The sequence below is a fragment of the Mchenga conophoros genome, linkage group LG20 (assembly GCF_057382185.1).
Source record: "Mchenga conophoros isolate Kocher_MC1m ecotype Shallow Benthic linkage group LG20, M_conophoros_male_GT1.1, whole genome shotgun sequence".
Taxonomy (NCBI): Eukaryota; Metazoa; Chordata; class Actinopteri; order Cichliformes; family Cichlidae; genus Mchenga; species Mchenga conophoros.
The window spans coordinates 16,365,751-16,437,839 of record NC_140545.1 but is presented as its reverse complement, the minus strand read 5'-3'; the positions used below and the strand labels follow the sequence as shown (position 1 = coordinate 16,437,839).

Below are 72,089 nucleotides of genomic sequence, written 5' to 3'. Positions count from 1 at the left end.
AGAAACAAAATACTAAATGGTACTGAGACCAAAACCTAAACTATGACTGTGGTGGAAAAATAATAAACAAAGACCATGACTAAGACTAATAATACATAACAAATGAAAACTAGAACTATGACTGAGGTGAGGTAAACAGGCTAAGACCATGACTAAAACTGTGACCCTGGTGAGATAAACAGACGAACCGACAATGGCATGAAGAAAACAAAAGGCTTAAATACAAACATGAGGTGATCAGGGGAAGTGGGGACACATGGGGGAACAGCTGACAGACATAAACCTAATGACAGGACCAGGAGAAGAAAGCTAAATACAATGAACAAAGAACACATGACATTGTCAAAATAAAACAGGAAATACTAACAACTAAACATGACAACACAACTCAACAGACCCAACACGTGATGAATAAATACCAAACCCCAAAACATAGAAAACCCAGGAACAATAACCAATAACTGCCTAAACTAAAGGAAAAATAGGAAATAACACAAACTAATAACATATCAAAAAATGCAAAGAAAACTCAGAGTGCTGGATCGGAGACCCAGCCTGTGACATTATATGGATACACCTTAATAACATGGGAATGGCTGGTGATATTAAAGTCCTGTTTGTGGCACATTAGTATATGTGAGGGGGAAAACTCCTCAAGATGGGTGGTGAGCATGGTGGGCATTCAGAAGTCGGCCATCTTGGATACAACTTTTGTTTTTTTCAATAGGAAGAGGGCCATGTGACACATCAAACTTATTGGTAATGTCACAAGAAAAACAATGGTGTGCTTGGTTTCAACGTAACTTTATTCTTTCATGAGTTATTTACAAGTTTCTGACCACTTATAAAATGTGTTCAATGTGCTGCCCATTGTGTTGGATTGTCAATGCAACCCTCTTCTCCCACTTTTCACACACTGATAGCAACACCGCAGGAGAAATGCCAGCACAAGCATCCAGTATCCGTAGTTTCAGGTGCTGCACATCTCGTATCTTCACACCATAGACAATTGCCTTCAGATGACCCCAAAGATAAAAGTCTAAGGGGGTCAGAACAGGAGACCTTGGGGGCCATTCAACTGGCCCACGACGACCAATCCACTTTCCAGGAAACTGTTCATCTAGGAATGCTCGGACCTGGCACCCATAATGTGGTGGTGCACCATCTTGCTGGAAAACTCAGGGAACGTGCCAGCTTCAGTGCATAAAGAGGGAAAAAAATCATCATGTAGCAATTTCAAATATCCAGTGGCCTTGAGGTTTCCATTGATGAAGAATGGACCTACTATCGTTGTACCCCATATACCACACTAAACCATCAGTTTTGTTGTTCCAACAGTCTTGGAGAGATCCATCCAATGTGGGTTAGTGTCAGACCAATAGCGGTGGTTTTGTTTGTTAACTTCACCGTTCACATAAACGTTTGCCTCATCACTGAACAAAATCTTCTGCGTGAACTGAGGGTCCTGTTCCAATTTTCGTTTTGCCCATTCTGCAAATTCTGTGCGCCGATCTGGGTCATCCTCGTTGAGATGCTGCAGTATCTGGAGTTTGTAAGGGTGCCATTTGTGAGTAGCTAATATCCGCCGAAGGGATGTTCCACTAATGCCACTCTCCAGTGACATGCGATGAGTGCTACGCTGTGGGCTCTTGCTGAATGAAGCTAGGACAGCCACTGATGTTTCTTCATTAGTGACAGTTTTCTTGCGTCCACATTTTGGCAAATCCAACACTGAACCAGTTTCACGAAACTTAGCAAGGAGTTTGCTAACTGTAGCATGGGAGATGGGTGGTCTCGTAGGGTGTCTTGCATTGAAATCTGCTGCAATGACCCGGTTACTGCGTTCACCAGATATCAACACAATTTTGATCTGCCCCTCACGTGTTAACCTCTTCGACATGTCAATGGCTGTAAACAAAGAGAAACTTGTAAATAATTCATGAAAGAATGAAGTTACGTTGAAACCAAGCACACCATTGTTTTTCTTGTGACATTACCAATAAGTTTGATGTGTCACATGGCCCTCTTCCTATTGAAAAAAACAAAAGTTGTATCCAAGATGGTCGACTTCTAAATGGCCACCATGGTCCCCACCCATCTTGAGGGGTTTGCCCCCTCACATATACTAATGTGTCACAAACAGGACTTTAATATCACCAACCATTCCCATTTTATTAAGGTGTATCCATATAAATGGCCCACCCTGTAGAGTTAAAGTGTACTGTAGTCTTGTAATGTGTAATTGTTGAATCTATGTTTTCCAGAGGGGTGATGAGAGGTTCTGCTTATTTCAAAGAAGAAACAAATCTGTGAAACTGAGTTAATAAATTGTGCGTAAATTATCAGTATTGCTTTGTATTTGTGTGTGGATGAAATCACACACTTGTGAATCCTCAAAAGTTACACACAAATCACTCTCCACATTTAAAAATGTCAGTTTACGCTTGTGGATCGTACTGTGCGCGTTTCTCTCCATAAGAAGGGCCTTAAAGGGAGCGTGTTTCAAACAGTTGATGAACTGTAGTGGTCTAACAAGACCCAGGAAAAAAATAAAATGTCATTACACACAGAGAGTGACTGCAATAAGATGAGACAGGGTGTTGGTGAATTCCCAGATATCCCAGGAAACCCAAAAGTACACCAGTGGGTCAACTCCTCTTTTAAACTTTCATTTTGATTCACTTTTACTTTCACTTTTACACATGTTTAGAACAAAGCACTTTCTTAGAAATCAAAGTGTAATTTCCTTTCATGTGTGTATGGAAAAAAAGTTTACTTTTCCTTGCTTTGATGCAGCTTTTTTTTTTTATCCCAATATAACATTTTAAAGCCCTACATGTATATGCAGCACATATGTTTCATATTTCACATAGTTCGTAGCAATACTCATGAGAAACACAAAACATCAGTGCAGAATTCCAAAAAGTTAAAAGAGCACACAGTTATTTGTTACTGCAATACGAAGTGTTCAGTTGAACTGACAAAAAAAAAAATTCTGCAAACTTCAACAAAAAAGATGACTCTGCAACCATCCTCTGATACTGGAGGGTGATGTTTTCCTCTGATACTCTGACACAATTGTTTACACTGTGTGGGATTTGAACAATGGGCTCTCCTGTCACTCGCAAAATGAATGTCACCCCTCAGCCATGAATTGTTGACTTTGTTTCCCTTTAAAAGCAGATGACATTAATTTTTGTAAATGGACACAAGCGAGACACTTCTGTGAGACTGGATCCAAGTGTGCTTCCTCCACCACTTACACTAGCTGGTATTCGCAGACACATTTATAGCTGTACACTGTAAAAAATATTGTAGAATTTACGGTGAATTACTGGCAGCTGTGGTTGCCAGAATTTCACCGTGAAAAATAAATTTAAAATGTAGAACACAGAACAGTATCCTATTTTGGTAACCATAAATTTGTCAGTAAATAATAATTATTTTTTTTACAGTAAATAACTATGAATTTAAAAATTAATTGTAAAATTGTTTATGGGTAATTCATGTGAAAACAACAGACATTCTGTTAACCTGATTTACTTCGTTAAATATAGTGAAACTGTATAAAATAATACGGTATCAGACTAAAAAGTTTAATATTATGGTAAATTACTGGCAGCTGTGGTTGCAGCTACATAGTGATAATGTAGAATATATAACGGTATGCTATGTTGATAAATGTAAAATTCACAATAAAGAATCATAAACCTGTTCATGGTAACTCATGTAAAAACAACAAACATTCCATTAACCTGATTACAATTTTGCATTGTTAAATACAGTGAAACTGTATAAAATAATTATTAAGAAGTTGAATATTACGGTAAAATACTGGCATCTGTGGTTGCCAGAATTTCACCGTGGAAAATATAGTGATAATGCAGAATACATAACGGTATACTTTGTTGAGAAATGTAAAATTCACAGTGAACTTTGGTTTTTGTACAATAATTACATTGAAATCAAAAACTAATATAATGTAAACCAGTTAAAATACATTTTTAATAAGCTTGATTACGATCTCCTGTTGACAAAGCACAAAAGCATTGCATGTTGTTCTTCAGATGCTCGGTGTAGATTAGCGTTCTTTCCTTGCAGTCTGAAATTACACACATGAAATTTCCTTTCATGTGTGTATGGAAAAAAAGTTTACTTTTCCTTGCTTTGATGCAGCTTTTTTTTTTATCCCAATATAACATTTTAAAGCCCTACATGTATATGCAGCACATATGTTTCATATTTCACATAGTTCGTAGCAATACTCATGAGAAACACAAAACATCAGTGCAGAGATCCAAAAAGTTAAAAGAGCACACACTTATTTGTTACTGCAATACGAAGTGTTCAGTTGAACTGACAAAAAAAAAAATTCGGCAAACTTCAACAGAAAAGATGACTCTGCAACCATCCTCTGATACTGGAGGGTGATGTTTTCCTCTGATACTCTGACACAATTGTTTACACTGTGTGGGATTTGAACAATGGGCTCTCCTGTCACTCGCAAAATGAATGTCACCCCTCAGCCATGAATTGTTGACTTTGTTTCCCTTTAAAAGCAGATGACATTAATTAATATTCACACAAATAATCCCTGTGCATTTCCCTGATTCCCGTTTCGTGTCTTTCTCCCCGATAAGTCTGTGTCTACTGCTCTCCGTTCCCGTGTGTCTGCACTCTCTGTGCTTGCTGCTCTGGCTTTCCATGCTATCCACTATTCTGAGCGCACGTAAAAAACAATTTGAGCGCACGTAAAAAAAGTTTGCAGGTGCAAGTGTTGTATTTTGAGGAGAAATTTATTTTGAGAAAAGAAAAGCTGAATTTGAGTGAACAAAATTCATTGCTGCATGCAAAAAATGTATTTCTGTGTTTGCTATTATCCATACACACACACACAATAGCAGCCCCTCTCGCTCAGTTTTTGTATTTGCGCTCGCTCACAACGTGTTGCTTGCGCTCTAAACATTTCTGCCCGTGCGCGCTCAACTCTTTCTGTACACCGTTATATTTCTGCCACAAAACCAGCAAACCCGGTATAAACAATGAAAGGTGGTGGATTAGCCAGTTGGTCATGATCAACCCTAGGCTGGATCAATTACAATCAATGTTGGGTAAGTTACTTTAAAATAGTAACTTAGTTACATTACTAGTTACTTCTCTCAAAAGTAACTCAGTTACTTCAAGTTACTCGTTACTTTCAAAGTAACTAGTTACTAGGGAAAGTAACTTTGGTTTTACTCAGAATTCACTTGTTAATGTGTTTCTTCCATAACTTTGCCAGTCTTCTAGCTTGCTTACTTGCCACAAGTGCACTGAGCCACCTACCAATAGAAAGGAAAAGATAATGTGCATATTTCCACGAGAGAAATCCCACGCCTGGACCGTCATTGACTGCTGCCTTGATTCTAGCCTACGTCACAGCGTCAAGCGCGCCTTTTACATCCAACACAAAAACTGCAGTCGTGGTGCTTTCGATTGTACTCAGAACTCGGAAATTCTGCCTTCTGAATAGGAAGATGTAGGTAACACCAGACTGAAGATGAGCTGCATACAGAGCTGGACTGGGACAGAAAATCATCCCGGGCATTTTGACTAGAGACTGGCCCACCATTATAGGAAAAATCATAAAGCCTTTGAATATAAATAAACACTGTTGTGACAGTGATGTACACTGTCTTGATGGTGTATATGCATCAATCTATCAACCGTTTGTTGTAAGATTCAGTCAATTATTTTTTAAAAGCTAGACATTTTAAATGAGAATAAGAAAGAAAAGTATTTCTTTGTGCCCCCCTTTCCCTGTTAATGCCCTACATGCCCCCTGGCAACACTTTGCTAGATCCGCACCTGCACAGTTACCAGCTGTCAGCTACCTAAAAAAGGATCCTGGTGTTATTTGTCTCTCAGAAACAGTTCATAACTTCCCTTCAACTCATTCATGTCACCTAAAAGGTAAACCTGTTTCTCCATCATTGTTCAGCTCTGATGATCCAGTAAGGACATCTCCTGGTTTCATCTTCATGTTTCCCTCTCACCAGATAACCAAACCGACATCATGACCAGCAGCTTTTTTGCAGCTGTGGCTCCAGCAAACATCAGCTGATACTAGAAATTAATATTAAATAAATTCTAACAATAGCTGATCAAGCTGTTGTTTAGCGCGACATCGGCTGGTTTCCTCTTTCGGCGCAAAGTGAGCGATAAACAAACAAGAGAGCCGATCAGCTGATCATTGATCAGTTTTCATGATTGAAGCAGAAACGGGAGAGGGAGGGGGGAGAATGAAAGAAGAATAGGCAGCTGTGCAGCAAAGACACAGAAAAACTCCACCTTTGTGCCTTTTTCATTGTAGCTGAATTACGGGACAAACTGTTCCTTTTCACCTCAATAAGAAACGCGTAATATTTTCTCTGAATACCAGGCGGGACGGTTGGCAACTCTAATAACTTATGAACAAAATAAAGTTCAACATCATTAACATCACAGCACCCACCCAGCTGTATAGAAACTCCGTCATGCTAGCTAGCACGCAGTACGGAAAAAGTCAGAATAACGAAAATAGACTCCACCTAAACTTGGTTTATATCTGACCCAGAGAGACTGCAGGTCATAACTTCTTACCTGAAGTTCAGTTCACACTTGGACCAGCGGCCGCCTCGGGTCTCTTTTCCTTCATCCACCTGCTGCCCTCCACCACTTGCTAATGTTACTGAATCTGTGGAAGCTCCGCGATAGCCACCACACGAAGTAACGAGTAACGACCCTATCTAAATCCCAGTAACGACCAGTGTTGGGAAGGTTACTTTTAAAATGTATTCCATTACAGAATACAGAATACATGCCCTAAAATGTATTCTGTAACGTATTCCGTTACGTGACTCAATGACAGTAACGTATTCTGAATACTTTGGAATACTTAATATATTATCATGCTTTTTACAACAACGTGAATGTACTATTGCTGTGTGATTTATTACTATTACTGAAGGTCCGCGACTCCTAACTGTAGTAAAGGGACCTCTGACTGATACGGCGGGGTCCCTGTCGGCTCGTAGCCGAAAAATAGCTTTACTTTGTTGTGTGGGTCAACTCTGCTTGCCAGAGACAGAGAGAGGCGTTGAAAGACTGCTCCAACGGAACTTATTGTTTTCGGAGGAAAACACTAACACAGTGTACAGTCGAGTCTTAATAGCTTACTTACAACTGGGCTCGTCAGGCACTCTTCTTGGCTGAAGTGGTTATTATTATATTTACATGCTTCCAGCTCCCGTTTTTCCTCGATGACAACTTGTACCTTTCCACTCCCCTTTTTCTCCCTCCTCGCGCTCACAGACACATAACGTGTATGGCAGTCCATTCTCCCTGCAGCACGGACTACACTGCCCATGATGCTACATTCTTTAGAGCTATGCTTGTAGCATTCTGCCTGTTAGCTTAGCACAACAACAACGAAAAGGCGCTCTCTCACCCAGGAAACACACAATCGCAGAGAGAGAGAGAGAGAGAGCGTCGCCCTGTAACCATGGCAACCGTAACGCTGCCGCCTGGAACAACAGAACGTAGCTGTCAAACAAAACCCAAACAGTCCTGACCCGCGACAATATGAAACAGGAAAGTACCGCCGTGTAATCCATTTATTTCAACAAAGTAACTGTATTCTGAATACCACCTTTTTAAACGGTAACTGTAACGGAATACAGTTACTCATATTTTGTATTTTAAATACGTAACGGCGGTACATGTATTCCGTTACTCCCCAACACTGGTAATGACTAACGCGTTCCTGATTTTGGCATAATAACTAGTTACCGTGCTCGTTACCACAATAATAACGTAGTTACTGTAACGCATTACTTAATAACGTGTTAGTCCCAACACTGATTACAATACATCTGTATTGAGGTGGAAAGGAACGCGATTCGTCCCGGACTTCAGCTACAATGAAAAAGACACAAAGCTGGAGTTATTCTGTCTTTGGTGCACAGCTGCCTCTTCTTCTGCCTCTTCTTTTGAGTGAACAAAAAATAATTTTGTTCACACAAATTCAGCTTTTCTTCGCTCAAAATAAATTTATCCTCAAAATACAACACTTGCACCTGCAAACTTTTTTACGTGCGCTCAAAGATTTTTTACGTGCGCTCAGAACAAAAATAACGCCATATAGAAGTAGTTGTAAGGACACTCAACTAAAACAGGTATGCACTCACTGGACTTGGTACTAACAACACTAACGTGGAGTCTCACGCAACGATCCCGCGCCAGTGAAGGCTTCATCACGCCGTTAAGTAGCTCCCTCCGCTGACACTGATCCGCTGCAGGTGTGTGGCATCCTCCCTGGGCGTGGCCTGTTATCCAAAGGCCTGACAGTGCCTGTAGCCCGGCCTCCTGGCTACAGCCACAACCACGCACACACACACACACACACACCTCCCTATACATAGACACATGGAACAAAACCCCAGATGGCAGAACAGTGCACACACATACACCAAATAATAACAACAACAACAACAACGACAACAACAACAACAATAATAATAATAATAACAACAACACCAACAACAGTCCACCCTGCTCACGGACCCCGAGTCCTCCAGAGCTGGGTCCGTGACACAAATATACAATTTTACATTTAATAGAGCTGACACAATTAATCGTATAATGATTTACAATTGTGATGCATTGCAATGCGGATATAGAACTAATCGATTATTAAATACAGTCCCGAAAAAAAGTTTACGATCACTTGAAAAATAGTGTGAGATTATTATATTATCTTATGCCACCTTAGACCCCTAATTAAAGATTGTGAAATCATAGTTTTGGTTTGCATTATTCTCCTGACTTAGAAGAAGGTGATAACTATTACACTTATTAAACTGATTTGTATTACATTAGACTGCTGATTTATTGTGAATGAATGATATTGTTTTATGATGCATTATACTGCTGAGTTATAAGAAATACTGTTTTCAGAGAGTCATCGCCTTATTTGTCTGATTAGAAAAGAACAGAACATACTGCAAAGGAAGCCAAGGTCATAACTCAGGCTCACTGAGAGAGAGAAAGAATGTGAATGTTTAGTTTTTTACGACTAGGTGGGGGCCATCAGGGGCTATAAGAGATTTGCTGTGACCCTCTTCATGCATGTCTCCCCATCCGGATGGTTTATGCTCATAAAGTGTTGAATTGTATGGAATAAAAGATTGTTGATTGAGCATCTATACACCGAGTACTGTCCTTCCTTCAGCCCAAAGATTGAAAGAATTGGGAGGATTTAACAATAGCAAAAAATCATCTTTAGCATGGTTGGATCTTAACAAGGTTCCAACAACATGCAACAAGTAGAAATGGGAGTGAGACAAAACATTTAGCTTACATTTAATAAACTTAAACTGGGACAGGCTGTTTTACAGCTGGTCAAAAGTTTAGGACCACATGCCTTTAAAAGGCCAAATCTTTGCAAAAATGTGGATTCATTGTCATTTTCTGTCAGGTAGTCACACTGTCATGACGTTCTGATGGCAAAAGCAAAAAACGTTCCTTTTTGAACATGGTTGGCTTGTTGAACTGCATAAGTCAAAATGTAACCTTTTTTTTTCTCCTGCAAAAAAATGTAAACTTGATGGTCCTGATGGTTTCCAACGTTACTGGCATGACAAGCAGATCCCACCTGAGACGTTTTCTACGCGCCACAGTGGAGGGGGCGCCATAATGGTATGGGGTGCTTTTTCCTTCAGTGGAACAATGGAGCTTCAGGAGGTGCAGGGGTGTCAAAAAGCTGCTGTCCAGACATCTATGTCCAGATGTTGCAGAGAGCATCTCTCATGACTAAGGGCCCTCATCTGTGTGGTAACAACTGGGTTTTTCAACAGGACAACGCTATAGTTCACAATGCCCAAAGGACAAAGGACTTCTTCCAGGAGAATAACATCACTCTTTTGGATCATCCTGCGTGTTCCCCTGATCTAAATCCAACTAAGAATGGACAACAGTTCCAGACAGTAGACGCCCTTCGTGTGGCCGTCTTCACCACTTGGAGAAATGGTAAATGGCCTGCATTTGTATAGCGCTTTTCTAGTCCATAGGACCCCAAAGCGCTTTACACTACATTCAGTCATTCACCCATTCACACACACATTCACACACTGGCGATAGCAAGCTACATTGCAGCCACAGCTGCCCTGGGGCGCGCTGACAGAGGCAAGGCTGCCGGACACAGGCGCCACCGGGCCCTCTGACCACCACCAGTAGGCAAACACGGGGTTAGTATCTTGCCCAAGGATATTTGGCATGCAGCCAGGATGCAGCCTGGGATCGAACCACCGACCTTCTGATTAGTGGCTGACCTGCTCTGCCACCTGAGCTACAGCCACCCTAAATGTTCCCACTCACCTCATGGAAGTGCTTGCATGAAGTGATCAACAATAACAGCGGACCTATTCATTACCGAGTTCAAGTTTGGAACTTTGATTTCTGTTTTTTGGAGGGGTTGTCCTAAACTTTTTACCAGCTATAAAACAGCATGCTTCAGTTTAAGCGTTGCTTTTAATAAATTCCATGCACAAAAAATGTTTTGCCTAACGGTGTGTTCACACCGAACGCGATGGGCGCGTGAAAAAAGCCCCAAACGCCCCTAACTTGACGCGTGCACATTCGCACCTCTACGCATGTTCAAGAAAAATCCATCGCGCCCCAAAATATCATATTTTAACGCGTGTGAACCGGAAATGTGGGAGGGATGTGGGAGGAAGTTTTGCAAGACCGGTATCTTTGCAAGATGGCAGGTGTCGAGCTAGCGCTTGAGGAGAGAGTCTCCCTTCTCTATTTACTGTGGAGAGCAGAGCAGCGGCGTAAAAGACGTCCTCGCCGTACCTGGGTCCATCAGGTCCTCGAGACGCGTGAGCAGTTTGGTGAGTTTCACCATTTGCTACAGGAGCTGCGCCTGGATGACGGCAGATTCCAGCGATATCATCGTCTGTCACTCGGCCAGTTTGAGGACCTGCTTTCCCGCGTCGGTCCCAGAATTGCCCGCCTAGACACCAATTACAGGCGCTCAATCCCACCAGCAGAGCGCCTGTCCATCTGCCTGAGGTTAGTAAAAGTGTTTAATACGGTAGTCCTTTATTGATACCTGTGCTAATATATGCTAAACCATCCATTTATACACTGCTAACATGGATGTGCTATGCTAACAGTGAATGCTGTCGGCGTTTACTGATAGCATAGCACATCCATGTTAGCAGTGTATACTAACATGGATGTGCTATGCTAACAGTGAATGCTCTCGGTGTTTACCGATAGCAAACTGGTACGAGACGACTTCATAATATTTGTAGTGATACTCAGACGGTCTCATCAAGTCCCGATTTAATTCGATTTATGCTGTTATCAGTGTTTGAATGATAGCATGGCTGTGGTGTCATAGGTATGCTCTCGGTGTTTGCTGATATCAAACTTGTACTAGGACCAATGTGGGTTAATCTTTGTAGTGATACTCACTCCTTTTTTCATTTAGACCTGGTTTAATTCTGGGATAGTTGAATATTTGTTTATGATCACGGCAGATTGTTCTAGATTATATCAAATATATATCATGTAATTATCCTTATAATTACAAAATGTTTTATGTAAGATTTATGTTTTGTAATTTTGTAATTTCTATAATGTATTTTGTAACTGCAGTACACATAATAGGCAAGGCAAGGCAAGTTTATTTGTATAGCACAATTCAACAACAAGGTGATTCAAAGTGCTTTACAGAGACATTAGAAACAAGAACAAATAAAAAGCATGATTTAAAATTGATTAAAACAAGCAAATAAACTAACTAACTAACTAATTAACTAACAAACAAACAAACAAACAAAACAGTATATAAAATCAAAACAGATAAAATCAGAACGGTAGATAAAATCAGTAGTTAAATGTAAGTTTTGAAATTTAAGCTTAAAAGTGTGGATTTGGTGCTTTATTCAAATGCAGCTGAGAACAGGTGAGTCTTCAACCTGGATTTAAATAAACTGAGTGTTTCAGCTGATCTGAGGCTTTCTGGGAGTTTGTTCCAGATATAAGGAGCATAAAAGCTGAATGCAGCTTCTCCGTGTCTGGTTCTGACTCTGGGAACTGATAAAAGACCGGATCCAGATGACCTGAGGGATCTGGAAGGTTCATACTGGGTCAGGAGGTCATTGATGTATTTTGGTCCTAAACCATTCAGAGCTTTATAGACCAGCATCAGAACTTTAAAGTCTATCCTCTGACGGACAGGCAGCCAGTGTAAAGACCTCAGAGCTGGACTGATGTGGTCCACTTTTTTGGTCTTAGTGAGGACTCGAGCAGCAGAGTTCTGAATGAGCTGTAGTTGTCTGACTGATTTTTTAGGTAGACCTGTAAAGATGCTGTTACAGTAATCAAGCCTACTAAAGATGAATGCATGGACTAGTTTTTCCAGGTCCTGTTGAGACATCAGATCTTTTATCCTTGAAATATTCTTGAGGTGATAGTAAGCTGACTTTGTTATTGTCTTAATGTGTTTTTCTACACCCAAATTTCTCGCCTGGTTTGTGGTTTTTAGATGTATAGATTGAAGTTCTCTGGTGACCTGTAATTGTTTTTCTTTGGCGCCAAAGACTATTACCTCAGTTTTGTTTTTGTTTAGCTGGAGAAAATTGTGGCACAACCAGTCATTGATTTCCTCAATGCATTTACCAAGAGCCTGTACAGGGCCTCGGTCTCCTGGTGACATTGTGATATATATTTGTGTGTCATCTGCATAGCTGTGATAGTTTATTTTGTTGTTTATAATCTGTGCCAGTGGGAGCATGTAGATGTTAAACAGAAGGGGTCCCAAGATGGAACCTTGGGGAACTCCACATGTGATACTTGTCTGTTCAGATGTGAAGTTACCTATTGATACAAAGTATTTCCTGTTTTCTAAGTATGTTTTGAACCAGTTTAGTACAGTTCCTGAAAGACCTGTCCAGTTCTCCAGTCGTTTGAGTAATATGTTGTGGTCAACTGTATCAAATGCTGCACTGAGATCCAGTAAAACTAGGACTGACATTTTTCCACTGTCTGTATTCAGACATATGTCATTAAACACTTTGGTCAGAGCGGTTTCAGTGCTGTGGTTCTGTCTAAAACCTGACTGGAAGGCATCGTAGCAATTATTCTGTTTTAAGAAGTAACTGAGCTGTTGAGAAACTGCTTTTTCAATGATCTTACTTAAAAATGGGAGATTTGAGATCGGCCTGTAGTTGTTCATTTGTGTCTTGTCAAGATTGTCCTTTTTCAGTATAGGTTTGATTACAGCAGTTTTTAGTGATTCTGGAAACACACCTGATAATAAAGAAAAGTTGACGATCTGTAACAGGTCTGACTCTAAAGTCTTTGAGACCTTTTTGAAAAAACTTGTTGGCAGGACATCTAAACAGCAGGAGGAGGAGTTCAGTTTACCTAAGATGTCCTCCAGGTCTTTGCTGTTAATAGGGTGAAACTGTTTCATGGTGTTTAAACAGTTTTTTGGTGGACACAGTACATATCCTGGATCTGCTGTTGATGTACCAATTGCTTGTCTAATTTTTTGGATTTTTTCTGTGAAGAATTTGGCAAAGTCATTGCAGGCCATGGTCGAATGAAGTTCAGCTGCCACTGACACAGGAGGGTTTGTTAGCCTGTCAACTGTAGAAAATAAGACCCGAGCATTATGGCTGTTTTTAGTGATGATGTCAGAGAAGTAGGACCTCCTTGCATTCCTCAGTTGTAAATTATAATTGTGAAGTTTCTCTTTATAAATGTCATAATGAACCTGGAGGTTTGTTTTTCTCCATCTGCGCTCAGCTTTCCTACACTCTCTTTTTTCATTTTTCACCAGTGTGGAGTTTCTCCATGGAGACTTTTTCCTTCCAGAGATAACCTTCACCTTAATGGGAGCAATAGTGTCCATTACATTTAACATGTTAGCATTGAAGCTATTGACGAGCTCATTGACTGACCCTCTGGACAGGTCAGGTGTTAATGGGAAGACCTGGTTAAAAATTGCACTACTGTGTTCAGTTATACACCGTTTTGTGATCACTGTTGTTGATATATTTGTGTGGGCTGAGATTTTACTTTCAAAGAAAACACAGTAATGATCAGACAGGCCCACATCAGACACAGTAACCGTTGAAATGCTCAGGCCTTTGGAGATCAGTAGGTCAAGAGTGTGTCCTCTATTATGTGTGGCCTCTGTTACATGCTGAGTCAGCCCAAAGTTGCCCAGAGTGTTACTCAGGTCTTTAGTCCCTTTGTCCTGAGGGTTGTCCACATGAATGTTAAAATCCCCAACAATAATTACACAGTCAAAATCAACACAGATCACAGACAGCAGTTCACTGAGGTCATTAAAAAAGTCTGTGCAGTATTTGGGAGGCCTGTAAACATTAAGAAACACAACTTTGGATGGGGCCTTCAGCTGTAAAGCCACATATTCAAAAGACTGAAAACTTCCAGGAGATAGCTGCTTACATTGAAATGATTCATTAAATAAGACAGCAACCCCCCCTCCTCTCCTGCTCACCCTGGCCTCACTGATAAAACTGTAGTTAGGAGGGGTCGTCTCGATGAGAACAGCTCCACTGTTACTTTGGTCCAACCAAGTTTCAGTTAAAAACATAAAATCAAGGCTGTGCTCAGTGATTAAATCATTAATTAAAAATGTTTTCCCAGCTAAAGGTCTAAAGTTTAATAAAGCCAACTTAAGTGTTTTAGAGGTATTACTTGTCCCCTCGTGTTTGGGAGCAGTCTGTGGCACACAAGGTATGTTTACTATGTTTAAAGATCTTTTAGAGTGCAGCTCTCTGTGTTTTGACCAGGCCACATGTCTCCTGTCACCTAAAAGTACAGAAATTTTAAAACCTTCTAGTAAACAGGGTCCCAGCTTCTCCTGGGAAAAGTCACCACTGCCATAATCCTCACAGCCCGGACCCTTCACACATCACACATCAGACTGCGGAGACAGGGCATGAAGAGGAACTAAGGGGGGCGAGGCTGGGCAATGTGACTTCGATTGCTCTGTTGAGGGTGGGGCTCGATGGCGAACCTTTGGCCGCTCTGGTGGGGGGTTTATGGGGGACAAAAAGGGATTGGGACGGGGGGTAGATCTGAGCCCAGCATTGACCCGCTCCATCATCTCCTCAGTGAATTTCAGGTGTGGGGAGGAGGGAGAAAGGGAGGGGGAGGAGGGTGATGGCCTGTCAGGGGTTTGGGGGACTGGGGAAGGTCGTGGTCCCTTGTCCTGGTCGTTGGTGTTGTTGAGAGAGTTGGAGGCAAATAGGGACCCCTCTTCTTGCCTTAGATGTCTCTCCTTTCTGAGGCTCTTCCTCAGATGCCTTAGATGTCTCTCTTTTCTGAGGCTCTTCCCGGGTGGGGGCAAATGGAGCTCCTCCTCAAGGTTTCTGCTGGGCTTTGTCTGTTCTTGGAGTACTGTTTGTGCCTCTTTATGAGATAACTCCTCGTTTATCTCAGCCTTGGCACCAAGCACAGATGGATGACGTATGGAATAAAACAAGTTTGAGGTGAACAGTTTCACCCCTGACTTGTTAAAATTAAATCCATTTGCTTTGAACAGATGCCTGCGTTCCCAAAAAATATTAAAGTTGTCGATAAAATGCACTGAGTGGTCAGCACATGCTGATATAAGCCATTTATTCAGTGTAAACAACCTGCTGAATCTCTCGTCTCCTCCTCTGACCGGCGGTACAGGTCCACTGATGAATACAGCTGCATTCAGAGAGTTTACAGTATTTAATAATCCAGTAAAGTCCCGTTTCAGAACCTCCGACTGTTGTTTGGACACATCGTTTGACCCTGTATGCAGAACAATGTTTGTCACAGTTGGATATTCATCATCAATTTGAAGAATTCTCTCCTTCAGGTTGTTGACCATATCCTTAGGAAAGCAGAGGACTTTAGTGTTCTTACCGCACATCCTTTGTACATCCTTTACGGCAGAGTCACCCACAATCAGAGTTTCAGGCCTAGCCTTTAGCTTTCCCTGTGGTCTTTTGCTATTCAACAGATTTTCAGACCTTACTTCGCTGCTTTTAGATGGATGGTTGTCCGATATAGATCCAGGGTCCTTTGATAGTGGAGCAAATCTGTTCTGCAGTTTCACATTCAGTTGTTTTGGAGGTTTGTTGTTATTCTTCCTATTCACGGTTGTCCAGTCCTGTTTCCTCCCGTATACAGGGGTAGAAGAGCTTCTCTGTCTCATAGGAAGTGAAAGCCAGTCGGTTTCAGAGATTTCAGCTCGCTGTGCCCTGCCTGTGGTACGTCCTCCCCCTTCCAGGAGACATGATTTATGTCTTGGTTTTGCACCAAGACAGTCCAAGGGGGGATTATCACTTGAGGATTTATAATAATGCACAGAGTCTACTTTCTTGGTCATGTTATCTGTGCTCCTTAGCTGTGTACTAGCTTGCTCATCGCCATTGTTTTGAATCAAAGGCAAGGTTGTTTCATTACCACACAGTCCATTTACCTCCACGTTTACTTCTAAGCGATGAATTTTTGTCTCCAGTACTGCAATCTTCTGCAGGAGGCTGTGGTAGTCATCTGTGGAGAGGGAAGGCATCTTGTTGCTAGTTAGCCTAGCGGTTAGCCCCTTTCCAGGCTATTGAGGCTGCTCGGTGCCCAGACGCTGTAATCAGGCTTCAGCTGTGTCTAGGCCACAGACACACGGAGCGCTGAGGATAAGGTAACTATAAAAATGTTGCTGTTTCTGTTAAGAACACTTTAGTCCTAATGATCTATGAGTGTCCAGAAGCTATCGCAGGTAAGCTCATAAGGAAAAAAGGGAAAAAATCAGCATAAAAATCAATAAAATCAATAAAAGAAGCAAAGCATTAAAGAGCAAAGAGATGAAGCGTCCACACTCACAAAAGGGGAGGAGAAAGATACTCATTTTAAACACTGTTGTCCAGGTTCCTTGCCACCGGGGACTCCTTCAGGACCATCGCGTTCAGTTTTCGAGTCGGTGTGTCCACGGTGAGCCAGATCATCCCCCAGGTAGCGACGGCCATCTGGGACTGTCTAGTGGACGATTTCATGGCTGTGCCTTCAACTGAAGACTGGCGGTCCATCGCAGAGGGATTCCAGGAGCGCTGGAACTTTCCTCTCTGCTGTGGAGCTCTGGATGGGAAGCACGTCCAGACGAAGGCACCCCCCAACTCAGGATCCATGTTCCACAACTACAAGGGAACTTTTTCCATTGTTCTCCTTGCGGTTGTGGATGCAGAGCATCGCTTCCGCGTCATTGATGTTGGGGGGTACGGGAGGACCAGCGACGGTGGTATTCTGGCCAACTCCACCTTTGGTCAGGCTCTTCGGGCTGGGACTCTCCATCTGCCTCCTGACCAGCCTCTACCTGTTGGAGAACACCGTGGAGCCCAGCCCCATGTCTTTGTGGCTGATGAAGCGTTCCCGCTGCGGCGTGAGCTCATGAGACCTTTCCCTGGACGCCTCCTCCCTTTAGAGAAGAGTGTCTTTAACTATCGCCTTTCCAGGGCCCGGATGATAGTGGAGGGTGCCTTCGGTATCCTCTCCTCACAGTGGAGGTTGTATCGGCGCGCCATAGAACTCCGTCCTGAAATTGCGGAGAAGTGTGTGAAGGCAACGTGTGTTCTCCACAACTTTCTGCGCTGTGTGGACGAGAGAGGGGCACCTGCTGTGAGAGGTGTGGCGCCTGCTGTGGTGGAGCCGTTGCAAGACCTGGGTCGTATGGCAGCAAACAACTCCTCCAGAGAGGCTGTCCTGGTGAGGGAGAAGTTCATGGCTCACTTCTCGGCAGAGGGAGCCGTGTCTTGGCAACCAAAGGAGTAGCCTGTTTGAAGTCTGAACAACTTCCCCACAACGGCTCTTTTAAGAGCCACCCACAAACCTCTAAAGAGTGTTCCTGTGTTTTTAACATTTTCTTAATAAATGGAGCTCTACTCCAAAATAAACTAACCTCTTTTTACTCTGCAACTTGTCTTCACTATGTTCCTATATACAGTGTGGTGCAAAAGTTTGGGCAACCTTATTAATAGTCATTATTTTCCTGTATGAATCGCTGTTACAGTAAAAAATGTCACTTACATATATCATATAGGAGACACACACATTGATATACACTACATATTTATGTTATTTCTCTTTTTTTGTGTTGCCAATTTATGCACCTGCTTGCTTTAGTTTAAACAGTTATTGCACACTTTCTGTAAATCCAGTGAACTGCATTTCACTTCTCAAATATCACTATGTGTCTCCTATATGATGTATTTAACTGACAATTTTTATTGAGACAACCAACAATTTGTACAGGAAAATAATTACTTTTCACAATGTTGCACAAACTTATGCATCCCACTGTATTATGTTTTGTTATTAGTGTAATATGAAATAAATTCTACTTTTGTCAAGTCGGGTGCCAATATTTGCTGTGTAGTAGAACAAAGACATTTGTCATTATAAATGTTTATTTGATAAAATATATAAATTCAGTAACAAAAGGACATAACATAAATATATGAAATCTAACTATTTACAGACAGACAGGAATAAAAAGGACCCAGCTTGGAGTGGAAGAGCCTCAGGGAGAAGGAGGAGAAACATAAGAACATTGTTTCTGCCCTGGAGACCTGCTGCCTCATCAGAAAACTACTGATCATTAGGGTCCAATGTTTCCAAATTTAGCACAGCTGTGCTATTTTCAAAAACTGATTTAGAAATTTGGAATTTCACGAATTCTCGTGTCTGAGGCGGCATGCTCTCCAGAGCAGGAACAAGGCTGAGGAGAAAATATTCTGTTGCAGACGGGCGTGGCCTCTTTAGGCACTCCAGGATAGCCAGCTCCACCGCCGATGGACCGTCCTGGGACCCTTCCCTCGCCCGCCTTCGAGCTGTCCTCCTCTGTGGGCCTGTAAAACACAGCACAAAACACCACAAAGAAATGAGAAGGCTGCTACTAGATTTTCATTTTCAAAATTGAAGAAAACACAGACCAACACAGAGAGACTGAGGAGGAGCTTCTTCCCGCAGGCGATACGGTCTCTCAATCACACCACCACACAGTACTGACCCACACATATGGTTCTTACACACACACTGGACTTTCTGGACTTTGGTTTTGCACAACACTGGTCACTATATTCTTCATTTCTGGTTAATACTTGTACAGCTGCTGTTACTGTGTATATATTTATTTATATTTAGATTTCTTCATACATTCTTATATAGTTCTATATTGTGTATTGTGTATTTTGTTGTACAGTTATTTTATTTTCAACTTTAATTTATATATTTATCTTTATCTTATTCTTCCCAGTTAAATTTACCCTTCATTCTAATTTGTGTTGTACAGTTATTTCATTTTTAACCTTAATTTATATTTTATTCCTTCCTAGTTAAATTTACCCTTTTTAATTTTTCATATTTATTTCCTATCTTATTCATAGCCTTTTCCTTTTTTGTTTTCTTTAGGTCACGAGCAGTTGTCCAAGCATTTCACTACATATCGAACTGTGTATGACTGTGTACGTGACAAATAAAATTTGAATTTGAATTTGAATTTTGAATTTGAAAACCAGGATATGAACAGATTGGTTGTAGATATTTAGTAAAGGTGATCACAAGGGGATTCAAGCAAGTAAAAAGCTATCAGTGCTTGATGTTCATACCTGTGGGTGCAGCAGCAGGAGTGGAGGGACCAGGGACTGGGGAGTCAGGAGAAGCAACAGGGGAGGACTCTGCTGCATGATTACTTGACTCTATCAAGACAATATTAAATGTTAACAGGTCGAAGACAATAGTCATAGAGAATATTATATTATTATATACTTATTATTATATACAGTGGTCTCTCGTTTATTGCAGCACATGAACAGTAGTCACAGTTCTCACAAGTTGATTCTCAAAGTGCAAACCAAGTCAATTTTAAAACGTAAAAGTATGCCGCGCTTTTTCTCCGTCTGCGGCGCCACTTTTGTGCGCCTTTTTCGCTCCCGGTGCAGGTGCCTATTTCCGAATGAGGGTCATAGTTATGAGTGTTTTTGTGCTGTTTTTTTCTATTTGAAGTGATGGTTATCAAAACCAAACATAAGTTTGGCAAGCGCAGGAGACATGACATGGAGGAGATTTGTCATTTCGGCTGCAGAATACAATGCGCATTGTTGAAAGCTGTACGGTGCAATAAAAAAAAAATCAGCGAAAAGGCGAGGCAGTGACGGATGAACAGTGGGACTACTGTATACTGTTTATTAATAAACAAAATATATTCCTGTATGACAACACGCATTAATTAACTGCCTACATTAATTCATTGTAAACATACCTTCTGACTGACACTCCCCTGCTGCCTCTTCGGGCTGTCCCTGGTCCTCGGGGGAGAAGTTCTCCACGGTCCGCACCATATTTCCGCTAGTCTCCCGCGGGGTGAGGAAGGGGTCCAGAAACCCCATGACCGCGAAGAACTTCCATCTCCTCCCCGATCCTGCTGCCGACCCACTCCTCTTCTCCTTCTCTGCCCTCTTCTCCTTATTATAGGTGTCCCTGAGGCTCTTCCACTTTCTCCTGCAGATGTCCTCTGAATAAACGCATTATCTGGTTAGCGGAAAGGTATTGGTGTGTGAATGTGTGTGTGAATGGGTGGATGACTGGATATGTAAAGTGCTTTGGGGTCCTTAGGGACTAGTAAAGCGCTATATACACTGAACAAAAATATAAACGCAACACTTTTGTTTTTGCTCCCATTCCCCATGGGATGGACGTAGAGACCTAATATTCATTCCAGATACACAATATAACCATCCCTCCCAAACAGTGGTCACAAATCAGTCCAAATGTGTGGTAGTGGGCACATCTGCTATATTGAGATAATCCATCCCACCTCACAGGTGTGCCACATCAGGATGCTGATCTGACATCATGAGTAGTGCACAGGTGTACCTCAGACAACAAAAGGCCACCCTGGAATGTGCAGTTTTGTCTCACAGCAAAATGCCACAGATGCCACAAGCAATGAGGGAGCGTGCAATTGGCATGCTGACAGCAGGAATGTCAACCAGATCTGTCGCCCGTGCATTGAATGTTCATTTCTCAACCATAAGCCGTCTCCACAGGCGTTTCAGAGAATATGGCAGCACATCCAACCGGCCTCACAACCGCAGACCTTGTGTAACCACACCAGCCCAGGACCTCCACATCCAGCAGGTTCACCTCCAAGATCGTCTGAGACCAGCCACCCAGACAGCTGCTGGAACAATTGGTTTGCACAACCAAACAATTTCTGCACAAACTGCCAGAAACCATCTCAGGGACGCTCAACTGCATGCCCGTCGTCCTCATCGGGGTCTTGACCTGACTCCAGCTCGTCGCCGTAACAGACTTGTGTGGGCAAATGCTCACATTCGATGGCGTCTGGCACGTTGGAGAGGTGTGCGCTTCACGGATGAATCATGGTTCACATTGTTCAGGGCAGATGGCAGCTGAGAATGTCCCAGTTCTTGCATGGCCAGCATACTCACCGGACATGTCACCCATTGAGCATGTTCGGGATGTGCTTGACCGGCGTATACGACAGCGTGTACCAGTTCCCACGAATATCCAACAACCTCGCACAGCCATTGAAGTGGAGTGGACCAACATTCCACAGGCCACAATTGACAATCTGATAGACTCCATGCGACGATGTGTTGCACTGCATGAGGCAAATGGTGGTCACACCAGATACTGACCGGTTCTGGGTCCCCAGACCCCCAATAGCGTAAAAAACTGCAAATTCCAGGGTGGCCTTTTGTTGTGGGCAGTCTGAGGTACACCTGTGCACTACTCATGATGTCAGATCAGCAACCTGATGTGGCACACCTGTGAGGTGGGATGGATTATCTCAATATAGCAGATGTGCCCACTACCACACATTTGGACTGATTTGTGACCACTGTTTGGGAGGAATGGTTATATTGTGTATCTGGAATGAATTTTAGGTCTCTACGTCCATCCCATGGGGAATGGGAGCAAAAACAAAAGTGTTGCGTTTATATTTTTGTTGAGTGTAAATACAGGCCATTTACCATTTATTTGTACAACAGTGGGAAAATCGCGGGAGAGTAGGCGGGCTTGCTAGCTTTTGCGCCGCTTCATCGGGTCAGTCTGAAAATTAAAAAGAAGGAATGAACTTACCAGGTTGCCCGATCTCCTCACTGATCTGCCCCTTTGAACTAGGTAACAGCCACGTCACCAGGCTCCTGATTGGTTGTCGCGGCGCGATTTGACGCTGGAGTTCAGATTTTTCCAACTCGAGCGGGGGACGCGAAACGCGTGTATGCACAAAATGCAACACATAAACTCACGCGCGTGGTTTTTTTCGCGAGTCAAACGCCTGAAACGTGCTACACTCACGCGCGTTTTGGCGTTTTCGCGACGCAAATCTGCTTCCGAATTTTCGCGGGAGCCGCAATCGCGGGTCAGCGCGCCTTTCCATTGACTTTACATGTAAGCCTGACGCTCTGCCTGCCTCTATCGCATTCGGTGTGAACACACCGTTACTCCTATTTCTTCTTGTTGCATGTTGAAGCTCTACTTGGAACCTTTTTAAGATCCAACCATACAAAATATGATTTTTTGCCATTTGAAAAATGGCATTTTTCAAATGGTCTTAAACTTTTGATCAGGACTGTAATGTCAGGGTGAGTGGGATGAGCTGTGTGGCTAAAGCTAAACTGTACTGGGAACAAAGCTAAACTACAAAACAGCAAACATGAAGGAGAGTCAGCAGAGGCATATGGAGGTAGATAGCAGGGAGAACACATGGAATGAAGTACGGTAAATTCACAGACAGACCAGCAACTACATCAACAGAAGACACGACTTAAATACACACAGAAGAACACAGGGAGATTACACACAGGTGGGGAACACAGCTGGAAGTAATAAGGGCGAACGAGACAAGGGGAGAATTAAAACAGAACACGCTGACATCACACATGAACCACTGACCCAGAACCGTGACAATACCCCCCCCCCCCCCCCCCCCCCCCCATGCTGCTGGCTCCCAACAGCCCTAAACAGAAAACAGTACAACAAAACAGAGCACCAGGGCGGGCGGAGGGCGTCCAGGAAAGAGGAACAGAAACAACCAAAAGACAAGGAGCAAAAATCCAGGAACACAGGAAAACAGATCAAAACAAAACCAAACTAGATCTTGACATGAGTCCATGAAAAGTTCAGGGGGTTGACCCGGAGCTTGAAAGCACATGAGCCAAAAAAGTTCCGGGGACCGGCCGTGCGGACAGCAGCGGCGATGCAGGCAAAAAAAATCAGGAGGCCGGCCACGACGGCCATGATGTCCCATTAGAGGCCTGGAAGGCGGCCGGCAAAGGCAAGATGGAACAGACCATGCTGGATCTGACAGCAGTGTAGCAACCGCAGGACCAGACGAGGCAGGACCAGACGAGGCAGGACCAGGCGAGGCAGGACCAGGCGAGGCAGCTGCGGAACCAGATGACAGCGTGACAGCGTGGCAGCTGTGGAACCAGACGACAGCGTGGCAGCTGCGGAAGCAGACAACAGCATGGAGGTTGCAGGGGGTGATGCAGGTGGTGGCTGAACAGGCTCCCCAGAGCCGTCAGCAGACACGAGGATGTGCTGGCTGGGTCCTCCGGGTCCTCTTTGCAATGATAAGGAAGATTAAAACATAATCACTTGTGACTCATGATGTGCATTAAAGGGTTAAAAAACACTGTAAAAGCACACAGACGGTGTTATTTTCAGGGTAGTTGGTTATAATATTTCTCCATCGTCCTTTCAGTATCACACTGACAAGTTGCTTACCTTTCATACCTGGTCCTCTTTTACTCCTGTTACCTTACGGGACATCAGTGCTCTGCTTGGTCGAATGAAACTGACTTCAAGCCACCTTGATGTACTTCCTCCATCATTTTTCATTAGTGTGTTTGACTCTATTGGCCCCTGTATTCTGGAAATAATTAATACTTCTCTTTCCCAGCTATTTTAAACAAGCTATTGGTTAAAGAAACCAAATTTGGACCCATCTCTTCCAATCAGTTACAGGTCAATATCAAAATTGCCATTGGTGTCAAAGATCTTGGAAAAAACAGTTGCAGAACAACTTAACAACTTTTTGGAGAAGAACAATTTTCTGGACATTTTCCTGTGTGGTTTCCGCAAATTGCACTCTACTGAAACTGCTTTGCTTAAAGTGTCTAGTGACATTCTGATGGCAGCAGACACTGGAGAGTACACCATTCTGGTTATGTTGGATCTCAGCTCTGCTTTTGATACTGTTGATCACAGCATCATGATAAATAGGCTGAAGGACTTGTTTGGGATTACTGGTGTTGTTTTAAAATGGTTTATGTCGTATCGATCTGAGAGATCCTTTACTGTCTGTATGAATCATGTGTTGTCGGAAACATCAGTTCTGCCTTCTGGGGTACCTCAAGGATCTGTTTTAGGTCCTATTCTCTTTTTGCTGTATATACTCCCTCTAGGCCAAATTATCAGACGTTACAATAATATTTCATATCATCTCTATGCTGATGACATTCAGTTATACTGTTCTTTCAAAGCTTCTGAGTTTTATAAATTGTTTTGTTTAAATAATTGTGTGTCAGAAATCAAACAATGGTTAAATGACAATTTCCTTCAGTTAAATGCAGATAAAACAGAAACTTTGATTATTGCACCTGATCACATGCTCTCAGAAATTAGGCAGCATATCAGTTTTTTAGACCCTTCATTTCAGTCTCAGAAACTTGGGTGTTGATTGAGATGATTATTCATGCTTTTATCTCTTCTCGTTTGGATTATTGTAACGGTCTTTTTACGTGTCTCAACAAGTCAGCTCTGGATCGCCTTCAGTCTGTACAGAATGCAGCGGCAAGACTTTTAACTAGTACAAACAAGAGGTCACACATTATTCCAGTTTTGGCTTCTCTTTTCATTAGTTGCTAGTAAATTTTAGGGTTCATTTTAAAATTATAGTTGTAACTTTTAGAACTCTGCACAGTGAAGCTCCCTAGTATATCTCTGACCTGTTGAAACCTCATGCTTCATCCTGAGCACTTAGGTCTTCAGGTCAGAGGCTACTGGTGGTCCCAAGTACTAGGTTTAAAACACGTAGGGATCGGGCTTTTCAGGCACTGGCACCTAGGCTGTGGAACTCTCTGCTGTTGTCTTTACACTGTCTAGACTCTACTGACTCCTTTAAAAAGCAGCTGAAGACATTTTTATACAAACTGGCTTTTAATTAATTTTAACTTGTATGTCTGATCTTATTGTGAAGCACTTTGTGATTTTTATCTGTGAAAATGTAAATAAATTTTACTTACTTGCTTACTTACTAAAATGTTTTTTTGCTATTAATTATGCCACTTTTTTTTTTCATTGTAAATAGCTGTGGTATACTTGGTAAGGCTGTAGAACTTAAAGAAATATACATACATATACATACATACTATTTTATCAAAAAGTCTGAGCTTGTCAATGTTAAGAAAAATCATCGGAATTTTTACAATAATTCTAACAATGTTTTGACATTTTGTTAAAATTAAAAGTACGGTACGTTTTGAGTAATTAATATACAGTTGTAAATTGTTAAGAAGATTGTCATTCATACAGAATTATTATGTAAATTGTAGGGTGATTAATTGTTACGGTGGCCCCTAGAGACAAAGCACTTGGAAACTCCAAAACACTTGCAAACTCCAAAACACATGCAAACTCCAAAGCACTTGGAAAATCCAAAACACTTGCAAACTCCAAAACACTTGCAAACTCCAAAACACTTGCAAACTCCAAAACACATGCAAACTCCAAAACACTTGCAAAATCCAAAACACTTGCAAACTCCAAAACACTTGCAAACTCCAAAACACAACGGAAGTGCTCCAGGACGCTAGGGGCAGTGTTGAGCTCGATTTGCAAAATAAACGGCAAGTTTGTCTGTATGGGACGGTCTAGTCTCCGTTGCGCTTCCCAGGTTGCCTAGCAACCATGATACTAACCACTCGAAATGTGTCATACAACTTTGTTTGACAGAAATGAAGGAGAACATATTTTGTTCATTTGTTTGTTTGTTTCTACAAGAGCTTTGTGTGATTTGATAAGTATCTGAGGCTGAGACCACAGGACAGTAAAACATGATTTTTGGGCTTTATTTCTGTACTGAACAGTTATTTCAAGATTAGTTAGTAAATAACAATTAGCTAATGTTGTTCATGAGACTAAAGTCATATCCCTTTGGTAATGTGAATATAATATGGCCAATATTATAGTTATTATATTATTCATTATTAGCTATTACAGCAGTGAACATGAACTCTGTGTCAAATACTGAGCCTCAGTACAGATTCAAGTTGCAGTTATTTATATGTCTTATCACCTTAAATCTTCACTCAAAGACAAGTATCTTTCACAGTGTATATATAGGTGTATCATATATAAGAGACAAATGTTGTTCCTTCAGTATGTTGGCTTACATATATTTATAAAAAGAAAATGTACAAGCTGTGATAACTGTTTCTGATAAAATGAAGAGTAGATTGATATATTGAATAGTCCTTTATTGTCATATGTCATAACTGCTTTAAGTCATACAGAATAGATATCAGAGCCTTAAACAGGCTGACTTCTGCTAAATGGGTCAAACTGGGCAGAAAGTCTACAAACACATAACATCCTTATAGAATATGATGTAACACTATAGATCAACTTACCTCAGAATATATAAAGCATATAAACAATTACAGCAATATGATGCAACAAACACAGCAGTGCTACTAATCCAAAATACTCAAAGCTTCATAGAACTGGAACAAATATTTATTTTTAGGTCCATTCTGCTGCTGATACATACTTTAGGTTTCTGAATATTAAACTTGTTGCTGCCTTTCATAGTGTGTAACTTGAAGGCCCTGAGTACTTTCTCCCACACTGAAAACACTGGGAGGATAAAATTATTTGAACATTACCTAATAAGACTGATTCAGGACAGACAATTAGTGATTCTAAACTTTTCTAGCAGTCCTTCACAAACAGGGAACAGTCTGTCTATTCTCTCCATCTGTCAGCTGCTGCTGGCTCTTCCTCCTCCTCTTCCTCACACACTGTTGAGTTTGTCCTGGTGGATCATCAGGGGTGGAAAGCCTCACAGATGATGTGCAGCAGTGGGTCCCTCAGTCTGTCCTCACTCTGGACACTTGCAGTTGTCACACATGGAAATCAAATGTGTGATAAGCTGCAAGACTCAAACACAAGTGTAACTTATAAATACATGTTCATACTTTTATTACACAATTCGAGAGAAAGAAAAAGAGAGAGAGTGCAGGACAGATAGACAGGTGAGTCAGGAGTCTCAGGTGTATACACTGCTACAAAACAGCACAAGAGAAGGAGGATTTAGTGTTTGTGTTATTACGAAACAAGAAGAGTTCCCAGATGGTACAGTGGACACATGTGTGACTCCTGTGATTAAAGCATCTTTCTTTCAGCTTAACGAGTGAACCATCAGCTCGTTCAAACACACGTTAAAGTCCGTTTTAACCGAACAGAGGCAGCAATATAACATAGCTAACATTAACAGTGCAGTGGATCCTGCTTGTGCCGTGATATTCAGGACTGCAAACCGAGCAGCATCACTGACTTTCAGCCTGTTGTGTTTGTGGATATATGACTGACTTTAATTATCCATAAAATCATCACATTCTCTGTAAGATTAAAGTCAACTATTGAACGGTGTATAAAGTAAAGGCTTTAAAACCAAGTTAGTACAAACATCGCTAATGCCACATAACTTTCCCGACATGTGGCCAACAGTAATGTTTTAATGTTCTTCATTATAAAAACATTTGCGCATAAATAAGTGGCATAATATTCAGTACTTACTTCTGAAAGTTTGCTCTTCGGTGGCTCCTCTTCCACCGTTTTTTTCGGCTAAATTATCCACACCACCGCCGCGCTATGAAATCTGGGATATGTTGGGCCCATCCTTAAAATTCAGGGAAATTAAGGACGCATTTGAGGGCCGCATTTCGAGCAGCCTTTGAATTGGGACAGCCTTCGTCGTGTCGCTGTGACGTAATCGGCCTTAAAATGCGGTCTTTAAGGCTGCAGACCCTGAATTGGGATACAGCCCAAATCCGGTCATTGGCACTTCCTGGCTTGTGTAGTTACTAGGTAACAAAAGCTCAACACTGCCCCTAGCGTTCCTGGAGCACTTCCGTTGTGCGTTGGAATTTGCATGTGGTTTGGGGTTTGCATGTGTTTTGGAGTTTGCAAGTGTTTTGGAGTTTGCAATTATTTTGGAGTTTGTACGTGCTTTGTCTCTAGGGGCCACCATAAATTGTAGATAATGTTACAGATTTTTCCTGTTGTTTTCAAAGACAATGTGCCATATTACTGTAAATTAATATATTTTCAACTAATTAGCAGTGTAAAAATAACTGCAAATCACTGTTTCTCAATTTACAGAAATGTAATATACATATTACAATCATTTACTCTTTTTGATTTAATGTTAATTTACCGTTGCCATTTTACAGTTATTTACTGTAATTTTTACATACATATCTTACAGTGATATTTTACACAATTTAATACTAAACGGAAGAAGACAAGAAATGAATAAACATGCATGCGTAATCGTAATATACTCTATTTTTGCTCATATGTGTGTATTTGTTCATTTATTAATTAATTTATTTTATTTTATTTTTAATGGCGGCACCGATCATCCTCCATACTAAAAGTGGCCACACCGCGATTAAATCCCGCTACCTCCATAAAAGAGGATCGCTAAGCAGCAGCACTGCAGTCAGTGCACCACATCTGCAGCTAGTTTTTCAGCACACGAGACTGTAGACAGAAGATTATATGGGAAGAAGTGAACTAATAAGCGCTGATTTACAAGGTAAGCATGCCTATTTTCATACACCGGTGTCGACTATATGGCGGGGACTGCCGCTCAGCATCAGCAGCAGTGATATCCCTGTATCCACATGTCCGAAGCTAAAATGATGGCAAGAAATGCATTTAGTTTGCAATCTACAACATGTTCATATAGCAATACGAGAACATTCCACACATTCTCTGTTTTTTAGGGGTTTTTGAGCAATCCATAAACTAAAATGAACAAATGGCTTTTTAATCAGTCGCATTTGGTCTCATTCATCCTTCACATGCTCTGTCACTGAATTCTGCACTGTAGCAAATAGCCTACTGTAATATATAGATGCGCTTTCAATGTCCACAGAGCCAATCATTCAAAATAAATCAGCAAATCATTAATGCGGATACGTTTTTGAATTGTCAGCCATCAAAAAGCATTCCCCTCACATATACGTCGCTCCCACGTGTCTTTCATTTAATGAAAAATGCGCCGATTTGGCTGATTATTGCAAGACAAGCATCTTCCGGTGGGTTTGTTTGCCTTGAGTGCCTTTCTTAGAAGCATGTGTAGACAGTGTGAGTCACCATTTATAGTCCTATGTGTATTCGCCTACGCTTTGTTTCCTGTGAGGCTACAAGATCTGCTTTAGCCAGACATCCGAACACACGCACACACACACACACACACACACACACACACACACACACACACACACACACACACACACACACCTGCGGTACAGGCGGAAAGAGTGCGTTTCAAGAGCTCGTGTGATGCAGACATGCAACACGGGAAGTCTGTATAGGGAGGCAATTTGATTATTTTATCAAAGACAGATTGGTGTAGGTGTATTGGGTCATGTTTTAATGCATACAATCTTTATTAAGGTGTAGGGAAATCTACAAAAATAACTGTTACGTTTTACATTGCCTATTGAGTCCAAGAAGCTTTTTAATAATAATAATAACAACAAGAGTAATAATAACAATAATAATGACATGAAGGAATGCACAATGAAACTTTTTATGATAAATGACATAGGATGAAGACAAATCACATGAAAAATTTAAAAATGTGAGCTAATTTCTCTGCTTAAGTCTTGTTTCGACTGTGAGAGTGTGTTTGTCCTTTGCCTGCTCTCACTGTGACACATATGCATGTTGCTTGTGGATTATGTTGCTCCAAAGTAGTATCCACACAGTGAGCAGCAAGCACTGATGTTGTGATCAGAAGCGTTCAATGACTTCAAGTGACAGCTGGCGATACAAAGTGGGCAGATCCTGTGTTAATTTATTTATTTTTTTAATTTGAGGAAAGCGATTTAAGCAGCTACCAATGGCCATGAAGAATATCGCTGACTGAAACATGACACAATTCAGACTGTATTAAAGGCAACTCAGGCAATCACAGCTTAGAATGTCTATTAGTTTCAGTTACCATCTCAGTTAGACTTTTCATTTCATTTATAGCCATTTATCCATCCGTCTGTTAGTGTTGCTGAGTAAACTGTGGCCAGGAAGGGATTGATATGATCAGCAGCGATACTCAGGTAGGTTGTGACCTTTAAATGATCCCCACAATTAACCACATAGACCTTTTTGGAAGCTGTCAGTCTGGTTGCTCAATAGACTGTTACTGACACACTCTCTCAAGAAGTGTGTGGCACGTTATCTGTCATGTTCGTAGTACAGTCCCCATAGTCATTTCTTCTAATTTTGACTTGATAATGTGGTGATTCTAGGAATCAGCAGATAGATAAGAGCCAAAAGTAATAACTTAGTAGAACTGCCAAAGTTTTAATGTGAGAAATTCCCTCTTGACTTTGTGATAATTAAAGTGCTGCCTGCTTGTCATCCAGATGACAAAAGGTTCATCCACTGAGAAAGCCAATGATATATGTTAAAGATGTCTAACTTTCCAAATTTTGGAAAGGTTTTGTAGACAATTTCTTGATTAAATTCCCATTTAGCAGCCTCCATCACAAATCTTTTTTTAGACTTCTGAAGTGATAAGGTTGATTACTCGCCCAGTATACTATAAATAAGGCGTACAATGAACTATAAGCAATGTGTTTCTGGGTATCTAGTAGAGTCCTAGAAAAAAAATATGGAGCTGAAAATCAGCATACTAGGTCACATAATATAATGTTTAGTGATATTTAGGAAAGTATATTCCCTAAAATATCAAGTCTTTTACTTAAGTATCTTAATTCTGCAACATGAAGGTTTTTCTCTTCATTACAGGACAGAATAGCTCTGATGTGGAATCCCTATTCTGCATATTGCCTGGTTAAGACCCAGCTGACAGAAAGAGTGTTATGAAGTCACTGGCACTTTGTGTAGGAAATTATGAATGTGATTTTATACACAGCTCCAGTATTAGATCACTTGTTGTCAAGTTAATATTCCTTGGCACATGCTTTAAGATGTTCCTCCTTTCAGTTTCACTTTGATAGCCGATCAGATTTGTATCACAGTAGACATTATTTTCATGTGGACACTGTTCTGTACATTTTAAAACATTGCATTCTAGTTCAGAGCTTATCAGAAGTAAAGTCATAATGTTCGTGTGTGTCTAGGCTTTGACTGCTGACTTAGTTTCTGCCAAACCACAACAGACCTATAAGCACTTCTCATCAAAGCTTGCACCTTCTCTGCACGTCTGTGTTTCTTACACGTTAGCACAACAGAAACAAGCTGTTTGCTGATGCCTCGTGTCAGTTATTTAATCTGTTAACACAGCTGTTTTACAGTGCAGTTTGAATGATGTACAATGTAAAGTCATAGAGTGTACCAAATGTGGAACATGACATTTTGCTTAATAACAGCACAGCGGTTTCACAGGGAGTTCAGCCTCTGTGCTGATGAGCGTGTTGCAGAACTAATGCAGCTTAATTTAACAAGATTGTCCGACCCAGTTCACAGAAACAGATGGGGCCAGATCAGGACCTTAATCCTAACCCCGTGATAAAATATCAAACTTTTGTTATTTTTGTTCTCCAAAGTGTTGGCTATTATGAGGCAAGAAAAGTAATTATTGTAACTAACACACACATTTTTTTGTATATGTTTTAAGCACTTTTTGCTTGTCTTCCACACATATTGACACAGCAAGTGTTCAGAGCTTGGGTTGGGGTCATCGCAGATGACAGTTTAGACCTCAGAGGATTAATTACCATCTCTATTTCTGGCTCTTCTTGCCTCTCATTAGTCTTATTTTTATCACACCCCCTTCACCATAATTGCTTTGTAGTTTCTTTAAAAAAACTAATTATAACATAGATATTAGTATTAGTAGCATAGTATATGAATGTATTTGTCCAAAACAATACAGCAAATTTAATTAATTGTATCACAAAAGTGAAGTTTTCAACTGATACATCCTAATAGGGGCTAGCATGTACACATCTGCCTATGCAGAATATAACACATGTACCAGTTAGTAGTTCATTACTGGATCCACACGAAGCAGAAGTAAGAAAGACAAAAAAGAATAAAATCCATGAAAAAGTATATAACTTTGAAATGAGAAGCAGGCAACTTCATAATGTTACCCACATTATTTCTTAACAGGAAATAATGAGTCAGTGGTAAACAGTCATTTAGTTCTGAGAAATGGTGTGAGAGAGAAATTCCTGGAAAATACATGATTTACTGATATTTTCCCCAAATACATATTAACAGATGAACGTCAGTAAGGTAGAGTCAAAGGAAGGAGTTTTTTAGTAGCGACAGAGACAGAACAGAAACTTTGTCTTTTTAGACATTTCAACTGATTTAAGCATGTGTCTTTGCCTGTTTACTTTTAAATACATATAAAGCATTTAGAGCTGTCTTCATTTTTTCCAGCTGTAGGTGAATGATTTTGGAGAAAAAAAATATATATATATATATATTTTTGGCCTTCAGGTAAACCATTTCAGAGTTTTTGGTTGTCTATTTCTGTATGATATTTTCCTTTAACCTCCTATGTCATTTTTAGTGGTTGACTGCCTGTCTTTCTTTTAAAAGGGGGGTCTTGTGTCCCATGATTGCCAAGTGCTTGGATAATTGAAGTTCTCTAATCTCTATTCTCTATCTGGCTTAAGAGTTGGTAATTAGGTTTATGTGTGGCATGTTTGTTTCTGAGACTGTTCATCCTTTCTTGTGGTTCACAGTACAAATGCGGTACTTTCCCTCCTGCACCCTCCATCATTTCTTGAAAGGTTTAGCTAAGGTCAAAAGTTGAACTTCAAAGCAGTGCAGACAGTCAAACAGATTTGGTGGCATCTTCTTAATTGCCTTTTATACCCAGTATTGACTTACTCTCTAGGTCACTTCTTTCACCAACAGGAGGCAGCAAGTTCACGTATGCTAGTATGACTGTGAGATCTGGGGCAGGAGGTTGACGCATACATGATGACTGTGTGTGTGTCTATGTCTGCAGGTGGATGCTTTTAGCTTTAAACAAGCATGCCACAGTGGCATTACTGAATAGATCAAATTTAGGTTACAATTAATGTAAATATGTAACTTATTGTATTCCCCTTACAATAATTAAATAGCTGAACTGAAATAGAGGTGATTTTATCAGGTAGGGGAAGTGAAGCTGTTAAAGGAGAATGCATTTCAACAAGTCAGTTGTCAGAGAACCAATCAGAATCAATGAAAACACAAACTGCTTTATTCACAACTGTGTCACGCAACACTAAGACGGAGATCTGGACAAAATGGATATTTATATAGGTTTAAGAATGGTTGTGTAGTATATAAATATACATATCCTCCTTTTATGATAACTGTGACTTGGAGTAAAAGGCTCCACTGCTGCTCTGCTGGATGTTATCAGGTTCCTATTTTCTCTGAAATGTTACCATGAGCACACTGTGTACTGGTGTACTGCATGGACTTACTTCCCCCTAAATTTCCCCTTTCAAACCATGTGTATATGGATGGAAATCAATACAGGATAATTTGCATATCATGCAAATATTCTTCCACCTTCAATTTAGGTAGAGGTAGAGTTGGTGTATCTGCACTTCTAGTTGTATATTTGTTCTCCATAATCAGCCCATATTGTCACGACTATGGAGTTAAAAAGGCGAGGAAGAGAAGGACAGCAGACAGTAATGATGCTACTGTTGGTGTTTTTGCTTTCGAAGTTGCAGCCAAGCAGAAGGGCATTATCAGGTCAGTGCTGTCCCATTGCATTAATTCCCCACAGTAACAGTGGGATTCCACAGAGGTAGATCACCCTGCCTACTGTAAAATGAGCAACTATTGTACCACTTACTGACTAAAAGAAAGGAGTTTGCTGGGCTATTAATATATGCACTAATTTCTACATGCATTCATTGCAGACATCTCAGTTAAATGGATAGACTCTGCAGTCTGTTTAATTTTCAATGGAAATATTAAGACCAAAAATTGAGAAAATGGGAAAATGGACGGTGGTTTCCTTTTTCTGCGGCCTCAGTAACCTCTCAATGAGGTCTTAGATGCTCATACTAAGTAAAACATGAAGTTTATCTTTTCAATTAGAGTCAATAAGAAGTATTGTCTAGAGTGTGCTTATGAGTACCTTCAGGTTTGGTAGTAGTGTCTGCTTTGAAAACACCAATACACAGCGGTCAAAAAACTTTCAGCCCAAAGTTTTATAACAAACCTTCCCTTACCAAGAAGTGACAGCAATAGCATTTACCTGAGGTCAGAGATCTGGAGCAAATGGGATTTTCCGCCAAGGCTGGGCTAAGGCCAGGCAGGGTCTGATAATTTTTCTTTTTCGCCTAATACGTGAAATCATAATTTAAAAGCTAGACTTTATATGTTATCTTTCTAATATCGAATCTATCTAATAAATAAATAAACTTTAACCAACACTTTAAGTTTAACTAAATGAACAAACAATTATCTATCTAATAACAAAATTAGTTTGACAATTTTAACCGTGTTAGTGTGATAAATATCCCAAAAATATAAGAACTCATGAATGGGGGGGGGGGGAGCACTTTATTCAATATGCCAGTTTGAATGTAATCAGAATTACTCTTTTCATGATACAAGTTTCAAATCATTCAATTTATATATGTTTGCAGAAAAAAATATGTGGAGTGTGCCTTTTAACAGTGTTAACATGTAACTCATGTAACTGAGTGGCAGTGACAATGAGCCAGCATGTCCAATAGCAGTGCCCCAGAATCACATGAATGGCATGCAGTAAGTTTCGCTGTTCTCAGTTACACTTGTGCACCTCCACTATTCTGCCTGTACCAAACCAGCCGTGAAGAGGTTGATATCCCTTGCTGGTAAGTACTGAATATTGTACAAAGAAATGATTAACATATATATCAACAGAATAGATACAACAATAAGCAAAGACATACATGACTTGTAAACAGCTTTTGATACTTTTCAGTTACAAAGACTACTTTCTCTGTTTCCTGATTGCCAAAGGCCTTGTAGAACAGTCAACGATAAAACTCGTACTCACAAATTAGAATTGTCTCACATTTAGCAACTGGTGAAAAACTTTAAATTGAAACTGGATACTTACTTTAGAATAAAGTCCTGTCTTACCTTTGAATAAAGAAAATGATTTTTTGTTTCCACTTGCTTAATTGTAGTAATGTGATTAATATGCTTACACATGTATGCTGGATTCTGTCTATCATGAAGCACTGAGATTTATTACAAATTTTAAAGCTCTTACTCACTACGGTATATTGTATGATCAGGTTGGGTGTTCTGCTTTGTTACGTTTGAGACATAACTACTATTATATTCTCATTTTTAAGGCTATACTTGGTTTATGTCCATCTTACTGACTTACATGTGTCAGATACAATGCCATCAGCATGTTAATACTCTAAAATCAGATATGACCCTGATTTTAGATTAAAACAATAAAATCAGGGTCATACTGTGTCATGTGCCAAGGAGTAAAAATGGGTTTTAAAAGTGGACACTGAAGGGGCCTCTCTAATGTGATGGGGCAGATTGTTCCAGAGATTAGGAGCAGCAATAGATAAGGTCCTGCCTTGAGTTCCTCTCTCAGCCCTTAATAATTGTCCAGCTTCTCGTGTTCCTTCTTCTTTATGTTGCTATCACCTTTGCTTGTCCACCACTACTATCACCAGTTAGTTATCTGTATCTGGAAGTCCATGGGATCTTAGTTTTGTTAGCTCCACCACCCTAGCGGGTTTATCTGATTTTGACCTCAGCTTTCCAGGTTATACCCAGCACAGATGTTCCTCTATATTTTGAAAGCGACTTGGTTATGGTGTTCCATGTATGCCCTGGCCTGCTGTTATGTGCTGGATTGTCTCAGGAGCTTCTTTGCACAGCCTACACCTGGGGTCTTGCCTGGTGTGATAGTCCCCAGCCTCTACTGATCTTGTGCTTAGAGCTTGTTCCTGTCCTACCATGTACCTCTGTAACTTTGTGCAGCCATTGGTAGGATTTCTCAATATCTTCAACTGGTGCGTTGAAGGTGTTGAGTGCAAGAGCAACGGACCTGCAAGATAGGATATTGGCTAAGCTGGAAAAGGATTAAAAATAATTTTTAAAATGTTACCTCATGTTTTCAAACCTTGAAGTTGCCATTCATGGTTGTATCACTTTAAGTCTTGTTCACATCGAAGAAGCAATAAGCAAAAAACAAGAGCTTCCAATACCTCTGTTTTTCTTTAAAAAAAAAACAAAAAAAACAACAACAACCAAAAAACTGAAAAATTGCAAAAGGACTCACAATTTCAAGTTCAGACTTGATTGAATTTCAAGCTGACTATTTGTCTCTGCTATTTATAGAAGAACAAAACCAAGAATTCTTGGGTTGTTATCGCCCACAAAAGATGTAACATTAGCCTGACATGCAAAAGTTCAACAAGGCCAAACGCACAGTGCTGCTGTAGCTCAATTTGCTGTAACTCAATGCTTTTCCACTTTAAGATTCAAAGAGCAGTTCCTGGAATTACATCATCAGTGGGTTCAAACAGGGTTACTTATTCTCAAAGCTGACACAGTGAGTCTCACAGTTTGTTCTCTGCTTCCAGTTTTACCAGAGCAACGACCTGCTAAAGTTTCTATTGTTTCTTTTGTAGTGAGATATTACAACAGTGTATACAAACACCGGTGGTGTTTCTGTGTGAGATTGACAGTTTAGGCTTCATCTAAGTCTGTTATAATAACCACATGAGAGACTTCCTCTTGATACTTCAAAAGCCTTTGTGTATCACAGAGGAGGAAAGTCTTCCCATTCCAAAATAAATAAGTTTCTACTGTGAAGATAAAGGACCCATTAGGTAAGGCAGAGCTTGTTGGTTATTAATATTGCAGCTCCCCACTCTGATCTTGCTTTGAAAACAGAAATGAAAAGGCGTGATGGAGAATTGGATCGAAATTACATGAGAAAAAAATTATCCATTGAGAACTATTCCATTTCTGGCTTCAGACAAACAAACAGTGAGACAGGAAAGTGTTACCTCACTGTAAGTGCATTGTTAACAGTGTGGCCTGGTTCAACTTTCAAAACACTCCCACCTCTGGTCGTCTCATCATCACCTGATAGTGGCCCACCTCCTTTCCTCTCCTGATAGCTTTTAACCTCTTAACAACCATTGGATCGTGGGAATAACGTGTTGGGTTAGGTGTAAGGTTTGAATTAGATCAGGGCTGGGCAATTGATTTTCCTAAGTGGCCACAAGCTGAACTCAGTTTTGCTCAATATTAATTTTATCTGTTTATACGCTTATTGGTGCAGCCCTCCTCAATAGTCCTAGTTCCTCATGTGACCCCTTTGGGAAAATGAATTGCCCTCCCCAAGTTAGATTAATGCATGGCCACCATTTTTATAGCATTTTCAAAATCTGAAAAAAAAAAACCCAAATGTAAATAAATAAATAAATGAAAAATAATGTACAGTCTAAATAAACACATGCAAGTTCATACCCCTGTCTTACAGAGGTATTGGCAATCTGGTGCATATTGATCCTGAGGAATTAAGTCATAATTGGTGATATCCCCAATCTAAACCCTAAGCCTAAACACACAAACAAAAAAACTTAAACACAAACAAAAAAACTTAAACACAGCATCACAGCATTCTGATAGCACAGTTCAACACTGATGATAATTTAGACATCAAAGTTAAAACTCACAGTCTAAAACCTCAAATTCTTCTGCTTATGAGGAATTCAGCCCCACCTCAATGGGGAAATAAGCCCGAGTTTCATTTGGGCATAATAAGGTTTTACGCTCTGGCTTCCCTCCAAAACCTTATACTTGTTCTTTTCATGGGCGATCAGCTGAACAGACAACAGCTCGCAGCAGTGTGGTTGGTACCATTCATTTTGTGTTGATTTGCTTGCCAGGACCCTTTCATGTTCTGCATCAAGGCATGTTGTCAAAGGAGTTTGCAAAGAAAAGTGTCTGGACTTCTTTAAGTTACTTGAAGACGTTTCACCTCTCATCCGAGAAGCTTCTTCAGTTCTAAGGTCAAATGGTGGAGAGTCCCAGATATAAACCTAGTGGGAGTAACCCCCCACAGAGGAACAAAAGGACCCCCTGATGATCCTCTAATCGCCTGAGCCAAGGTGTGAAACGGGGTGTGGGTCCCAATCAGCCAGAGTTTCGGGTGTGTTCATTGTGAAACCTGGCCCCACCTTATCATGCGAATTCCTGAGGTCAGATGGCATCGATGCATCTTAAGGATAAAGGACACTCTTTCGAGGATGCCAATGTTCATATTTTGGACAGAGAGGACAGATGGTTTGAAAGAGGAGTGAAAGAAGCCATCTATGTCCACTGTGAGTGACCATCTTTGAACAGAGGCGGGGGTTTACGACACCAACTCTCTGCCATCTATAATCCAGTTTTGAGATCCCTTCCCAGACGCCTTAACGCCCACTCACATCCTGGGCCATCTGACCTCAGGAATTCGCATGATAAGGTGGGGCCAGGTTTCACAATGAACACACCCGAAACTCTGGCTGATTGGGACCCACACCCAGTTTCCCACCTTGGCTCAGGCGATTAGAGGATCATCAGGGGGTCCTTTTGTCCCTCTGTGGGGGGTTACTCCCACTAGGTTTATATCTGGGACTCTCCACCATTTGACCTTAGAACTGAAGAAGCTTCTCGGATGAGAGGTGAAACGTCTTCAAGTAACTTAAAGAAGTCCAGACGCTTTTCTTTGCAAGCTCCTTTGACTACGATGACCTGGATGACTGAGAACCTTCACAGACATTAAGGCATGTTAATGCAGAGTAATGAGCTGAAGTGGACAGGTTTTAGGCATTTGAGTTTTAGTGATAAAAAAAAGTGGTCATTTGTTAAATCAAAAATGAAACAGTATTTTACTTTCTACACATAAATACAGTATTTATACAGTATTTATGGATTTTATGTACATGTTCTAAACCATAGGGCTGCGTATATATGCCTTGGTGCATGTATACTTGTTTTTGTCTGAAATTCGACAGTGCTCTCCTAAAGAGGATACATTTTTCTTATTTTCTGTCTTTTATAAACAATATCAGACAATAGATCTCAGTTGTTGAATTCAGGTATTGTCAGTCCAGCTACCACAGGTGTTATAAAAAATAAATCAACAATGTCTGCCTTTACAAACATTTGTTAGAGAAGGGACATTTTAAAAGGCTCACTGAATTTGAGCAGGCTATTATAACCTGTGGTATCAGAAATGAAAACACCAGATCTCAAAGATATTGGCTGTAGCTCAGGGGGTAGAGCAGGTCATCTACTGATCGGAAGGTTAGTGGTTTAATCCCTGGCTCCCCCAGTCTGCATGACAAGTATCCTTGGACAAGATACTAAGCCCGAGTTGCTCTCTGATCCATCCATCAGAGAATGAATGTGTGTGAATGTTAGCTAGGAAGCACTGAAAACCATAGATGAAAATGCTTGTGTGCGCTTTCTTTGTATAAAGTACTTTGAGTGTTCCGGGAGATTAGAAAAGTGCTATATAAGAATCATATAAAAGAATACCATTTTACCAAAGGTTAAGATGTGCTATATGGTATGCATATGAGGCCCCATACTCTTTTTAGCCGTTTGCCCAGGCCAAGCGACCTGTTTCCTACATCAGTATGTTCAGTCTCATAATCCTCGATGTGCACCAAACCGTTTGTTATTCAGTGCTTTTGCCCTACTTAAGTTAACTATTTTATTTATAACATCAACAACGTGGTTAATTTTTAGCTCCGGTCATTTTAGCCCATTTCAGTCCAAGCCTTTTCAAGCATGCACTAACTGCATGGACATACTACTCCTTGTCATAGTGCTGTTCATTCAGCATTCAGACTGATCAAAAGTCCTTTTTGCATTTGAAATTTTGCTAACAAAGTTTCAGATATCCATTCCTACTTTGCATTAGTCAAGTTTTTTGATTTCTCAGTGTGTTTGATCTTGTAATAGCAATTCAAATTGCAATCCTTAAACACATCAACCTGTTTCTCCGCAAACTAAGTGCATAGCTTTACCTCTGACTTCAGTAAATAAATACATAGAAGTCCACGTTTTGTTAAAAGCTGTACGTTTTGCATTAGACTTTTTTATTTTTTAATATGAACTAACATTTTCCAGGGCTAGCAAATCTCTCATAAACATTGGCTCCAGTACATTTTAAGTGATCAAAGTGATTTAATTTGCAAGTTAAAAAAAATAGCAGTTGGTTTACAAATATAATCAACTAAGTTGTATTGTGATAAAATTAAAAAACAAAACAAAACTGTAAACTATTCTGTGATGGGGAGTTTATCAGAATGTTTCGTGGCTGAAATAAGACAAATTGCCTGGTAGCAGCTGAGGCAGCACAGCACCTCTGCCTCAGATTCAGATAAGGTATTCGTTTTTAAGCTCCAATAGGTCTTAAAAACCTGGGTCTCTCCACCATTCAGTCTTAGAACTGAAGAAGCTCGGATGAAAGGTGAACTGTCTTCAAGAAGCATAAACAAGTCCAGTCACTTTTCTTTGGAAGCTCCTTAGATTACCATGACCTGGATGACTGAGAACCTACATAGACATAAAGTGAATAATAGCTTTGTGCACTTGTTAAAATAAAGAAAAACTATATAAAAAACACAAAAACTTGTTAACCAACATTCAAATATTATTTATAGCCACATTTGAAATGACTGTTTCTATATTTCTCCTTGCTCACAATTTTGCTGCTCATTGGTGAGCAGTAATTCAAAGGTGGACTATGTGGGCTGGTGACACTTCCCTCCTTTCCTCCCTGCAGGCTGCCTGCAGGACTCCAATCATGTGGGGCGGGGGTTGTTGTGTAGGAATTTGCTGATGTAGTCCTTCAGTTATAAGAGGCTTTGAGAAATGGGCTTAGGACCTAGCATGGATATACCTCTCTGTAACTGTTCATCTTTATTTGCCGCTCTTATTCCATCTCTGTCAAATGTTTTCATTTTCCCAGATTAACAACTGTTAGCAGTCCTGTTGGCTGTTATATGAAGGAATAGAGGTAGGAGGGTAAACTGATTCTATTTATAATTTAATTTAATTTATATTTTAACTGCTTTGTGTGTGATACGTTGTAAATATTTTAAAGATTAAAAGGTGATTAAAAGGTGTTGGCAATAGAAATGTTTTGGGGTTTTTTTAAAAGATTTTTAGCGAGTATTTTAGAGATTTTTACAGTATTGGCATAGAGGGAAGTGCTCTCTTTTACATTTTTAGCACAGTTACATAACTGTATGTAGAAGTTTATGAACAAGGTGTTTTTGAACATTGCAACACAATTCTTCATTCTTGGTTGAGATCAGGGAAACACGTTTTCCTTTTCCATAGCGCTGGTACAGTGGTAAGTACAGTCACTACATAACGAGGAGGCTTTTGGTTTTACCAGTCATCATCTGAGGAGTTGGCAAGGATATTGAGTGTGTTTTTATTGCTCAATCAAATTTAGATTTAAAGAGTTCTCTTTCTATAAATCTTTTCACAACTTGAACAAAATGGCTTTTCATCTTTCACTTGTTAAGGCTGACGATACATAAAAGTGACACAATAATGACAACTTAGAAAGGTGGAGTAAACTTGTTGATGTGCTACTAAACCAACATTCAGAGGTTAGCATCATCAGATCATGCTCAGAAGCTATTCCTGCATTCAGTTAAACTCACTGTTCAGATGTTTCTAAGCTGCCACTCCAAAACGTACGATGGGTAAATCTTGGAGTCCAAGCTTTGAGTGGGAAAACTAACAAGAACTTTGCTTGTACTGCATGTATTTAATATGTCGACCAAACTGTTTTATTGTGCTGCGCCTTTTCTTATTTCTCAGTAAATCTCTTCTGTTTTGTTTATGCATCCAATTAAGCTCTATCACTGTCACTGTCAAATATGACCCCCTGAAGGTCAGTAAGGCTGCTTGTTTTGTGTTGTGACAAGTGGACATTGAGTTTCTAGTGTTCCACATTGTACTTCACAATGAAAGAAAGTAATATAAATAAATACATTACATCAGTTAAAATGAGCTTTCAGATTGCAATAATGGATCAAATACACACTTGTGTTGTTGTGTTGTTGTTATGCAACAAATAGACCTGCACAGTATTTTCATGATGGTGATTATGAAAGCTCTATTTGTGATTACTAGAGCAAAGTAACAATGCTTATGGTTCATTAGCAGTGTGCACTTTGAGGTTTTATGAGTTCTCTGTATGTGTAAGACTCTGAGATTGGGTGCAATGCTTGATACTAATGCTTCAATCGACTCACAGTTAGAGGAGTCTTTGTACCAGCATAATGTTAAAAGGCAAAACTGTTCTTTAAACAATGCGGTGGTAATGCCAGGAATTATTTAATGCCCATGTAGAGATATGTATGTATGTGTTTTTATACATTTGGTAAAATATGAAGCATCGGTCTAGGTCACAGTGTCTGTGGCCTGTACATAAATTCTAATGATGACTTCTTTATGCATTAAATCTTTACAAAAGTTGGTTGTTTCTTTATTTAATCTATCTAATTTTTCTTTTCTCTCCTCAGGATGCTATTACTCATCACAGTAACAAAGCCATCTTTACACCATATGCAACCTTGTGCAAATAAAAAGGAGCACACGAAGAGCCGTGGACACATGAGGTGCAAACTACAAAGCAAGAATAGATAATTTCCAAGAAGAACCTGGCCTTACCACAATATCTTCTTGACCCTTTATTACTTCAAATTTCCTTTTTTTGTTGTTGAGGTAATTGATTTATTGCCTCAGTTCATAGAATCCACTTCACAGGATCCTCACAGTGCCCCTCAGAGGGGCGATGCCCGTCTTGCTAAATGCCGACGCCTCTTTTAGCTCCAAACAGGAGCTCCTGGACCTGCAGGATTGTCCTCTCAGCAGAGGCCCCTCTTTGGACACCCCTAGTCCTGTGGATTCCCAGACAGGCAGCCCCATAGGCTCTGGTCTCAGAAACCCTGACAGTCCCATTACTAATGAGCCACTCATTTTCACCGGGGCGTCGGCACTCCCTGGGCCAATATATGGGGGGGAAACAAGACCTAATGCAGAGATTGGGCTAAAGTTAATCTCTACTAACACAGATCAGTTGTGTGGCTGGGGAGCTCTGGCCCCCAAAAGCATCCAAGTTTTCAACACTCCTCGGTGGGTGTTGTTCTTCCTTTGTGTGGCCTCTTTCCTCCAGGGGATGATAATCAATGGCTTCATTAACACAGTGATCACCTCAATCGAGCGACGCTTTGATCTGCGCAGCTACCAGGCTGGCCTCATCGCCAGTTCCTATGACATTGCTGCATGCGTCTGCCTGGCCTTTGTCAGTTACTTCGGCGGTACAGGTCACAAGCCCCGTTGGCTGGGATGGGGAGTACTTATCATGGCACTGGGTTCTCTGATGTTTGCCTTGCCTCACTTTACTACACCTCCCTACCAGGTCAGTTTACCCGAGCAAACAGGAATGTGCTCTACTAACCGTACCAGCCCGTGTCAGAACAAAGAGGCAGGAGGACTGTCCAGCTATCGCTTTGTGTTCATGCTTGGCCAGTTTTTGCATGGTATGGGCGCTACGCCTCTCTACACATTAGGGGTCACATACCTGGATGAGAATGTCAACTCCAACTATGCACCAGTTTATATAGGTGAGTCCTACTAGTAACAGTCACCAGAAATGGCAGCAAGCAGACTGTTCTTCTTTATCTGTTTTGTTTGCAGTTGATTATTTACTATAACCCTATTCATTTATTTATGATTGATGATAATTTATGCCAAAAAATAAAAAAAAAACATACTGTTGTCACCTCTCTCATCTCATGCCAAGCATTTGACATTATAGTCCCTGAAAAAATAGTAAAGATGCAGCATTCCTGGGATTACCCCAGAAAGTCATTCATCAGTTAAATAATAGCTTCAACTGTTAGGTAGTGGGGATAACTATTAATTACAATAGTAAAGTAGTAGTAGCAGTAGTAGCTTACCAGAAACTAAAATGTAATGTACCATACCTACATTTTATATTTCAGTGGCCAGCTTATTCATTTAGACAGGTGCTTATTCCTATCTGTGGGGGGTGGGGGGGACGACGACATGCGAGTTCATGCCAAGATGAGTGCCAAGACGTTTTTCTAGAGAGACTTGGTCATTTTAGAAATATGGGACTGAAATTGTGATAATAAATTGATTATTTAATAGATATATTAAACCATCAAAATTTGAGAATTTATAAAAATTCAAACCACTACTCTCTCTGAAAAATTATTTGAATAATTTATTAGCTTATTAACTGATTGGTTGTTGTTTAGTTTTTTTCATAAATGAATCAACTGATTAAACATCAAATCACAATGATATATGTTCCATCAGTTGTGCAGCTCTATGTTGATCTTCCATCATCTTTGTTAAACTGATGACTCTTTGTTAAATTCCCGCATTTTTTAAATGATACAAGGTTTAAGGCCATAGTTGTGCTGATTCATGTGCTGCTTGGCTCATTTTGTCAGCTGGACAGTGATAACTCTCTCTGAAGATTAATTATTTTGACAGAGCTTTGATTAAATAGAATAGTGAGAATGCATATGCAAACAGCAGGCACTGAACACAATCCCAGCTGTGTCTTTTAGCAATAATTCTTTTGCAGGTGCAGGCTCAAATATATCTGTTGTTTAGCTCAATGTAAATGTAGACTTTTGTTTGAGCATCACATGCTAATGCAGGTGCATGAACAGATATATACTCTCACGGTTACAGCACGACTTCTTTCACCAGCTGTCTACCTTCTTTTATCAGTCTCTGTCCCTCTTCCACAGAATAATTTTATTACCAGCAACCATCCAGTATAATCTCTATTAAGAAGGAACTGGATATAGATAAAAGGGCTTGTTTGGTAAACGCAGCTAATGTGCCTCAAATGTACATATTGAGCACTGTCATTGTCTGATGCCATCTACTGCAAGTCTTGTAAATTTGACCCTCTAGGCTCCTGTCATGACCCCTTTTCAGCATTTAGCTATCATTCTCTTTCAAATAACAGCAGAGCACATTGCTTTTATGAAAACACACAAACACAACAGGAAATTTTCTAGATGCAGAGCCCATATAAAGAACAATGGCCCTTTTAACCTGTAGGACAGGAAGAGTAAGTAGGAAACAGGAGGTAGACGCTGGAGTCATTGTACTGACACACCCTTGCTCTGTGTCTATGGTCTTCCCCCCCTCCCCTTAGGGATCTTCTACACAGCAGCCATTGTGGGTCCAGCAGCCGGTTACCTGCTGGGTGGTTACTTCCTCAACATGTACACTGAGATCCATCTAACGTGAGTCTGCTTTGGTTGGTACCATGGACAAGGATAACTGACTCAAAAAGAAATGAGATCAGTATAATAGAATAGAACTGAGTCGGGGCACTGCTATGGCTTACCTCACATAGGTAAGGCCTGCAAGGGCCTGGGTTCTAGTCTACAGGGCAAGACTAGGGAGAGTGCCCCTTATCCTCTCACCTAGTTACCTTACTGTCATTTCCAATACATAAATAAAGGCTAAAATGGCCAAAATAATGATTTAGAAAACCACTGACTAGAATGCAATGCACTAAAACCAATTACAGATTACTAAACTGGGAATAAACAAAAGCTGACATGCAGAATGTGGAATAGAGTCAAATATTGTGATATGAAATAGACAATGGGAGAATGTAGAATAAAAATATACACAATAGAACAATACTGTCTCATTACAAGATGTTTTAGAGATCTGCCTCTTTAAAGGTCAAGTGGTTCATTCCTGCCTGTGCATATCTCTCATACAACTCCTCCAGCTAATGCACAAGTGCGCACTGCAGCAGTTGCACACCTTTATTGCAGATCCTCTACAGAGAAAATAAGAAACGTTTTACAGTTTGATAAGAGAGGCATCTCAGTTTCAACCATATATATTTAATTAGTGTTATATACTGGGAATGTTATATTTTAGCTGTTTGTATATATTAGAGCTATTTTGTTATATTTTGTAACTTTGTAATATATTGTATTATTTAATTTAGTTTAGTCAGGTACTATTCTTACTGTCTTGGAGCAACTGTGAGCACATAATTTATCGGGTATCAATACAATATTCTGATTCTGATTCTATAAATGTGTTTAATCATATGTGCGTGATGTTCCAGGCCTGAGATGACGCCAGAGAACCCTCACTGGGTTGGGGCTTGGTGGATTGGCTTTTTAGCAGGAGGAGCAGCCGCTCTGCTGGTGGCATTTCCCATCCTGGGCTACCCACGGCAACTACCAGGTGCCAGCAAAGGCCATGGCCAGTCTTCTTTATAACAGCGAGGGCATTAAAAAAAACACTGACTAATACATTAGGTGGTACACTGGTATGTAAAATACCATATATTTTCGAAACAGCCTCACTCTTACTTTTCTGTGTCTTCCTGCAGGCTCTCAGGAGTATGTGACCATGCGTGTGTCTGAGGCCCACCAGCTTAAGGATGGAAGCCACACCACTGCCTCAGACCCTCAGTTTGGCAAATCAGTTAAGGACATGCCAAGGTAGAGAGCTTCAAGAAATAAATGCTTTCACGACCTCGTCTAGTTTCTATTTTAAATTGCATTTTATTACTTTGTACAGTTTGCTTCATTGTTTTGTTTTTTATCTTTTATGTTGAGCACATTGAGTTTATGTGTAATGAAAAATGCTGTATGAATAATTTCCATTGCCATTTTTCATGCTGATGAATCTGCTGCATGCATATTACTGGATCTCACTGCTGCATTTGATGCATTTAACCACAAGATCTCACTTGCCTCATCATCCGGAGTAATGTATTGGTATTTTTAGTACTACCCTGAGCTGTACGTTTCCATCACCATTGGTAACTATTCTTCTAACACTGCTTCACTGACCTGTGACATGCTTTACCTCTGGGTCCACTTCTGTATTACAGCTTCCCACTTTTACACTGATGACGCCCAAATATACTAACCACTTAAATAAATAACTGTTCACTATTACAAACCTCTACCAAGGCTAAAACCTCTGTCCTCACAGTGCTGTGATTAAGAAGCAGGATCCCGAAGGATATCTGTATCTTGATTAGTTTGTTTCACTTAGGAATGTACTGATCAGCACTAAGATTAATCATTTCTAAGCGACCCCTGGTACAGAAAAAAGAATATTGCAAATGCATCCATAACCTCTAGCTTAATCATCCTGATAAACAAACAAATCCCATTTGGGAATGGTGGTTCTAAATGGCTAAAAACTAATAACTAGACTGTTAAAAGGATTAATGTAAAATCTGTTTTGTTGCTGCAAAGAGCCTCCACTTTTTTCCAATGCAAACTATTGTTTGCATCTCCTTGTTTCTTTACATGAAAAGTGGCTAGTTGGCTTAACAAAAGAACCATGCGTTAGATAAATCAGAAACATATTGTTTTCTTTAGAGAATACAGATTAATTAGTTTTAGTTTTTAGTTTGTTACATGTAGCAATTATTACTTTTAATGAAGCCTGCAGTGCTTTCAACCTAAGCCCCATGTTGCTGTTCTGGGAGACAGACATCTCAAACCACATGTGGGCTCTCTTACCATTGGTACTGGTTTTACTGCTGTTTCTCATTGGCATTATGTAGCTCAGGTTTATCAGTGTGGCTTATGCAAGGATTAGTTCACCATGCAAATTCACCTCTAAAATGTCACAGAAAACCTTAATGTTAATAAGTTTACTGTCATCCTAAAGCAACGACAGGCAGCTATGAATGCAGAACAGCACAAATGAGTGACAGTATTGCTCCTTTCCATTTCACAACCATATATACTATGAGCTTACTGTGATCGCATCTATTACTCTGTCTCTGTGGAGATTACAGAGAGTTACATGATATGTTATGTAACTTGATTATATGTCTTTGGATTTACAGCAGTGTGTATCTGCTCTATATTAAGAACATCTTGCGATTAGAGCAGGGTGCATTAATGAAAAAGGAAGCTCAGGTTTGTTCAGTCACAGTGGCTTCACACATCGATGCCCCCTGACTCTCACCCTCTCTCTCTTACTGTGTATTTCCAGATCTGTGCTGCTTCTCCTAAAAAATCCCACCTTCCTGTTCCTGTGCTTGGCTGGGGCTACTGAGGCCACCCTCATTGCTGGCATGTCCACTTTTGGTCCAAAGTTCTTGGAATCACAGTTCAGTCTCAGTGCATCAGAGGCTGCCACATGGTTTGGTGAGTGAAAAGTAAAGAGGCCCATCACATGGGCAACTTTCGCTATGCATTTAACTCATTTTATTACTTTATTTATTGAACCTTAGAAAATCTTCACAACAGCTTGTGAAATAACACTGATCTAAAAGAGAGGATCTATTTTTTTGTGAAAATTTGAAATTTTAGGTGCTTTTGTTCAATCATAGACCGTTCCCTTAGTGACTCCTATGCTGGTGATTTCTTACTAGCAGTTTATACATAAACTGCTAGTAAGAGAGGATACTAGATAATCATAGTCTAGAAGGTCAACAAATGCAGCACAACCTCTACATGAATACAAAATGAATACAAAAAAATCCAAAATATCATATAGGTCAGATAGTAGTTTATTCAATTCAATTCAATTCAATTCAATTTTATTTATATAGCGCCAAATCACAACAAAAGTCGCCTCAAGGCGCTTCATAGATACAGAGAAAAACCCAACAATCATATGACCCCCTATGAGCAAGCACTTTGGCGACAGTGGGAAGGAAAAACTCCCTTTTAACAGGAAGAAACCTCCGGCAGAACCAGGCTCAGGGAGGGGCGGCCATCTGCTGCGACCGGTTGGGATGAGAGAAGGAAGACAGGATAAAGACATGCTGTGGAAGAGAGACAGAGGTTAATAACAGATATGATTCAATGCAGAGAGGTCTATTAATACATAGTGAGTGAGAAAGGTGACTGGAAAGGAAAAACTCAATGCATCATGGGAATCCCCCGGCAGCCTACATCTATTGCAGCATAACAAAGGGAGGATTCAGGGTCACCTGGTCCAGCCCTAACTATATGCTTTAGAAAAAAGGAAAGTTTTAAGCCTAATCTTAAAAGTAGAGATAGTGTCTGTCTCCCGAATCCAAACTGGAAGCTGGTTCCACAGAAGAGGGGCCTGAAAACTGAAGGCTCTCCCTCCCATTCTACTTTTAAATACTCTAGGAACAACAAGTAGTATGCTAGTAACAATGTTAAAGAGAAACAAGGAACAATACTGTTCTACTGAATGTAATATGCTAGGCTAAAGAGCAATTTGACAATAAAGGGAAAACTACTGTCACCTGCTGTAGAATGATAGAATGATATCATGGAGGGATCGTTTGGTTTTGGCGATCAAATCCAATCTTACCTTTGGGAAATGTTAGCTAACATTAGCACCTCTGCTGAAACTATAACTGCAAGTTTCTCACAAAGTAAAATACTGAATTTAGTAAACAAGGTCAGCTATTAATTCTAGATTTAATCTCATAATTTAATAAGCCATTTGTAATTACTTTGAGTATCTTTCTTGGCAAACTCATATCTGAATATAAAAGCTGCATATTTTTCATTCTACTTTTAAATTACTGCAGAATGTGATTCAGAATATTAATCACGTAATATAAAATGGTATGATACTCACGGTGTATGATTCACAGGTCAAAATGTAGAACACTTACTGTCTATAGTACAGGGCAGTTAGCCAACTAGTTATTAATTACCTAGTAAACCTGTGTCAGCATTGGTAGCTTTCCAACATTCAAGTCAACTGTATTGTCAGGGTTTAAAGTAGGTCAGAATGATCCAGAAGGGCGTTCCAGCATCCAAACAGCCTAACAAATGTCACCAAACACATCAATAGTTTTTGTGTAGTTTGTCACATAATGTGTCTTGGAGATAACTGTATAGTTGTTGTATCTCCCAGGTAGAAAAAAAACAATTCTGAAAGGTCGTACAAACCAAATTGATGTATATGATTTTGTGTTATTCAAAGGTGCATGAAAATACCAGACAAACTAATTACTGCCAAAGTTTACAGTGATGCACTGTGGTGGACTGGTTGCATCTAGGGCACAGGTGTCGAACTCCAGGCCTCGAGGGCCAGTGTCCTGCAGGTTTTAGATGTGTCCTTGATCCAACACAGCTGATTTAAATGGCTAAATTACTTCCTCAACATGTGTTGAAGTTCTCCAGAAGCCTGGTAATGAACTAATCATGTGATTCAGGTGTGTTGACCCAGGGTGAGATCTAAAACCTGCAGGACACCGGCCCTCGAGGCCTGGAGTTCGACACCCCTGATCTAGGGTGTTGTCGCTGGCTGACATCAAGGTTAGAAGACATCAATTGATGATGCTGATTTGATTCACTTACCATTTCTCCCTTTTTGTAATATCTGGAAATCGGCCACAAAGCTAGTGAAAGATCTCTTTAGATCTAGTTGAATTCAGTTGACTAAATCCACGTAGACCCCTGACTATGGAAATTGAAGCACAGGTCAGCTGATCACAGTCTGCACACCCTTTTGTCAGTGCCACCGTTTCACTATTTTGCTGCTATCCTCAGTCACAAATCCACCCTGATACTCATCTCCACCTACTCCACGCTGCTTGCTCTTTCACCTTTTCCACTGTTTGTTGCTTTGGTTGGTTGACCCCAGACATTTAAATGAATCTGTTTACTGCTGCTTACTGCTATTCATTGATCATCATCAGCATTACTGCAGTTTTGCACATCACCTGCTCTGCACATTGTTCCTGAAAACTGATACTCGTACACTTCTTCTTCACTTTTCTGGCATCCTGTCACTCTCCAGTATTGCGTTAAACAATCTAATAAAAAAGTCCACTGCTTTCTCTCCTTCATATCTGCATACCTCCACAGGCTGCCTTTCCACTCATCCTCTTCATAGCTGCCCTCACTACCTCTTTACTAATCCCGGGCTGTCAATGCTTATCATCAATCAGTTTTCCTCCACAACGAGCAGCACAACATGATCACATTTCTCCCTGATACCCCCAAAAAACTACAGATGACATAAATATTACATGGTTCATGGTTTGGGATCATTTTATGCCTCTTTAAGTCTGGAGGTCTTGCTCCTCTTTTGGACAGATGGGACTCTTTCATATATCAACAACATTGATCCGTTATGCTTTTATTCTTTTTCTCTCAGGATATATGGTGGTACCAGCAGGAGGTGGGGGCACCTTCTTGGGTGGCTACATTGTAAAGAAGTTGAACCTGCGGTGTCGAGGTATCATCCGCTTCTGCATGATGTGTGCCATGGTCAGTCTGCTCGCCATCTTCATCTTTGTCATCCACTGCCCCAATGTGCCCATGGCTGGTGTCACAGTGCCTTACCAGTCTGGTCTGAAGACTAAACAGCAACTGGACCTGTACAAAAATGTGTATGACAGCCCAAGTAAACTGTACCTCAGAAACAGGTAAGCTGTGTATAGAACTCGTTATTTTAGTTATGATTTCTTTAAGTTAAATTGGTTCTGACTGTTGTTAGTTTTATTCTACAAGAGGTTAATGTACCTGTCTGTCAGATCTGACCAGGTAAGTTTTACATTCAGCTCACAGTCTCTGTGCTAGGTAATGTTTTCTCTGAAGTTCCTCCCTCGTGGTTCCTCTTTACTGCTGTCATGTGAACACAAGCCAGAAAATACCAAATTAATTATATCTGGCCAGAAATTACTTTGGACTTTAAGTCACACTTGAAGTATTGGTGCACTGTGGTAAATTGTGTTCACTGTCATGTTATAGCTTCAAATGAGCAGAAAAGTTTTATATCAGTGTAAATGTAAACAGGGACTTTGTTTGTGTTGAGCTGCAGTGCAGTGGAATAAGCCAGCTACCCTTTAGATTTAAGAAGGAAACAAAAATTGCTACCTTAAAATAAAAGGCTGTTATATAGTATTACTGCTTTTAATAAATATTAAATTATTAAATATTAACAAAAGCATTTAATATAATATTAAATGTTACGATAAATCCATAAAACTTCCCCCTCCCACCCCTAACCAGTCATGGCAGATGGTTCCCCCTCCTTGAGCCTGTTTCTGCTGGAGGTTTCTTCCTGTTAAAAGGGAGATTTTCCCTTCCTGCTTAATGGAGTGCTTGCTCCTAGGGCGTCGTCTGATGGGGTTTCCTCTCTTTTTTTGCAGGGATTCACCTTCCTTGAGGCAACTGTTGCTATGATTTGCAACTATATAAATAAAATTGAATTGAAATTGAATTAAATATAAATCCAATCATATTTCATTTGGATATCTTTTACCACAATGTTTCTCAGTGCCACACCATCCAGCCATATCAGAGATTATTTTAGATGTTCTTGCACTTGCTGCCTACTCACCCAGTGAATATAAGTATTGCTTTAGTTCCAGGAAAGTAAGATACCTTTGCAAAGCATTGGGATATTGTCCACAGACATTCTGATAGGCCTTTTTAAAAAAATCCAAGTCCAACCATTATAATCACTGATCTGAATGAGAAGGATGTCAGGCAGATACATTAGAATGATTATCTTCTTTGTCCCTTGATTGCCAAGACTTAGGAGAACAGTTTAATCAAAAGTAAAATTACATTTTCTGATTGCAAAGTGTTCTTAGGTTCAGGTTAACTCCAATGATGACTCTGAACTTATAGGGTTAATTAGATTGGGGATTTGTGCTTTACCACTTAGGATGTATTGTACTCTGCAGATGGACACAAGGCCAAGACTAATGTACCCTGGGCATGTGTGCGGCTTCAGTACATGCAGAAACACTAGTTGTAGTTAACAGTTTCTTTTTACTTAATCTCCACACACCCATTTATCAATGGGCACATTGCTCCTGTAAGCGAGCTTTCTTCTCACTGGCCTTGACAGAATGTTTGATCAGCAGATTGGAAGTCTTCTGTGCTTGCAGACAGAGCTGTTTATATGACATTTATCCTCTTACATAGAACAAAAAGTAGAACAACAATCTGAAACCAAGAGTTTAGAAAACGTTTAGACTTTGTGGCTTTCTCTTTTGGCTCGGTGTAAGGAAAAACTTTGCAATTTAACTTGCTTTGTTTATTGTGAGCATCAATCACTGGAACAGTAATCAGTGGTTCATTCTAATACTGAGCTCTAGTGATGTATCCTCATCAGTTCTATCACGCTCTCCCCTCATTTGTTTCCTCTCATTTCTGTCCTTCTTTCTCTCCCTCCTAACTGCAGCTCTTCCTTAGATGTGGGCTGTAATGCAGGCTGTAGTTGTGTCAGAGAGCTCTACAACCCAGTGTGTGGGGCAGACGGTGTGATGTATTACTCCCCTTGCCATGCTGGCTGCACCTCCATTAACCACACCCAACTCTCAACGGGCAAACAGGTATCGCTCACACTTTGCTCACAGGGGAAATTACACCATATTTTTTAGACAGATTGGGAAATAGCAGAAAGCCTGAGCTTTTACAGGGGATGGCTTTGTGATACACATGTGTCTGATAAGCTAAAATCTTTTCTTTTGCAGAAATGATGCAATCTGACTGTTTTGAAATATTGAGTTATTTTACAATTATTTCAAACTCAGGAGCAGAAAAATGCACAATCCTCTGTGGCTCACTTTCATTGATACATTTTAGAATAAAAGCTGAATTTTGCAGCAGAGCCACTTACTGCAGTGCAAAAAGTGCATTTTATTGACAGAGATGCAAAAAAAATATTGCAAATATGAAATTATGTACAATGTTTAGGATTATATCATATCTTCGAAGAGACTTAAAAGAGAATAACTGCATACTGATTACATGGATAGATACAAGATTTTATATACTTCATAATATATTTATAAATGATTATTCTGATTTTTATGATAAAAATTCTCTGCTGTTTAGTCAAATCCACTGGTGTCCCAGAGATGTGCACAAGATGCTCTTTAGTGTTCCTGTGATGCAACAGTTAAAAGGGTTCCAACTTGTTATATTTTTACTCAAACCACAATCTTTCTCTGAACTAGTCAAAGTAACTTTGGTGCCTAAGCCTAACCAATATCCACCTGCCTACAAAAAGAACCTTAACATTATACTTTACCTAACCTTGGTTTGTGTGCTATCAGCAGTCAGATAGGTGTTTGAATGATAGAGTAAATATAAGGTTTTATTTACCTAAAGTAATACATCAGAAGATATCCCAAAAAGAAAGAGAAGACAGGCCGGGTGTTGATAGAAGCAAAGATTGTCCAGTTCCTACCAGGGACCTGCAAGACAACATAGAGGGGACACACAAAGGGAAACAATGTCACAATGTGCTCTTTAAGAGTCAGTTCCAACCTTAAAATAACAATACAGATAAAGTTAACGAAAACTACAAAATCACACCTGAGCAATGCATGTGACCAGTTTCTCCATACAGGGTGTGTCTTAAAGCCATCATCACCTACAAAGGCTTATGTATGAAGTATTAAATACATAGTAGTAAGCATGTTCATGGACTGTGTCCATTCTCATTATTACACACATATATTAATTTATGGACATCTATATGGTTTGATTTCTTGCATGTGTAATTTGGTTGGGTTGTTATCAACATTTGGGGAGAATTTCATGTCAATATTATGTTTAGAAATTAACTTAGAAAACTGGCAACGTGTTCAATAACTATATAGCCCACTGTATGTAGAGACTGAAGTGTGTTTCAGTAGTTATACATTATACATTTATATCTGGCTTATGTTTTCGCCTCTAGGTGTACTCTGGATGTAGCTGTGTGGTGGGTAATGTGTCATGGGATGAGGAAGGCTTCGCTCTGGCAGGGAAGTGTGGCAGCTCTTGCCATCACATGCCAGCCTTCCTCTCCTTGCTTTTCATCATTATCAGCTTCACCTTCCTTTGTAGCATCCCAGCACTCACTGCCACACTCAGGTAGGTGGCCACACTTAAACCTCTGAATGTACTAAATATGTATCACACTCTGTTTCATTTATTAATGTCATTCATTTGAGCTCTAAGCTTCAAAGTATTTCTTAAACTGTCTATCTTTAACAAAATTCTAGTATAATTTGAATTGGTGAATAAAATAAACAATACATTTTTAATAATACATTTAAGCACCTTGAGACACTCTATAAATAAAATTGATAATTAATAAATTATTGTATTATTTGTTTAGTTCAGTGTGCTACTGTTATTATTCTCTCTAAGCAACTCTAACCACATAATTTCCTTAGCGATTAATAAAGTATTCTGTTTCTGATTCTAATATGTCTGGCTAACCCTGCCCTCCATAGGTGTGTACCTGACAGTCAGAGATCCTTTGGACTTGGTATCCAGTGGATTGTAGTGCGCACACTTGGTAGGCCAAGTGCATTCTTTATTTAGATTAACTTTTACACAGATGCCCATGCAAAATCAAAATGCTTTATGTTCTGCCATTTTGTCTCTTTTTTCTTCTCGCAGGTGGTATTCCAGGACCCATAGCCTTTGGCTCAGTGATTGACCTATCCTGCTTAATGTGGCAGGATAAGTGTGGCGAGCAGGGATCCTGCTATCTTTATCACAATTCAGCCATGAGCCAGTACACACTAGTAGCTGGAATCCTCTATAAGGTATTAATGATTCATAGGCGAACAGGTTGTTTGACGGATTTTTTTCACTCCCAAATGTCTTTTAACCGTTTATCTTTTTATAGTGTTTTTTTTTTTTAAATGAAATATAAAACCAGATAGGGTTACTAAATATTTTCCAAGATAACCAAGTAGCTAAGTTTAAAACAAACATACTTTGCATGCAATACTATTCATAACAGTTTCTATTTTTCAATCAATCAAAATCACTAACAGGATATTAATAGGTATTGGCCTTGACAAGTTCAAATACATTGTAAGCAACACTTACTGCGTGATTTAATAAGTGAATCTATGTATATGTATTCCACCCAATTCCTGTTTTTTAAAGTCTTTAAATATGTATGCTGCAGAATCATCCTCTTAAATAAAGAAAAAGAACAGTTTAAAGAAATCATTAAAAGGCCAAATTTTCCTTGACATTCATAGCCATGAGTGTATATAAACCTCTGACTATACCAACATTAGCATTTCAGTGTTCTCAGTTTTGTTTTTGTTTGTTTTTTAGTTTAATTAATATTCTTAATTTTTTGCTTTGTCCACTCATTTTATTGGCACAGAGGAGGCATAGCAGACAATTCTTTAGTGATTAGTGTAATATTTTGTTAAACGTCTTCAATTAAAATGATATCACTTTACTATGCTATAGCTAATTTTTTGACATTCCAGTGACCGACTGTATGTCAGTAACTTTGAATTAGTTGTGCAAATTTGTCATATTTTGATCTCTTTCACATCTTTATTCCTCCTCTGTTTCAGGTTTTGGGGACCATCTTTTTCCTGGTAGCCAGTATCCTGTACCAGCCTCCCCCAGAGTCACCACAAAGCAGCTGCGAGAACACCGACCATAGCATGGAACACTTGAGCGACCTTCCTGTCAAAGATCTCCCTGAGGACGGCGTTATTGTCAACCTGCATGCCAGGCTATGATGGCAGGGATCATCTTGTGTATGTGTATGTAACAAACACCCCCAGAATGCCTTCATGCACACACAAAAAACACCATGACTTACAATGGCACGTGATGACGTCTAACATGCTGCTATCTTGACAGAAAACCCTGCTATGAACGCGTGGGTGTGAGTGTTTCGTAGCAGGGCCAAGCCACACAGGTTTTTATGTAGTTTTTTATGTACTAAAATTCTACAGATCTCTATAATCAGTTCAATTGACTCCATACAGTGTGAGGTTCATGACATTTGTGTTTCATAATTCAATAATCCTCAAGAACCAATGAAACACCTCAGACCTTTGTGGTATACAAAGCGTTTACAGTATGAACAAAAAAAAAGCATTTATACCGGTCGGTTATTTTCCACATTACTGGAACAAAATTACATATTTTGTTTTTTTTTCCTACAGACAAAGCAATGGCATGTTATACTCTACGAGATCCCACAGCCAGTATTAATAAAACCAAATTAACTTCATATTGCTTGAGTCATTTAAAGCCAAAAGTCGTAAAAGGCTCATACCTACACTCACTTTTTAGACATTCAAAAGGGAAATATTGCCTTATTTTTCTCATCAATCTTCACTCAGTATCCCACATTAACAAATGCACAACACATTTTTGATGTTTTGAAATGTAAGACTATTTAGAACCTTAATTCTTTACTTCAATGAACTTCTTAAAGATTAAATACAGCCTCCAGTCTTCTTAGGTAAATCTCTTCTGGTTTTGGATACTTGGATTTGGACAGTTATTGGTAAATCACTTTAAGATATGTCACAGCAGATAGAAAGATCTGTGCAATACTATCACCACAGTTATCCACAGGTCTTGTCCTGAAGGGATTCCAGCATTGTGGTCTGCCATGTCAGTAACTAACCTTAGCTTCATGACTTTACTGAAATTACTCTATGCTTGATTTTTTTCCCTTCACTCCATTAGCTACACAATAAACAGTAGAGTAATAAAATGCTGCTTCAGTGGGCGTGTCCTCAGAGATGCTTGATCATCCTCCATCCTCACTTACAGTGATTATAGTCACCTTGCTGTCCAAGGTACTTTCTGTTTACTTTCTCAGTTTGAGTTTTGGTTGTTTTAAACTTGTTTCTATTCACGGGAATTAAGGCTGCTGTGGTCACATTCACGTTCAGAGTGCTAAAAACAGTTTTATGCCCTTGTCACCAGAGAGTTACATACACTGACGCAGAGCTCTTTTTCTCTCTTTCTAAAATCTATCAGGCAAAATCAGTTTACTGCAGGCAGACTGGAGGCAGTTTATTTACTCTTAGCTACAACTTAAGAGCAAATAAAGGAAACAAGATAATCACAGTTTGAAGGGCCATAGCAACAACCCAAATGCCCTTTTTAAGTGATATATTCTAATTACTGGTGGTAAATTCTAAAACAACATTAGGTCTGTGTAGGTTACTGAGGGTAACCTGATGATTAATGCCACTTAAATGTTCAGATTTATTTCAAAACACAATAAAATGTCTAAGAAGCTGAAGGTGCAGTATACTATCAGGATATTATATATATTAATATAACCACACCAGTATAGCAGCACAAATGTATTTTCCATTAGAAAAGCACATGCATATCTATATAGTTACTTGGACGTGCATAAAGAAGACTTGCACCACTTATGGTCTTATAATAAAGATTAGTTTGAAATAAAACAAGAAAGACAAAACTATGATGTATTTCAGATGAAATAGAGAGTTCTGTATAGAGATTATTGCTCTGTTTGCCAATTAATTAATATTTTCTTTAATGCTTCTTGCCCATGGAAATTGCTTGGCTGCCCATTTAAAACAAATGAAAATGTGTGTTAACGGCAGCATTTAAAATCTGTAACCTATTCAGATATGATGAACTTTGCCACAAGAATTTGTGCCATGACCAACAGACCTTTTTCACAAAAACCTGTTGACTTGTCTAGGCACAAAAAGCACAATTGATCATCCCTGTAAAACATGAAAGCTAGAAACCTAAAGCAAAAGCACTTATTAGTTATTAAAATCCTTTGTTTTTACCAGCACATGGGGTTGCTGTAGCTCAGGAGGTAGAGCAGGTCATCTACTGACTGGAGGGTTGGTGGTTCACTCCCCGGCTGCCCCAGTCTGCATGTCGAATATCCTTGGGCAAGTTGCTAAATCCTAAATTGTATGAATGTGGAGCTGAATGTTAGCTAGAAAGCACTTAAAAACGTAGCATGTTGTATAAAGCTCGTTGAGTCCTCTGGAAGAGCAGAAAAGCGCAATATAAGAATCAGTCCATTTACCATTCAATTTGCAATGCACCTCTACAACCAGAAGGTGGCGTTAGTGGATTAGAACTAGTGATGTTTCAGTCGCGAAAGAAACGGCTCTTAGAGCCGGATCATTTGATCCTTATCACTAGCCATAAGTTTTTTTTTCTTTCTCTCACCCTCTCTCTCGCACTTTTTTCCCACTTCACTCCGCACGGGAGCCTTGTGCTTTGTGCTGGGAAGAGGGGGGAGGGGCGGTAGTTACACTCGCACAGGAACAGAGTAGGAGGGAGAGAGAGAGAAAGAGACAACAACGTCACATTAGAAAGGTGTAGTAATCATCCACAACTATTTTCAGTTGCAGATGATAAAGGATTCAGAAAGTTTATTCATGCAGGCCCATATGACAGAGAATGTGCATCTTCTTTTTTTTCATAATTTGTATTTTATTGTGTTGTGGTTTGCAGTGTTTTGTGTTGTTTCACTTTAAATTTGTTTAAAAAGAAAAAGCTGAAAATTTAAATAGTTAAAAGTTGAACTGTGAATAGTTGTTTTTTGTATTATATGATTTATTTGTTACATTTTATGTGGAGTGAATAAATAAAAGCAAAATCTCCAGTGTTAAATTAACACTAGAGAGTGTCTATATGGGTCCACACCTCTGAGTGTTAAATACAACACTGAAAAGTGTTAAATTAACACTTTTGACAGTGTTATATGTTTAAAAGTAACCTAGTCAGTTTTGAAGATTAACAATGGCTAACACTGAGCAGTGCTGGTTTGCTAACACTGGAATATTTCTAACATTTTGAGTTATTTTCCAGTGTTAGAAAATCAGCACTGCTCAGTGTTAGCCATTGTTAATCTTCAAAACTGACTAGGTTACTTTTAAACATATAACACTGTCAAAAGTGTTAATTTAACACTCAACAGTGTTGTATTTAACACTCAGAGGTGTGGACCCATATAGACACTCTCTAGTGTTAATTTAACACTGGAGATTTTGCTGTGTATATTTACGGTGGCACCTAGAGACAAAGCATGTACAAACTCCAAAACACGTAAAAACTCCAAAAAACGTACAAAACACAACAGAAGTGCTCCAGGATGCTAGGCGCGGTTCGGAGCCGAAAAGAGCTGGAAATCCCATCACTACTTAGAAACTCTGTCAAAATGTTCTAAAACATCAATGTGGACCAGGGCAAACACAAGGTAAAGTTAGCATGGTGCAAGTCTACTACAACTATGCACAATCATGTGAAAGAAGATTGGGGTTGGCAGTTGTCAACGAATCGTCAAAAGGAGACCAGTAAATATGAAGTTCTATTTTTGATGTAAATGCCCATCCCTGCTAATAAATAAAAGTTAAAGTTAAATTTAAGTTAAATTAATGTTTAAAGCATAAAAGTCATAAAAGTCATTATTGTGATCATATCAAGATCCAGGCAGAAAAGAACCCTTTTCCCCACAGAGTTCTAGTCTTATTTTTGCAACCACACGAGTCACCCCCTGGTGGTAATTACAAATAATGCAGCTACATCCACATTGGATGTACTTTTTTGACCAGTAAACTACATTAATCGTTAATATATAGTTTGTGGATCAAACTATGCTTACAATACTGACTTCTAATACCATATAGACATTTAGAAATCAAAGCATCTAAACTCAAAGCCAAATGTTCCATTACAAAAGTTCTGCAGATTTACCTGATTGAAGTGACTTTGGCACCATAATTTTTTAAGTTATTTAATTAAAAAAAGAATGTTTAATTCTTAAATAAACACTGAAATAAATATACACAATGCTATTTTTTTTTAATTCTTTAAATTACTTATCAAGTAAAAACAAGTCAGCTAAACAATAGCAGCTGGTTATAAGCTAACCTTATGCTCGCTAATGTTAGGCTCAAATGTCTTAAAAATCACACTTTCCATCTGATCAGCAGTTTGATTACAATTTCCTGCAATCTACTGACATCTAGTGGTGATATTTTGCACACTGTACCTTTATGTAGATGTAGAAACTCACTGATTGAGGAACTAGAACCACCCTTGCTCTGTGGAGACTCTTTACTCCCACATTTGGCTGTTTTAGATGCTGGTGTGACAGAGCCTTTTACAGAGTAAGTTGAACACTGGGATGTTGAGGGTGATGCTCAATTAGCACAACATGCAATATTTTTAAAAATGTCCCTGATTTGAATCTAATGATCACAATACTGTCTGTAAATGTGCCAAAGCAGCTTTGCATAAAAACTCTTGTATTTAATTTTTATTCACTGACATTAAATTCATTATTTATTTATAATATGTCAGCACTCATATTTTTATTTTTGCATTAATTTTGAAATGAATAACAAGAATGCTGCCCTTTCTACACAAACAAACTCTCCTCCTGTCTGTGTCTTTTCTCTGATAGCATTGTTGTTATGTACTCTGCTGATGTTGAGGAGTGTGGCTGTCATGTAAATGTATATATGCAATCCTGCTTGTTGTGCTCTTTAATCAGTTCTCAATCTTTGACAACTTTATAAATTCATATTGTCTTTTTTTTTCTTTTGGTACTGTTTTTTTTTCTCTTTCTTTTATAATGATCTTTTTATGGACTGATTCATAGATGTCATTTTTCTTCTAATTACAAAAGCTGAACAGCTTATTATTTTATGTCTCAAGTATTTTGTGTGTGTGTGAGAGAGATTCAATGTTGGTCAATTAAATGTTATTTATTTAGTGCCAAATCACATTAACAGTCACATCATCTTTATACTGTGAGGTAAAAACTCTACAATAACACACATCAATTAAGGTTTGGAAACAGTATCACCACTAGTTTTAATTCAATTAAATTTTCTTTATATAGTGTCAAATCACAACAACAGTTGCCTCAAGGTGCTTTATATTGTAAGGTAGATCGTACAATAATACATACAGAGAAAAACCCAACAATGATATGACCCCCTGTGACCAAGCACTTTGGCAAAAGTGGGAAGGAAAAACTCCCCTTTAACAGGAAGAAACCTCTGGCAGAACCAGGCTCAGCGAAGGGCGGCCATCTGCTGCGAATGCTTGGGGAGAGAGAATACTGATAAAAATAACTCATAGAATTAAAAAAGGTGCCACAGCACAAGTTTTGATTGCTTAAAAAGCACATTTGGCTTGTTCTTTTTAGGTTAGTTTAGTTTAGGTTTGTGGAAGGAAGGTCTGATGCTTTCTATCATTCGAGTCCTAAAACATCCAGAGGTGTGTTTTGGTTCACTTGCCTGCAGAAGAACAAACAATAGTTACATAAATCTATGTAGCATGACATATCAATGCAGGGTGTTGTGATAACCAGCTTGAATAAAGTCAGTATAAATCATAAACTGTATCCCCATCACAAGGTTCCTCTGTGCGTTACAGTGAGAACACCACACACAGAGAACCATCTGCTCATTTACTCCATGTGTCACAAAGACAGAGCAGAGCAAAGTGTGAATTTCCAATGGTCTGCCTGCTTATTTTTCTGTCTCAGTAGTCTTTTCTTCACAGCAGTTGTACTTTTAAATTGGAAAAAAATAGATAAATACTACTTTTTCATAAGACAACTGGTTGCCTTGTCTTAAGACTCACCTGTGAACACCAACCCACGCCAGTCAGAATCGCTACATTCAAAATAGAACTGTAATCTAATCTAATTAAGTAGTCTAAATCTGTTCTGCTCTGGGACTGCTCTTAGAGCACAGTTGATTTCATATATAAAAAATAAATATTTTGTTTTTTGGCAACAGACTATATTAAATACCTGGAATTTGGTCCATGTTTTATTCATTCAGTTCACTTAGAACTCAGAGTGCATGTAATGCTTGAGAAAGTCATTTTGGTAGCTGAGTAACTTGTATTCGCGGACAGTCCACAGATATTTATTGACAGGAGTGCAAAAACACTCAGCCATTGCTTCATTGCTAGTCAGGCTCGGAGCCACACTCCTGGAGATGTGGCTCAGAGCCTGACTTTGCTTAGACCATGTGAGGTCTAAGCAAAGACAATGAAATGGAGATGTGACATCAAAGCTGGTGCTAGAAGTGTAGCTTCTAGTGGAAAAGCCTTTATAAAACCATATTTTGGGGGAAAATCATAAAAACATTTTTAAGGATTATTTTGGTTTTGCTTTGCTTTTTTTTTTTTTAAATATTTGCCTGGTTTGGCTCCACACATGCAGTTTTTATCCCTGTCACTATTAAAATGAAAGTTAATTTATGCTAACTGCCCAAAAAGGACACAGAGACAGACACTGGGTCTAAATCACCGCTAACGATGAGCAGTAACTGTGATAGTGTAGACTTGCGGTTAGGGATACTCCCATCCTACAGGATTAAAGTTTTTGTTAAGTTAAATAAGGAATATGTCTTTTCACTCGTTTGCTTGCATCCCTGGGCATTCAGGCTGATAATCCTTTCTTTTCTGTCACCTGGTCTTTCCCATAATGTGAAACTCTGCCATCATCACTCTGGTACAGTGCTTTTGCCTGCCTTCTGTGAATCAATAAGCCTCTATTCCTTGTCCTTTAATTCTCAGTTCTGTTCTGTTATTCTGCCTTTCAGTCTCGCTCCCAGTCAGTTCATTCTTGTCACTCAGAGAACCACAAGTCCTCATCTTCTTCACTTCCACCACCACCCTGAGACTCGCCTCTGTTATGTTACATCATTGCAGTGTTTTATTACTCAAAACCATTCATATGTGATGAGTTTCTTCAAATGGTGTCTCCTTAATAAACTGATAGCTGAGCATTACCATTTGGAATGAAGTGGGGCCATCTTACAGTCTGAAGATTAAATAGGCGACCACACAGAGAAAAATCTTTAACTATTCCGTTTCTCCAAGACAAAACTGCGACAATTAAACAGTATGAGATATTAACCATTTTCTTCTACTTAAGCCCTCCTGTGATTACAGATTGATCCCAATTTAAGTTACTAAAATGTTCTTTTTTCATTTCTCCCATCAGTTGTTTTAAGCTGTTTAAAATAATCAGCAAATTTGATTTGTACAAGGTTGCAGTTTCGATTTTAGTTATTTTTGCTATTACCTTTTGCCCTTTGCCTGGTATTCTCAATATAGTCTAGATTATTTAACTTGATTGACATATTGTTTTGCTTCTTATTTCTCATTAATGAGTAATGTCAGATAAGACAAATGACATTCTATCAGCAACTAAAACTTGTACTGGCCATGAAGAGAATAACAATAAGGCAAAAAACCAAGTGCAGCTTTGCCAAAATCAACAGCTGGGTTTATTATGAGAGAGCAGGTGCTCAAGGGAAAACTAGAGAAACAGCAGGCAAGCTGCTAAGCAGAAGGGCCTGTCTTGTGGTGGATGAGTGGGAAAATCATTTACATGATGAGGAAAAACACAGTAACGTTCATGGTACAGAGAACATCAAGCACAGAACCTGAGAGGACTCATCACACACAAAACTCTGGTAAGTGGAGCTGTTGAAAGTTTTATTCCTGTTGTAATAGTAATTTTACAATGTATGTTGAAGGGATATTATTGCCCTCTGTTGGTGTGTTTGTGCAATGCAAAGCAATAAAAGGTGTTCGTTAAAAACATCAGGTTATGGGCCCAGAGGTCGCCAAGGGAAGCTGCTAACACGTTTTCTTTTGGGAGTCATAAACAGAATTGTGGGATTCCCAATGGAAGATAGACTGTTTATTGACAAGCTGAGCGGACCGGAGAATTGGGCAACGTGGAAATTTCAACTGGAGCACCTGTTGAAGGCAAAAGGACTGTGGGTACTATGGTACAGGAGATAGAGCAGTTAGCTGCTGATTCTAATGCCCAAGCACGAGCTGAATTTGAACGGAAGAAAGAAAAGGCATTTTCAGTGCTGGTACTGAATGTAAGTACACCCCAATTGTACTTGATAACAAACTGTAAGACCCCCAAAGAAGCATGGGAGATGCTAAAAGCACAGTTTGAAAGAGATACTGTTGCTAACAAGCTATTTCTGAAGAAGAAGTACTTCCGGTGTGAAATGAAGGAAGGAGAACATCTCAATGATCATTTAAAGAGGATGAAGGAACTTACTGATCAGCTAGGGGCAATAGGTTCTGTAATTGAAGAGGAAGATCAAATTGTCACCCTTCTAGGTAGTTTGCCACCCAGCTATGCAACTGTTGTTACTGCTTTGGAGACAAAGATGGACAGTCTGACATTACAGTTTGTTCAACAAGCCTTGATAAATGAGGAACAAAAGCGAGTGCTTACTGACAACACCACTGTGTCCAGTAGTGTATCAGCGATGTCATCTCAGATGCATAGAAATGAACAGAGTGGATCAAAAACAGTGGGAGCAAACAGCTCCGACTCATGGAGATGTTACAAATGTGGGAAGGAAGGACATATCAAGCGTGATTGTCCAAGCATTAAAAAGAAATACAAGGCCCACAAGGCTAAAAGCGTGGTGTATAGGACAAAGAGGACTCATATGAGGGAGCTTTTGTTGTAAATGAGTCATGTAAAAGTGATGCACAACAAGAAGAATGGTTAATTGATTCAGGAGCATCAAAACACATGACATGTGTTACGCCCCAGTCTAGGGGTACAGGAACGCAACATAAGTTTGAAAAGACTGCCCCGCCCTGGTCCCCAAAACCATACACAGAGGGAAACCAATTCCTTAGTGAATCGTGTTTTATTATCTACACTGCAAAAATGAAGCTCCAGGGTGAACAAAGGCCAAAATAACAAACAAAACAAGCTAAGTCAGGAGGAGGTGCTATCTAAAACCCTATGTGAAATCAAACATCAAACAAAAGACAAGCGCTACACCTAACTCCCTAACTGAAATAAACAGGAGAAAACAGTGCAAGGAAAAACAATACGGCAGCTCACCCCTTCTGTTGCAGTGCTATTTACAATGTGCTATGTACAATGAAAGCTAATATACACACTATATACAAAACTCAGAGAAGCCGCACAAATCACAAGCACAAAAGTCTCAAGTTTTGGAGGCCAGGGTCAGGTCTGCTGCTGCTGTCAGTGGCTGCCCCGGGACAACTGCTGGTGAGGGATTTGAAGAAGATCACATGGCCAGGGGACCAATCAGCAGCCGTCAGCTCATCCACTCCGGGACCTGCAAAGACTTAAAGGAACAGACAACAACAGCCACCAAAACAGATTATGGACAGGGCCATAACACCCCCCTTCCCAAGACCAAACATCTCCCCTAAAGATGTTTGGCGCTTAGGGGTTCCGAAAACCACGTGACAGCGCATCTGCCAGTACATTCTCTGTCCCTTTCTTGTGATGGATCTCCAGATTGAAATCCTGTACTAAGAGGGACCATCTCATGAGCCTTTGGTTAGAATTTCGCATTCGGGTCAAAAACACGAGGGGGTTGTGGTCTGTGTAAACAATGACAGGTGCTGAACTGGAACCGACATAGACCTCGAAATGCTGTAGAGCAAGCAATAGGGAGAGAGCTTCTTTTTCAATGGTGCTGTATTTCTGTTGGTGGGAGTTGAATTTTTTCGAAAAGTAACCAATTGGGTGATCAACACCCTGCCTATCCTCCTGCAACAGTACCGCACCTGCACCGTTGGCGCTGGCATCCACCTCAAGTTTAAACGGATGTGTGAAAACAGGAGCGGCAAGTACTGGTGTGCTGCAGAGGAGAGCTTTGGCAGACTCAAAAGCATTCTGGCAGGTGGGGGACCATACGAATGGTTTTGATACACTTGTGAGACTGGTGAGAGGTGCAACTACATCTGCAAAATTCTTACAGAAGCCACGATAATAGCCGGCCATACCAAGGAACCGGCGAAGCTCACGTCTAGTGCGAGGCACAGGGAAATCTAGGATAGCCTGGATTTTAGCCAGCAGGGGGCGCACCTGTCCCTGACCCACCTGCTTCCCTAGATAAGTCACAGTGGCCTTACCAAAGTCACATTTGGCAAGATTTAGGGTAAGGGATGCCTCTTTTAATCTTTCAAAAATCTCCGTGAGTGTTCCAAGGTGATCTGACCAAGTCTCTGAATAGGCTACAATGTCGTCTAAGTACACTTCACAGTTTGTGACACCACCTAAGACAATGTGCATAAGGCGTTGGAATGTGGCAGGGGCATTTCGAAGGCCAAAAGGCATGACGGTGTATTGGAGGAAGTGATCAGGAGTGACAAAAGCAGAAATTTCAGATGCACGCGGAGTGAGGGGAACTTTCCAATAACCCTTTAATAAATCCAGTTTGGTGACAAACTTTGCGGAGCCAACCCTATCCACACAATCTTCCATGCGGGGAAGAGGGTAGGAGTCGGGTTTGGTCACACTGTTCACCTTGCGAAAATCACTACAAAAACGTGGAGTTTTGTCTTCCTTCGGCACAAGAAGGCATGGGGAACTCCAGGCACTCGAACTAGGGACAGCAAGACCATTTCCCAGCAGGTAGGAAACTTCTTGCTGAAAAAGTGCACGTTTGGTAGGGTTCACACGATAAGCGTGTTGTTTGATCGGAGGGTGGTCACCTACATCTATGTCATGTTCGAGGACAGAAGTGCGAGAGGGAGTATCAGCAAACAGAGATGGGTAATTATTGATCAGAGAACACACATCGGTCTAAAGAAATAAAGAAATAAAGAAGCTCTACAGGACTACCAAGAGTTTTCAGAACCACAAACAGTAAAACTCGGTGATGGCAGAGTAGTTGAGGCTTTAGGTCTGGGCAACATAACAATGAAAATGTCATTCAGAGTTAGTAATGGAAAAGATGCCACAATGTATGATGTGCTGTATGTTCCCAAATTATCAATGAACCTGCCAAGAAGGGAAACACAGTGAAGTTCAAAAGGACTCATTGCTACATAAGAGGAAAGAATGGAGCTCTCCATGGAATGGGAACACAAAGATGTGACGGCTTGTATCAGCTGGATATTGAGGGAAACTGCACAACCTGTCATGGAGTGTCAACTGCTTCAGTTCCAGCAAGTATGTGGCATCAGCGCCTAGGTCACACTACAAATCTGAAAAAAGTCAAAAACTTGGTAAAAGGAGTTAAGAGGAGGACATTTTTTGTGAAGCTTGTGTTGAGGGCAAATTATCAGGAAAACCTTACAAATCAGTGGGAGAAATACGAACAAAACGCAAGTTGCAATTAGTGCATAGTGACGTTTGTGGTCCTTTTCAAACTGAGTCACTAGGAGGAAAAAAGTCCTTTGTAACTTTCATTAATGACTACTCCAGATGTTGTAAAGTGTATTTCATAAGAGAAAAAACGGAAGTCCCGAGCAAGTTCAAAGAGTTTGAAAGAACCTTCTCAAATGAATGTGGACAGGGAGTAATAAGACTCAGAACTGACAATGGTGGGGAATACACATCTAAAGAGTTTCAAGAATATTTGAAAGCTCAAGGCATCCACCATGAAATGACTGTACCACACACACCACAGCAAAATTGGTTTGCAGAGAGAAAAAACAGAACTCTAGTGGAATCTGCTAGAAGCATGCTGTCACATGCAAAGTTGCCAAACATATTCTGGGCAGAAGCTGTTGCTACTGCAACTTACATACAGAATAGGCTCCCAACATCTGCTTTAAAGAACGAAACACCCTATCAGAGATGGTATGGAAAAAACCCAGACATTAGCCCTATGAAAGTATTTGGTTGTATTGCTTATGCTCATGTTTCAGACACAGAGAGAAAGAAGCTGGACAAAAAGGCAGTGAAAGTTCGTTTCCTGGGATATGCAACCAATGCAAAAGGCTACCTGGCTGTGGGATGAGGAAAAAGGAAAAATACTGAGTCGACGAGATGTGGTCTTCAATGAAACAGAGTTTAAATGCAAACAAAGTGAAAAAGATCTCGGTTTGGGGAATGAGGTGATACTACACACGGGTGAAAGACAAACAAGTACTGAGGAGACTGTCGCCAGTGAAGCTGCAAAAGGAGATCAGCGGATCAGAAGACCTCCAAAGAGATATGGATTTGAGGAGTTTGCTGATGTAACTACAGTTGATCATTATGCAAACATCTGTTGTGTCACAGAACCAAATACACTCGAAGAGGCTATGTCAGGTCCAAATGCAAAGGAGTGGAAAGAAGCAGCTGATTTGGAATATGAGTCACTGCTAGAGAATGGCACATGGGATTTAGTGGATCTACCAAAGGATCGCAAAGCAGTTGGATCAAAGTGGGTCTTTAAAGTTAAGCATCACAGTGATGGACAAGTGGAAAGATACAAGTGCAGACTTGTTGCCAAAGGCTATTCACAGATTTATGGTGCAGACTATGATGAAACATTCTCTCCAGTTGTACGATTTGGTTCAATTCGTACATTGTTGTCATTTGCTGTGCAAAACAATCTAAATGTGCATCAAATGGATGTTGTGACTGCATTCTTGAATGGACACCTGGAAGAGGAAATCTACATGGAGCAGCCAGAGGGTTACATCAAACCTGGGCAGGAACATCTAGTGTGCAAACTAAACAAGTCAATATATGGACTGAAGCAGTCTCCACGTTGCTGGAGCAAAGCTTTTACAGAGTTCATGAAAAGTATTGGTTTTACACAGAGTACTTCAGATCAGTGTGTGTTTGTTAGAACAGGTCAGGAGTTGGAAATATTGGCTGTGTATGTTGATGATCTGATTTTGATTGCAGAATCAGCAGAGAGCATGAAGACCTTAAAGGATACTCTGAAGAAACACTACAAAATTAAAGACATGGGTGAGCTATCCTACATTCTGGGCATCTCAGTGACAAAAACTATGTTATGCTTCATCAGAGACAGTATATTGAAAACATACTACAAAAGTATGGAATGGACAGTGCCAATCCAGTAGCAACTCCAGCTGACACAAATGTCAAATTAAGAAAGAGTGATGATGTCAGTCAACCTGTAAACCCAAGCATGTATCAGTCAATGGTTGGAAGTTTATTGCATGCTGCCATGGCCACATGACCAGATATTGCACAAGCAGTGAGTGTGGTGTCAAGGTTCAATGCAAACCCAAACACTACACACCTGACAGCTGTGAAAAGAATCCTAAGATATTTGAAAGGAACTCTAAACCTGGGGCTCAAATATCAAAGGACAGAAACAGGAACCTTGGTTGGGTATTCAGATGCTGATTGGACAGGTGATCAGGACGATCGACGTTCTACAACTGGAAACATCTTTCTACTTGCAGGAGGTGCAGTCAGTTGGCATAGCAAGAAACAAGCAACAGTTGCACTTTCAACTGCAGAGGCTGAGTATATTGCTTTGAGCCAAGCTGCACAAGAAGGAGTTTGGTTAAGAAGACTACTAACTGAGCTTGGAATGGAGACCACAGCAACAGTGATCCTGGAGGACAATCAAGGAGCAAAAAATCCAGTCGATCATGCAAGAACAAAGCACATAGACATTCGTTACCACTACATTCGTGAATGTGTGCAAAATGGACAAATCCAGCTGAAGTACTGCTGTACAGAAAACATGAAGGCTGACATGTTAACCAAACCACTGCCTAGACAAAAGTTTGAGTATCTCAGAGGGAAGATTGGACTGTGTTCAGTTTAAAAAGGGTTATCATATGCTTGACATGCCTATTCTATGCTTATGTTAAGATGTCATGCATATAACTGTAATGAAGAATAATAGTTTTGTCTAAGATGGACACAGTACATTTTTTTTCAAAACAAAAGAGAAAATGTTTATTTTCTAATAACACTGTGATATAGGTGCGTAATGTTGTTGTTTTTTTTTTTTTTTTTTGAAAGAAATAAGCAATGGGTGGCTGTATCACAGGAGGTAGAGCAGGTCACCTACTGATCAGAAGGTTAGTGGTTTGATCCCTGGCTCCTTCAGTCTGCATGTCAAGAGTATGAATGTAGTTAAGAAGCACTCAGTTTAGAGAAAGTGTATGATTGGGTGCGTGTGGCATGTTGTATAGAGAACTTTGAGTATTCCAGGAGAGCAGAAAAGCGCTATATAAGAATCAGTCCATTCACTGTCTGAACAGAGTTTTGTCATGTTACTTTTGCACTATCATGTTCCGGCACATGTTGTTATTACATGGCTTGATTAAGGTACATATTAGGCTGACATCTGGGGCCAGAGCTGAACTTGTTCTGGGCCAGTCTGCAACTGGCCTTGTGCTGGCCCATATGTGGATTACCTCTGGCAAACCTGGTCTGGGCCAACAAAGGGCTGTCATTCTTTGCAGTATGTGGGCCATGTGTAAGCACATTGTGTGGGACAGATCCAGGCCATACCAATTTTGCTATGTGGGGAGTGTCTCTTACAGGTTTTGCTGGTATCTGTTGTTTTCACAGTTATGCCCACTAGGGGGTGGTAAGCCACAATAATACAGTAGCCATCCTTATCAGTGTGGACATGGAATGCACAAGCAGTAACATGCAGGTTTACGTTCAATGTGCTTTTACTTTATTTCCACATTAAATAGCAATAATGGAAAAATACTTAGCATCCAGGAAATTGGCTTTTAGATGAGACTATGGCATTCCAAACAATTATTCTTTATATATCCATCCTTTAAAATGACTCACCCTCACTCTCGAAAGATAAACCAGTAAACACGAACTTGCATAGCCTCAGTTACCATGGTAATATTCTGAATATCCTGCTTATTTCTTGTAAATGGACAAGGATAAAGATGAGTGACTATAAAGCTATAACCCAGCATGTAGTCAGATCTCAGAATGGCTTCATGTGAGATTTTCGGTAAAGCAAGAGAAGTGATTTGACTTTTCTCTGTCTCTTCTTATAAGGCAAAGGAATACATAGGATGTTTAATAAACAGTGGCACACGGGCATGATGAATCCGCTTACTGAGTGGTGATGTACCAGCATGTTGTAAATCTTTGTGTCTTGTTTTTTTTTAGTAGAAAAAGACCTATGAAAGGCAAGTGGTCATTCTTAGCCTCTCTGATTTGTT

The 72,089-nt window shown here is 40.0% G+C and overlaps 2 protein-coding genes across 3 annotated transcripts; one reads left to right on the top strand and one right to left on the bottom strand.

Annotated features, from left to right (window-relative positions):
- Positions 1-18,681: 18,681 nt before the first annotated feature.
- On the bottom strand, positions 18,682-23,895 carry LOC146550573 (uncharacterized). The gene is made up of 5 exons (XM_085259931.1): positions 23,860-23,895; positions 22,201-22,294; positions 20,354-20,605; positions 19,701-19,790; positions 18,682-18,941 (listed from the first exon to the last, which is right to left on the bottom strand). Exons 1-5 carry the CDS (start codon positions 23,893-23,895, stop codon positions 18,682-18,684), a joined length of 732 nt encoding a protein of 243 aa, XP_085116057.1.
- Positions 23,896-28,824: 4,929 nt separating this feature from the next.
- Positions 28,825-57,474, top strand: slco4a1 (solute carrier organic anion transporter family, member 4A1). 2 transcript variants are annotated; one of them, XM_085260148.1, is made up of 12 exons: positions 28,825-28,948; positions 42,924-44,027; positions 45,608-45,698; positions 46,547-46,668; positions 46,817-46,928; positions 48,448-48,602; positions 51,550-51,820; positions 53,590-53,740; positions 55,096-55,271; positions 55,637-55,701; positions 55,806-55,954; positions 56,732-57,474. In XM_085260148.1, the coding sequence occupies exons 2-12, from the start codon at positions 43,196-43,198 to the stop codon at positions 56,900-56,902; spliced, it is 2,295 nt and encodes a 764-aa protein (XP_085116274.1). In that variant the 5' UTR covers positions 28,825-28,948; positions 42,924-43,195; the 3' UTR covers positions 56,903-57,474. The 2 variants fall into 2 exon arrangements, with proteins under 2 accessions (XP_085116274.1, XP_085116273.1); XM_085260147.1 differs by lacking the exon at positions 28,825-28,948 and adding an exon at positions 41,261-41,398.
- The last annotated feature ends 14,615 nt before the right edge of the window (positions 57,475-72,089 follow it).

Coding starts and splice junctions, on each gene's coding strand:
- LOC146550573 (XM_085259931.1), bottom strand. CDS start 23,895: ATGTCCCGTAAGGTAACAGGAGTAAAAGAGGACCAG. Junction 22,295..23,859: donor CAGGAGTAAAAGAGGACCAG/GTATGAAAGGTA, acceptor TCTGAACTCCAG/CGTCAAATCGCGCCGCGACA. Junction 19,791..20,353: donor AGGGGAGTGTCAGTCAGAAG/GTATGTTTACAA, acceptor TTGTCTTGATAG/AGTCAAGTAATCATGCAGCA.
- slco4a1 (XM_085260148.1), top strand. CDS start 43,196: ATGCCCGTCTTGCTAAATGCCGACGCCTCTTTTAGCTCCAAACAGGAG. Junction 48,603..51,549: donor AGAGGCTGCCACATGGTTTG/GTGAGTGAAAAG, acceptor TTTTTCTCTCAG/GATATATGGTGGTACCAGCA. Junction 55,702..55,805: donor GATTGTAGTGCGCACACTTG/GTAGGCCAAGTG, acceptor TTCTTCTCGCAG/GTGGTATTCCAGGACCCATA.